At 45.4% G+C, this 52947-nt stretch overlaps 1 protein-coding gene across 1 annotated transcript; it reads right to left on the minus strand.

The window, feature by feature from the left end:
- Positions 1-17018: 17018 nt before the first annotated feature.
- LOC149443051 (uncharacterized) lies at positions 17019-46257 on the minus strand. The gene is made up of 3 exons (XM_089655978.1): positions 46250-46257; positions 32573-33176; positions 17019-18425 (listed from the first exon to the last, which is right to left on the minus strand). Exons 1-3 carry the CDS (start codon positions 46255-46257, stop codon positions 17814-17816), a joined length of 1224 nt encoding a protein of 407 aa, XP_089512104.1. The 3' UTR covers positions 17019-17813.
- Positions 46258-52947: the final 6690 nt, after the last annotated feature.

The following is a 52947-nucleotide window of genomic DNA, read 5'->3' on the forward strand; positions in this document are numbered from 1 at the left end:
TTCCTGTAGTCATCTCTTTGTATCGGTGACATTCTTTCCTGTAGTCTCTTTACATCGGTAACATTCTTTCCTGTAGTCTCTTTGTATCGGTGATATTCTTTCCTGTAGTCTCTTTGCATAGGTGTCATTCTTTCCTGTAGTCTCTTTACATCGGTGACATTCTTTCCTGTAGTCTCTTTGTATTGGTGACATTCTTTCCTGTAGTCTCTTTGCATCGGTGACATTCTTTCCTGTAGTCTCTTTGTATCGGTAACATTCTTTCCTGTAGTCTCTCTGTATCGGTGACATTCTCTCCTGTAGTCTCTTTGTATCGGTGACATTCTTTCCTGTAGTCTCTCTGTATCGGTGACATTCTTTCCTGTAGTCTCTTTGTATCGGTGACATTCTTTCCTGTAGTCTCTTTGTATCGGTGACATTCTTTCCTGTAGTCTCTTTGTATCGGTGACAGTCTTTCCTGTAGTCTCTTTGTATTGGTGACATTCTTTCCTGTAGTCTCTTTGCATCGGTGACATTCTTTCCTGTAGTCTCTTTGTATCGGTAACATTCTTTCCTGTAGTCTCTCTGTATCGGTGACATTCTCTCCTGTAGTCTCTTTGTATCGGTGACACTCTTTCCTGTAGTCTCTTTGTATCGGTGACATTCTTTCCTGTAGTCTCTTTGTATCGGTGACAGTCTTTCCTGTAGTCTCTTTGTATCGGTGACATTCTTTCCTGTAGTCTCTTTGTATCGGTGACACTCTTTCCTGTAGTCTCTTTGTATCGGTGACATTCTTTCCTGTAGTCTCTTTGTATTGGTAACATTCTGGATTTGCATTGTAATATTACTACTTTTCCAGTTCTAGTGCCTACTATTTATTGTGTCATCATTGCTGAGCAGTCAGCTTCTTTGCTGTGTAAATGAGATCTTTATTTTTGCCCAGTTGTTATCCTTTGGTATAAACACTATTGGTAATATCTGGATGATTATTGGCTGAATTCCTGTATAGACAGAAGGTTATTATCACTTATTATATTTATAATCTATGGAACCAAGTGAATAAGTGCCGGAGCAACACCGCCGAAACAAAGAGCCTCTTGGTGAGGAAGTCTGAACGTTTAGGTAAATGTTACTTCTTGTGTGGAATACAGAGAATTATTTACATCTTTCTTCATTTTCATGTCTATCTTCCATGTTGTGTGAGATACCTAGACTAGTAAGCTTTGTCCAATGTCATTTTTACCTTTTGTCTTTACTAACACTTTGATGAGATGAATATGAACAGTATAACTGACATAAAATTGTACTGAGAGTGAATTAGGAAACGTCCTAACTGCTGGGTGCAGCTATTGCAGCGGGGTGTGAGTGTGGATGAAAGGGGTCTGACTGGACTCTTGGAGGCAGTGAAATAAAACGTAGGATCTGTGCCAATCTGCCTAAAGCAGGTCCAGTTGACCCTCCAATGAGAATAGGTCAAGACGCTTCCCAATCTTTGTGATTGAAATGCACCTGTGGGCCTAAATCACACGGAATGATCTTGTTGTGTATGGATCTGTCCTCTTTGTAATCTACTAACTGTGGATTGTAAGCGTGTAGTTCCGTGAACTAGATCTGTGAACAACAGCTATATTGTAACTACTACACTCCATACTGCAAGTAGCTGTGCCTCCATTACCCGCCTGCTGGACTCCAAGCACTCAGACATAATGTTTGAGATAATAGAAGTAATAGTCCTACTCTAAGCAATCTGTCAGAATACTTCAGAAAGGTCCTCGGGGGGGATGGAACTATTGGCAAGTTCGGGAGATCCCCAGGCTGTTTGAAGGACTATAGTCAGAACAGGGAAACATTAAAGTTTGTTCTGACAAGTAGTGAAAAGCAGCAACGGTGTTGGGGGGTACCTGTCACCCCAATCACTGGCCAGAGATTAGCTACCTCCGGGGGCAACCGCTGAAGGTTGGGGAATTATTCCGGGTTCTGGTATCCGTAAGGATGGGTAACAGTATCAACTCAAGGAGGGTGTCTAAGTGTGCAAACCCTGCCACCTGACCCCAAGGGAAGAGATGATTGGTAAATATGGACCCTGGGGGGTAGAATATATACATGATTGGGAGCGCTGGACTGGAATGACATTTTCTAAAAGAGGGACTTTTAAACCTAAGACTTGGGAACACCTCTGGTATGATCATCGTAAATAGATGACACGCCCAAATGAAGGAGAGGCTTGGAGTATATGGCTGTTAGAGTCAATGAGTAGGGAGGCAGGGAATGTTTGTAATATGGAATCTAAAGAGAAATCATTCCAAACACTTGTAAGCAGATGTATGAAGGAACAGTCACAAAAGTCTAATCCCCAGAATTGTGGCAATGATGAACAGGGGGACAATGAGCAACCCTCAGGACTGGGGCCTTATGCAGTTACCCAGTCCTTGCCAGTGCAATTCTCAAGCACTGATATGGACTGTTATCAGTTGATGAAAAGGGAGAGCCACAAGGTAAGGCCCAAAGACTGTGAGGAACAGGAAAAGAATGAGGAAAGCAGAGATGTTAGTCGGGGAAAGGCCAGACTGGAGTTAGAAGAAGATACAAAATCAAAGCCTAGCGGGAAAAGTTATAGTAAGCTCCACTGATCTTTGCTGCCTGTTGGATGGCTAAGCAATATGAACATCTGAAGTTGCAAAACGAATCCCTTAAGGAAGCTCTTGAAATACCCAAAAGTGACCGGAGTAGTTTAAACATTTCTGTAACTAATTCTGATGCTAGCCACCAACAGCTAACAAGAGATACCAAGAGATTACAGGAGGAAATGGATGAGTTAGTAGAAAGATTGAAGAATGCAGAAATTGAATGAATTCTGTGGACTGCCAGAAGCAGATCGCTCATTTTCTCATTAGAGTAGATGATAAAAAGACTGATGTATTTGTGAATTCAGTGGGAAATCCTCCGCCCCTCGTGTATGTGACAACATCTGTAATCTCTGGATGGTGGGAGCGATGGTAAAGCTGCCCCTTCATCTTGTACACAGCCAGGAAACATTGCTAATCAGGTGTCAGTCACTGAATATTCTCCATCTAACACAAAGCCTTTAGTTCATAGATGCCGGACCACCTTAGAAAAGATCAAATGTTCTGCATGGGGATTATTTGGCCACATTGCTGGATTTTGTCGTTCCTCTTCTGCTGGAAAGGAAGTGAAACAAAATCCATACAGGACAATAAGGCGTGATGTAGAAGTGTATTCAGCACGCTTTGGTACATGGCGGAGGTGTAATCAGTATGAACGGCCGAGATCACGGGTCCCATTCCAGCAGATGAAGATAGAGAATGCATCTATACAGGCCGAGATCACGGGTCCCATTCCAGCAGATGAAGGGAGACAATGCATCTATACAGGCAGAGATCACGGGTCCCATTCCAGCAGATGAAGGCAGAGAATGCATCTACACAGGCCGAGATCACGGGTCCCATTCCAGCAGATGAAGGCAGAGAATGCATCTACACAGGCCGAGATCACGGGTCCCATTCCAGCAGATGAAGGCAGAGATCACGGGTCCCATTCCAGCAGATGAAGGTAGAGAATGAATCTATACAGGCAGAGATCACGGGTCCCATTCCAGCAGATGGAGAGAATGCATCTATACAGGCAGAGATCACGGGTCCCATTCCAGCAGATGAAGGGAGAGAATGCATCTATACAGGCAGAGATCACGGGTCCCATTCCAGCAGATGAAGGTAGAGAATGCATCTACACAGGCCGAGATCACGGGTCCCATTCCAGCAGATGAAGGCAGAGATCACGGGTCCCATTCCAGCAGATGAAGGTAGAGAATGCATCTATACAGGCTGAGAATAAGCAATTGAAACAGGAGAAATCATTAAAGGAATCTCAAACTTCCAAAATGGATTTTATGGAAGTAAAAAGAAAACATCCAGGTTATTGGAGAAGACATGCTGGTATCTGTGGTGTCTAAAGTTTGTCTTTAAGATAACAAATTGTAAGAGTGTGAGTCTGGAATTTTATTTTGGGATATTATTGGTATACCATAAACTAAATCCACGTGGTAATAATTAGTTGACATCAACAATTTTTGTAATAGAAAAAGTGCACTCTGAAAACATCTAAGAACATTTTTTTTTTTTAATCCTCACTGTAAGTTGTGTTGGTGTTGTGAAGCCCTAACCATTGGTTGCTTATTTTGTAGGTGAAAAATGTAATGTTTTATTACTAAATGTTGGTGTTTCACCTCCCAGGTTCTGTCATTGGCTTTCAGGGCTTTCCGAACAGAAGGCGATCATAACCTCCAATGACAAGAAAGGTCATTCCAATAATTGTCTTTTTCCCGTATTGTCTGTTTTCACGTGTCCATGTTTATGAGTTTCACCCCCATTAGCTAGATGGTGTTTGTGTGAGTTTGTCGGTCAGGTTGTGTGTTACTGTTCAGGTCTAGGCGGGTGTTGTATGTTCCAATCTAATTGCCTTGTTGTAACTATGTGATCGTTCAGTAAAACTTTTGGCCCCATATTGGTGATCCTCGGTGTTCTGGTGACATTCTCCCTCGCTGATTCTGTTCAGTTCCAGCAGACGGTCTCTACAGGACCCACTTATACACACCGCCATTTGTAATGCAGGAACAAGTGTGTTTGGATTGTACACTTGTATGTCCTAATCTGACATGTATGGAGCTCTGGTATGAAAGGGTTTCTTTGCTCCACTGATTGGTGACTAGGTAAAGCCAGTTTTCAGATGGAAATCTGATTAGGATGGCTATAAGGCTGAAAAGTGTTACTACATCTATTGTGTTTGTGTTGTGAAGATATTCCTAAGGATCAGTAGGTATGATGGTAGATGTAGTGTCATGGCTTTACCTTGTAAGGTTTGGCTGATCCTTGTTGTCCCACAAGACTTGTGTTGTGGACTGGTTAACCTCCTGCTGGTAATTCAGTTAGCTACACCCCCACCCCCCAGCCAGGCTATCTCTTTTCAGGCTTGCCTAATTACCATAGGCTTGTCACCTTAGTGTTCCTAGCAGCCTGCCTTTGTGTCCCCAAGTGTATTTCAAGCCTGTTTCCTGTCCAGTGTCACCGTGCACCTCTACCTGTCTCTGGAGATTTCTGTTTGTTTGCATGGCTGTTTTTATGTGTTTTTGTGTATTTGTCCCCAGTATCTGTGTGTCTCCATGCATTCCTGTCAGCTTGAATTGTACCCCCTACTGTTCAGTGATTGGCGCGGCAAGGGATTCTTGTTTGTTTATTGGCCAATTATTCCCAATAGCAGCAGATCCTTGAACACTGCACCTCGGCCCTTCCAAGAGCCCTTCACCTTGTGATACATGCGGGTATGCTGTAGTCTCCTCAGCCAGCACCCACAGGTGCCCTTCCTGTCCTAGACTCCTAGTGTACCTCAACTAATATCGCACTATGGATCTGGAGGTACTCATCTCCTCAGCCAGCACCCACAGGTGCCCTTCCTGTCCTAGACTCCTAGTGTACCTCAACTAATATCGCACTATGGATCTGGAGGTACTCATCTCCTCAGCCAGCACCCGTAGGTACCCTTCCTGTCCTAGACTCCTAGTGTACCTCAACCAATATCGCACTATGGATCTGGAGGTACTCATCTCCTCAGGTAGTACCTGTAGGTGCCCTTCCTGTTCTAGACTCCTAGTGTACCTCAACCAATATCGCACTATGGATCTGGAGGTACTCATCTCCTCAGGAAATACCCATAGGTGCTCTTCCTGTCCTACACTCCTAGTGTACCTCAACCAATATCGCACTATGGATCTGGAGGTACTCATCTCCTCAGGAAATACCCATAGGTGCCCTTCCTGTCCTAGACTCCTAGTGTACCTCAACCAATATCGCACTATGGATCTGGAGGTACTCCTCTCCTCAGGTAGTACCCATAGGTGCCCTTCCTGTCCTAGACTCCTAGTGTACCTCAACTAATATCGCACTATGGATCCGGAGGTACTCATCTCCTCAGGTAGCACCCATAGGTGCCATTCCTGTCCTAGACTCCTAGTGTACCTCAAGCAATATCACACTATGGATCTGGAGGTACTCTGAACCAAATTGGGAGGTCTGCTACATGGTGGTGAAGGGTTCAGGAAATCCAGCTTGTTCTGTCCAGTACCCAGGTACAATCTGAGGTGTCCCAGGACCTCAGAGGAATGATTGCCTCTTTCTCAGTGGGATCATTTCCACTTTGCAGAGACACAGGTAGGGTAGTATCCACGTTTGCTATGAGTCATCAGGATTGGTGGATGGCCCAATTCCTTGGCTATCAAAGCCTGACTTGCATTGTCTCATCTGTGTGTCCTGTTGCAGGGACTGAACAACGTGCGTATACCGCAGGCAATTTGGGTACTATCCTATCGGACTTTACTGTGTTATACCCCCGAGTCCATCATGTTTTGATAGTTTATGAGTCTGGACATCCTCAGATGATTGATACTGATGGGTGCTGGAGAAAGGAGGGTGTTGTTATGCTTGGGACTTTACAGGAGACAGCAATGATGGCACAGAGAAAAGTCACGTCTAATAGATGCTGAGAAATTGTCCCAACCATGTTATAGAATACTTGGGGCAATGGTATTATTGTTGGTATCAAATGTCTAGTGATGCCCTATATTCAATGGGTGACATTGTACACAGCGGGGTACACTACCTCGGGGAGTCTACTACACATCTCCTATCCTTGGCATAGATATAGCAGACACAGGGATATACCCCTATTACTACAGAGAAAAGACTTGGTCTCAAACCTGACACCCCCATACACCTACAGAAACTTCCTTTGGAATTTGGGGCAGAGGTAAAAGTTTGATTGTTAGACTTTGGGCCACAGGTTTTAGATAGCACCAACAGTTTGTGCAGGGCGTTAATAGGAGGGCTCAGCTCAAGGGGCTTGTAATCTAAAGGGAGGGGGCGGTACAAAAGGTAATAGCTGTGGGAGAATGGTCTGATGGAGCTGGCTGAGGTATAGATTTTAGGTGGAGGCAGATGAGGTTCCCCTAAATAAATTTGTTTTCTAAGATCACCTAGTGGTGAACAGGGTAGGAGCTGGCTGGACATACTGGGGAGGGGAGTTCCACAGGTTCTGGAGCAGTCCTGATGATGATCATGGGAGGACGTAACAAGGGAGCTGGAGATCAGGATGTATTAGGAGTGGAATGGTCGATTTGGGTGTTATCTTGGGATCAAAGTTGATAAATCCAAGTAATACACACATTAGAGAGATGCTAAGGTATGCTGGTGAGAGTTGTTTTAGGTCCTAAAGCCACAGCTTTCCTAGGCATCTTACTCCACCCTCCTCACCTGATTTGTGTAACCCTGTTGCTCTTCCTGATGCAATTAATAATGTGCATCAGCATCAGGAGAATGATCACCAAACTTATGAGAAGGTGTACCTCAACAAGGAATCTCCTATTGAGAAACAGAGAGGCCAATAGCTCAGAAACTGCTCTCTGAAATGTCTGATCCAACCCAGACAAACACAAAAGAATTTGCACATTCAAGAGAGGACCCTAAAACAACATAAAGTTAAAGGAAAAGGAAACTCTTGATGTTCTTTGTTTCTTTTTTCCCATTTTTATTGTTTTTTGGTTTGGTTTGTTTTAGGGAGAAGCCTCTAAATTGGAGCAATAAAATTCAGTCAGGTTTATCTAAATTCTAAAAGTTTCTCAATCAATTATTTTTTTCTCTCACTCCATTTTTTTTGTGTACCTGACCTGCAAATATACTGTTGATTACTAGTATGGCGGAGGACTTATCTATTGTCAAGTAATTGCTGCAATGTTTTTGTGTTTTAATGCAGTTACCAATAGTTTTTCAAAAGCGACTATATATACAGTATATATTATTTTTTTTTCACCTTTTCTCATTTTTAATTTTTTTGTATGAATACAGATTCATTGCTCTTTACCAACCTAAAGTGAAGAGTCGTAGTTGGAGGATCATTAAATCTGTACCTTTTTTATTTTTATATCATTTTGTTTATGCTTTTGCTTTTATTACTCTTTATTCTTTCTTTTTCCTTGTTTAATATTCCATTAGCATATAACTTTTTAGATAAATGAGCTGTGAATTATAAGGCTGTGGCATTCGTGAAGACTCAGCTTCAAGAGTCCGACGGGGATCCACAGGCTTATAATTGCTTCCTGCAGACATCCCTCAATCTGTATATAGTTTCACCCCGGCTCTGTGAGTGGGTGGGGAGAACCCAGGGACTGAGACCTGACAATAGCATGCAGCATCAGCCATCCCCACCTTCAGGGGCCCTGGTAAATACTGGCTGTTGCTTAGACTCTGCATCCTGTGGGGATCCCACTTCACTTGACCACATTAAGACCCCTATGCTTAACAACCTTAAAGGCCAAATAGCTGCTCCACGCTTGATTTCCCCCCAATAACATTCTCCTTTTTTTTTTTTTATCCATGTATGATTGTCTGGAGGCCTGCCCTACCACCACCTGAAGAAACAACAACCAGCACGTCATCTCTTGAGACAAGGGTACAAAAGGTAGACCTTCCTCAACTATCTTTCACCATGCTGAATAGTGCCATTTTGTGGTCTGATCCAATCATTGCAAACATCGTAAAGTGTTCCCAAGCTACGGGACGAAAGATAACAGGATCCTGCCATCGATGTTGGAGTTCCGTCCTTCCAAGGCAGAGGGGTGAAGAAACACCTCATCACAGGCATTCATGGTCTGAATGTGAGGTCTTGAAGGCACTAGGACTTCCTTGTTTACTTAGGACAGATAAGGAGGTCCATCCAGATCAAGAAAGAAGAGTAGGCCGCAGTGGTGGTGGGGGGTTGGACCTTCTGGGCTGTCATGGGTGGGTACAAAATAATTGAGGGAGGGCATAAGTTCACCAAAGAACTTCAGGGGGAAATGTGATGGCTATGTTAGGCCTATAGTAATTTTCTCCTTCTTGGCCTATAATAATGTTCACCTTCATGAAGGTTATTGTGAACATTTGAACTGTGAAGAAGGCCATTTAAAAAGATTCAATTGAGGTGAGGCGGATGGAAGGCAGCTGGGAATTCCTGTTAAACTGAGCAGTGTTCTGAGCCCACCCATGGGAGGTTAAGATATGTGAAAAGGTGTAAATTTACTTGGGTGGGTGAGTCTAGGGGTGGTCCTTTGCAGAGTGTATATAACCCCTTAGCAAAACCCCCAACATTCTCTTTGTCTCTTCCGGAGCCCAGACCTCAGAACATCAGGATGTCTGTGTAATGTACCAGCATTGCTCTGTTTCTTTTCTATAACTTCCATCTCTTTGTATTGGTAACATTCTGTATTTGCATTGTAATATTACTACTTAGTATTTATACCGGCTACTATTTATTTGGTCATAATTGATTAGTAGTCAGCTTCTTTGTTGTGGAAATAAATCAGATCTTTACTTTTTATACAGTTGTTTTCCTTTGTATTAACATTACTGGTACTAGCCACATGAGGATTGGCTCCATTCATGTAGAGGCAAAAGGTTGTGATCACTTATTACATTCATAACCTTAGATAGAAACAAGGAAATAAGTGCGGTGGGGAAACCACCAAAACACACCAATGTAGGGAGGAACCACAATGACCACCAATATAAGGAGACACTATACTGACCACCAATGTAAGGAGGAACTACACTGACCACCAATGTAAGGAGGAACTACACTGACCACCAATGTAAGGAGACACTACACTGACCACCAATGTAAGGAGGAACAACACTGATCACCAATGTAAGGAGACACTACACTGACCACCAATGTAAGGAGGAACTACACTGATCACCAATGTAAGGAGACACTACACTGATCACCAATGTAAGGAGGAACTACACTGACCACCAATGTAAGGAGGAACTACACTGACCACCAATGTAAGGAGACACTACACTGACCACCAATGTAAGGAGGAACAACACTGATCACCAATGTAAGGAGACACTACACTGACCACCAATGTAAGGAGGAACTACACTGATCACCAATGTAAGGAGACACTACACTGATCACCAATGTAAGGAGGAACTACACTGATCACCAATGTAAGGAGACACTACACTGATCACCAATGTAAGGAGACACTACACTGACCACCAATGTAAGGAGACACTACACTGACCACCAATGTAAGGAGACACTACACTGATCACCATTGTAAGGAGACACTACACTGACCACCAATGTAAGGAGACACTACACTGATCACCATTGTAAGGAGGAACAACAATGACCACCAATGTAAGGAGACACTAAACTGACCACCAATGTAAGGAGACACCACACTGACCACCAATGTAAGGAGACACTACACTGACCACCAATGTAAGGAGGAACAACAATGACCACCAATGTAAGGAGACACTATACTGACCACCAATGTAAGGAGGAACTACACTGACCACCAATGTAAGGAGACACCACACTGACCACCAATGTAAGGAGACACTACACTGACCACCAATGTAAGGAGGAACAACACTGATCACCAATGTAAGGAGACACTACACTGACCACCAATGTAAGGAGGAACTACACTGATCACCAATGTAAGGAGACACTACACTGATCACCAATGTAAGGAGGAACTACACTGATCACCAATGTAAGGAGACACTACACTGATCACCAATGTAAGGAGACGCTACACTGATCACCAATGTAAGGAGACACTACACTGACCACCAATGTAAGGAGGAACAACAATGACCACCAATGTAAGGAGACACTATACTGACCACCAATGTAAGGAGGAACTACACTGACCACCAATGTAAGGAGGAACTACACTGACCACCAATGTAAGGAGACACTACACTGACCACCAATGTAAGGAGGAACAACACTGATCACCAATGTAAGGAGACACTACACTGACCACCAATGTAAGGAGGAACTACACTGATCACCAATGTAAGGAGACACTACACTGATCACCAATGTAAGGAGGAACTACACTGATCACCAATGTAAGGAGACACTACACTGACCACCAATGTAAGGAGACACTACACTGATCACCAATGTAAGGAGACACTACACTGATCACCATTGTAAGGAGACACTACACTGATCACCAATGTAAGGAGACACTACACTGACCACCAATGTAAGGAGACACTACACTGATCACCATTGTAAGGAGGAACAACAATGACCACCAATGTAAGGAGACACTAAACTGACCACCAATGTAAGGAGACACCACACTGACCACCAATGTAAGGAGACACTACACTGACCACCAATGTAAGGAGGAACAACAATGACCACCAATGTAAGGAGACACTATACTGACCACCAATGTAAGGAGGAACTACACTGACCACCAATGTAAGGAGACACCACACTGACCACCAATGTAAGGAGGAACTACACTGATCACCAATGTAGGGAGACACTACACTGAACACCAACCACTGGCAGACACCTTTACCTTCCCCCACTTCCACTCTACTCACACGTAGACATGGCTAGCAGACACCTCTACCCTCCCCCACTTCCGCTCTACTTCTCACGCGTGGACACCGCTAGCAGACACCTCTACCCTCCCCCACCTCTGCTCTACTCACACGTGGACAGCGCTAGCAGACACCCCCCCATTCCGCTCTACTTTTCAGACGTGGACACTGCTAGCAGACACCTTATAGTAATACTAGTACACTAATAGTACACTAATAATATGTTGGGGGGTGTGATCTCCGGTATTTGTATGACACCGCCCCTCACATAGTACACTAATAATATGTTGGGGGTGTGATCTCCGGTATTTGTATGACACCGCCCCTCACATAGTACACTAATAATATGTTGGGGGTGTGATCTCCGGTATTTGTATGACACCGCCCCTCACATAGCATGCTAATATGTTGGGGGGGTGATCTCCGGTATTTGTATGACACCGCCCCTCACATAGTACACTAGTAATATGTTGGGGGGGTGTGATCTCCGGTATTTGTATGACACCCCCCTCACATAGCACACTAATAATATGTTGGGGGGTGTGATCTCCGGTATTTGTATGACACCGCCCCTCACATAGTACACTAATAATATGTTGGGGGGTGTGATCTCCGGTATTTGTATGACACCGCCCCTCACATAGGACACTAATAATATGTTGGGGGTGTGATCTCCGGTATATGTATGACACCGCCCCTCACATAGTACACTAATAATATGTTGGGGGGGTGATCTCCGGTATTTGTATGACACCGCCCCTCACATAGTACACTAATAATATGTTGGGGGGTGTGATCTCCGGTATTTGTATGACACCGCCCCTCACATAGTACACTAATAATATGTTGGGGGGTGTGATCTCCGGTATTTGTATGACACCGCCCCTCACATAGTACACTAATAATATGTTGGGGGTGTGATCTCCGGTATTTGTATGACACCGCCCCTCACATAGCACACTAATAATATGTTGGGGGGTGTGATCTCCGGTATTTGTATGACACCGCCCCTCACATAGTACACTAATAATATGTTGGGGGGGTGATCTCCGGTATTTGTATGACACCGCCCCTCACATAGCACACTAATAATATGTTGGGGGGTGTGATCTCCGGTATTTGTATGACACCGCCCCTCACATAGCACACTAATAATATGTTGGGGGGTGTGATCTCCGGTATTTGTATGACACCGCCCCTCACATAGCACACTAATAATATGTTGGGGGTGTGATCTCCGGTATTTGTATGACACCGCCCCTCACATGGTACACCAATAATATGTTGGGGGGGTGATCTCCGGTATTTGTATGACACCGCCCCTCACATGGTACACTAATAATATGTTGGGGTGTGATCTCGGGTATTTGTATGACACCGCCCCTCACATAGCACACTAATAATATGTTGGGGGGGGTGTGATCTCCGGTATTTGTATGACACCGCCCCTCACATAGTACAATAATATGTTGGGGGGGTGTGATCTCCGGTATTTGTATGACACCGCCCCTCACATAGCACACTAATAATATGTTGGGGGGGTGTGATCTCCGGTATTTGTATGACACCGCCCCTCACATAGTACACTAATAATATGTTGGGGGTGTGATCTCCGGTATTTGTATGACACCGCCCCTCACATAGTACACTAATAATATGTTGGGGGGGTGTGATCTCCGGTATTTGTATGACACCACCCCTCACATAGTACACTAATAATATGTTGGGGGGGAGTGTGATCTCCGGTATTTGTATGACACCGCCCCTCACATAGCACACTAATAATATGTTGGGGGGGTGTGATCTCCGGTATTTGTATGACACCGCCCCTCACATAGTACACTAATAATATGTTGGGGGTGTGATCTCTGGTATTTGTATGACACCGCCCCTCACATAGCACACTAATAATATGTTGGGGGTGTGATCTCCGGTATTTGTATGACACCGCCCCTCACATAGTACACTAATAATATGTTGGGGGTGTGATCTCCGGTATTTGTATGACACCGCCCCTCACATAGCACACTAATAATATGTTGGGGGTGTGATCTCCGGTATTTGTATGATACCGCCCCTCACATAACACACTAATAATATTTTGGGGGGTGTGATCTCCGGTATTTGTATGACACCGCCCCTCACATAGCACACTAATAATACGTTGGGGGGGGTGTGATCTCCGGTATTTGTATGACACCGCCCCTCACACAGTACACTAATAATATGTTGGGGGGTGTGATCTCCGGTATTTGTATGACACCGCCCCTCACATAGCACACTAATAATACGTTGGGGGGGGTGTGATCTCCGGTATTTGTATGACACCGCCCCTCACACAGTACACTAATAATATGTCGGGGGGGTGTGATCTCTGGTATTTGTATGACACCGCCCCTCACACAGTACACTAATAATATGTTGGGGGGGTGATCTCCGGTATTTGTATGACACCGCCCCTCACATAGTACACTAATAATATGTTGGGGGGGGTGTGATCTCCGGTATTTGTATGACACCGCCCCTCACATAGTACACTAATAATATGTTGGGGGTGTGATCTCCGGTATTTGTATGACACCGCCCCTCACATAGTACACTAATAATATGTTGGGGGGGTGTGATCTCCGGTATTTGTATGACACCACCCCTCACATAGTACACTAATAATATGTTGGGGGGGAGTGTGATCTCCGGTATTTGTATGACACCGCCCCTCACATAGCACACTAATAATATGTTGGGGGGGTGTGATCTCCGGTATTTGTATGACACCGCCCCTCACATAGTACACTAATAATATGTTGGGGGTGTGATCTCTGGTATTTGTATGACACCGCCCCTCACATAGCACACTAATAATATGTTGGGGGTGTGATCTCCGGTATTTGTATGACACCGCCCCTCACATAGTACACTAATAATATGTTGGGGGTGTGATCTCCGGTATTTGTATGACACCGCCCCTCACATAGCACACTAATAATATGTTGGGGGTGTGATCTCCGGTATTTGTATGACACCGCCCCTCACATAGCACACTAATAATATGTTGGGGGTGTGATCTCCGGTATTTGTATGATACCGCCCCTCACATAACACACTAATAATATTTTGGGGGGTGTGATCTCCGGTATTTGTATGACACCGCCCCTCACATAGCACACTAATAATACGTTGGGGGGGTGTGATCTCCGGTATTTGTATGACACCGCCCCTCACACAGTACACTAATAATATGTTGGGGGGTGTGATCTCCGGTATTTGTATGACACCGCCCCTCACATAGCACACTAATAATACGTTGGGGGGGGTGTGATCTCCGGTATTTGTATGACACCGCCCCTCACACAGTACACTAATAATATGTCGGGGGGGTGTGATCTCTGGTATTTGTATGACACCGCCCCTCACACAGTACACTAATAATATGTTGGGGGGTGTGATCTCCGGTATTTGTATGACACCGCCCCTCACATAGTACACTAATAATATGTTGGGGGGTGTGATCTCCGGTATTTGTATGACACCGCCCCTCACATAGCACACTAATAATATGTTGGGGGGTGTGATCTCCGGTATTTGTATGACACCGCCCCTCACATAGCACACTAATAATATGTTGAGGGGTGTGATCTCCGGTATTTGTATGACACCGCCCCTCACATAGCACACTAATAATATGTTGGGGGGTGTGATCTCCGGTATTTGTATGACACCGCCCCTCACATAGCACACTAATAATATGTTGGGGGTGTGATCTCCGGTATTTGTATGACACCGCCCCTCACATGGTACACCAATAATATGTTGGGGGGGTGATCTCCGGTATTTGTATGACACCGCCCCTCACATGGTACACCAATAATATGTTGGGGGGGTGATCTCCGGTATTTGTATGACACCGCCCCTCACATGGTACACTAATAATATGTTGGGGTGTGATCTCCGGTATTTGTATGACACCGCCCCTCACATAGCACACTAATAATATGTTGGGGGGGGTGTGATCTCCGGTATTTGTATGACACCGCCCCTCACATAGTACAATAATATGTTGGGGGGGTGTGATCTCCGGTATTTGTATGACACCGCCCCTCACATAGCACACTAATAATATGTTGGGGGGGTGTGATCTCCGGTATTTGTATGACACCGCCCCTCACATAGTACACTAATAATAAGTTTGGGGGGGTGTGATCTCCGGTATTTGTATGACACCGCCCCTCACATAGTACACTAATAATATGTTGGGGGTGTGATCTCCGGTATTTGTATGACACCGCCCCTCACATAGTACACTAATAATATGTTGGGGGGGTGTGATCTCCGGTATTTGTATGACACCACCCCTCACATAGTACACTAATAATATGTTGGGGGGGAGTGTGATCTCCGGTATTTGTATGACACCGCCCCTCACATTGCACACTAATAATATGTTGGGGGGGTGTGATCTCCGGTATTTGTATGACACCGCCCCTCACATAGCACACTAATAATATGTTGGGGGTGTGATCTCCGGTATTTGTATGACACCGCCCCTCACATAGTACACTAATAATATGTTGGGGGTGTGATCTCCGGTATTTGTATGACACCGCCCCTCACATAGCACACTAATAATATGTTGGGGGTGTGATCTCCGGTATTTGTATGACACCGCCCCTCACATAGCACACTAATAATATGTTGGGGGGTGTGATCTCCGGTATTTGTATGACACCGCCCCTCACATAGCACACTAATAATATGTTGGGGGTGTGATCTCCGGTATTTGTATGACACCGCCCCTCACATAGCACACTAATAATATGTTGGGGGGTGTGATCTCCGGTATTTGTATGATACCGCCCCTCACATAGCACACTAATAATATTTTGGGGGGTGTGATCTCCGGTATTTGTATGACACCGCCCCTCACATAGCACACTAATAATACGTTGGGGGGGGTGTGATCTCCGGTATTTGTATGACACCGCCCCTCACAATATGTTGGGGGGTGTGATCTCCGGTATTTGTATGACACCGCCCCTCACATAGCACACTAATAATACATTGGGGGGGGTGTGATCTCCGGTATTTGTATGACACCGCCCCTCACATAGTACACTAATAATATGTCGGGGGGGTGTGATCTCTGGTATTTGTATGACACCGCCCCTCACACAGTACACTAATAATATGTCGGGGGGGTGTGATCTCTGGTATTTGTATGACACCGCCCCTCACACAGTACACTAATAATATGTCGGGGGGGTGTGATCTCTGGTATTTGTATGACACCACCCCTCACATAGTACACTAATAATATGTTGGGGGTGTGATCTCTGGTATTTGTATGACACCGTCCCTCACATAGTACACTAATAATATGTTGGGGGGTGTGATCTCCGGTATTAAACTCAGTGACTTCCTATAATCATCAGCTCCCTCTAGTGGCCATAATGAGGTATTATTTCCAAAATGCCTCAATCAGGAAAAACAGTTCAATACCACATTATGGCCACTAGATGGAGCCAATGATCATAGGAAATCACTGTATGAAAAGATCCCACATTGTGACATGGCTGAATGAATGCTGGTTATATTAGTTCATCTATTCTCTAAGTGGGGTGGTAACTATTAGGCCAATCCTTTTTACAAACCACACATAATATCGCCCTTCAAACTGAAACGATTTGCACAAAATCAAAGAGTAGAAATATTTTCCGGTGGATCCCCTCTACCCAGACCCCATATGTAGACATAGAACAACAAGCTGTGTTCCCTCTCGTGCCGCACTCCTCCAACCACCCAAACCCACACAAAAGCCAAGGGAAATAATTTGGGGCGGAGTTCTCCTTCCCTCCTGTTGGGGGATGGGAGAAGGATGGACTGAAGACAGAGAGACGCTTCGGGGTCCCCAATGTTCTGTAGAGCCTTGAAATGAAGGACATCAACTTCAGAAGTTCTTGTTGTCTGTGTAAAGTTCCCCGATAACGAGATCTGGGCTCTCCCGGCTTCTAGCTCTGTAACCCGCTATATCATTATCAGGAAACGCAACTCCGACACCCAAGAAGGGCTGAAGTTGTGTCCTTCATTTCCAGGATCTACTGACCACTCTGCACCCCGACATTTACTGCACTTCATCCATGTCTTTGGGGGCCTCATCTCCTTATCAACTGTTCCTTCCATGATGAAGATCAGCCATGGAGTATATCTGAGGTGTATATCAGGGTGTGCTTCTTCCCCACATGAGAGCTGGGATGTCCAGCAACATTCATCTAGAAGACATTTCCCACACTCAAGGCACTAATACACCTCCAGGGTTGTGTGGGACCCCTGATGTACAGGAAGACAGGACTTCAGTGAGGAACATTTCCCTCACTCAGGACAGGAAGGTGGATTCTTCCCCATGTGAGATCTCTGATGTGTGGAAAGATGGGACTTCTGTGAAAAACATTTCCCGCACACAGGACAGGAATATGGCTTCTCCCCCGTGTGAGATCTCTGATGTCTGTAAAGATGGGACTTCTGCGAAAAACATTTCCTGCACTCAGGACAGGAATATGTCTTCTCCCTCATGTGAGATCTCTGATGTCTGGAAAGAACGGACTTCCTTGTAAAAAATTTCCCGCACTCAGGACAGGAATACGGCTTCTCCCCCGTGTGAGATCTCTGATGTCTGTAAAGTTCGGACTTCATTAAAAAACATTTCCCACACTCAGAACAGGAATATGGCTTCTCCCCCGTGTGAGATCTCTGATGTCTGTAAAGTTGGGACTTCAGTGAAAAACATTTCCAGCACTCAGGACAGGAATACGGCTTCTCCCCTGTGTGAGATATCCGATGTTTGTAAAGATCGGACTTCCTTGTAAAACATTTCCCACACTCAGGACAGGAATACGGCTTCTCCCCTGTGTGAGTTCTCTGATGTCTGGAAAGATCGGACTTCCTTCTAAAACATTTCCAGCACTCAGGACAAGAATATGGCTTCTCCCACCTGTGAGATCTTTTATGCACATTAAGCTGGGATTTATAACTGAAACATTTCCCACACTCAGTACAGGAGAAGCTCTTCCCTGTTGGAAGGCTGGCCTGGTCCCTCACAGTCTGAGGTTCCTCAGGATACGAGGAATCCGATGGTCCATCTACACTGCGTGGTGCCGGATGGACATTGGAGGGAGCCGGGTTTTCTCCTGGACTATACTGTGTGATGTTCTCATCTTCTACTTTCCAGTCTGGAGACAAAGTGAGACAATCCTCGGAGGTTTTCCTCATCTCCCGGCCATGGACTAAAATACAAAGACAAAGAGGATTACTAGACAGGAGCTGATTGGTTCCCCCAAACCAGGGCTCCACCCACATCAGGCAGCTTGGTCTTTGAGGGGCTTACAATTCCACCCTCAAGGGAACTAGGAAATGGCTCCTCTGATCTCCTACCAGGTCATTTCTTTATTCATGGACCTTAGTCAGAGAGTGAGGAAACAACCAGAACTGTCTTTTATAGGAGGGACAGTGATGAGGGGATTATAGGACGAGGGTCCCCACCCCCTCTATCACTCATCGCCATCTTCCCAACACAAGAAGTACTGCACTTCCTTATTTACTCCATGATTTAGTCATGAAGAACAGCGGGGCTGAGCCCCACCAGAGGTCAGAGAGTGAGGATGGGGGGAGAACAACCAAGATGAAGACTGGACTGATCCTGAAGACCACCATCATTGAGGTATTGACTCCTCCCTCATTATCACTTTCTGTTTAAGGGTCCAAAGTAGGAGGATGTTATCACATTATTATCACCATGTAAAGTCTGTGCTCCAATCACATCATCCGATATAAAATGTCCAGCTGGGAGGATATGGGTGTAACAGAAGTAAGGACTATGTAGTGTACAACTTATTATATAGGATACAAATGTTAGGACTATATACATTATCAGAATTGTGTAATGTACAACACAGAGTATATAGTGAAGGGGTCAGGAGTATGTAATGTACAACATAGAGTATATAGTGCAGGGGTCAGGAGTATGTAATGTACAACATAGAGTATATAGTGCAGGGGTCAGGAGTATGTAATGTACAACATAGAGTATATAGTGCAGGGGTCAGGAGTATGTAATGTACAACATGGAGTATATAGTGCAGGGGTCAGGAGTATGTAATGTACACCATAGAGTATATAGTGCAGGGGTCAGGAGGATGTAATGTACAATATAAATTATATAGTGTAAGAGTCAGGACTCATAATATTGGTATTCAGTAATCAGTGGAATATTAAATGTTTACTGTAGACAAGTTGCAGAGATCCCACACCGCTGCCTCCCATCTCCTGAGACTGCACTCAGTGACTTGGGTCTGAGACACTACAGACATATCCCTCCACCCGGCACAGCCAGCAGACCACAGAGCAAGGAACCCTGGGAGAAATGTTCTGTCAGAGATCTTACTAGACCCATCATGGGGCAGAAGATCAAAAGCATACACCCCAGGTGCCTAGGTCTAGTAACACTTATGGTGAAATGAACATTTTTGTGCCGGCTGAACCACAGAATTTCCATAAATCCAGTCTAGATACATAAATTGTGTCTGCAGCACAGAGAAGGAAGATTATCCGAGAGAAATCCAGGAATACAGGACGGGGAACACAGCTCAGGAAAGTGACCAGGGGATTACAGGCTGATATCACCCAGTCCCCGCCCTACTCTGGACCAATCAGTGAGCAGTATGGGTGGAGGAATGGATTTAGTGTTCATGACCCACCTGTGCTGATCTCTGTAGGAGTGTCCTCCTCTATAAATGTCCCCGTTATTCCATCCTCCTTCATAGACTGCTGATCATCCCTCACATACGCCTCTTCTTCTTCTGATTTCACCTCAAATTCTATATCGATTGGATCTCCACTCTAAATCAAGGAAATGAGAGAAAATATCATCTGTAAAATGTAAGATTTATTATTGTGACATCACATAAGAAATCCACACATTGTCTCTATGAATCCATATTCTAGATTCTCCATCCCACCAACCTTGTAATAGTGAGGGATGGTGGGATCATCCTGTGTGGAATCCCAGGAATACAGAGGACGGGGACATCTCTCTGGTGGGTTCCTGGTATTAGGTGGCTCCATCATATCCTTGTGTCCTTCTGAAAACTCCTCCATCACTCCATACTCCTCATCCTCCTCTTTATACTCTTCTTTAACAACAATAATATAATCATCGAGGATTCCATTCTGAATATATAATAAAAATGACATCAATGGTAACAATGCAGATAATGTACAGATCCTAATGATACTATCAGTGATTGTTCCTCATCTACCTGATGATGGTGAGGGATGGTGTGACCTTCCTGTGTGGAATCCCGGGAATACAGAGGACGGGGACATCTCTCTGGTGGGTTCCCATGACTGGATCCATCTGTAGGAAACACACACACTGACTGAATCCATTGTTTCTATGTGTTTATCAGATGATGGGGGATCTAGGTGGATCCTCCGTACTGCTCTCTCCTTTACAATAAAGTCTCCTCTTACCCGGTGATGTGAGGGGCGGCTGATTGTCCATCATGACGTCCTTGTAGAGATCCTTGTGTCCGTCTAAATATTGAAGCGTATCATCATCTGCTGGAGATAAAAACGTCACAGTGACTATGGAGGAAGAGGACGGACATGACGGGGGGTTACTGGCTGTAAATAGAACATAACATCTTATTACCTCCTCTGCTGCCACTTCCACCAACGTCTCCGATCTGATTCCCCCCAACTCACCTCTCACCTGGAACTTCCTCTCTGTTCCTGACATCACTTCCTGTCTGTATTCCATAGAGAAGTCCTGTTTGGTGAGAAATGAGATCACCATCTTGTGGATTTCAGAAAAACTGCAGCCCCGAGAAACGTCCCCTAATAACCATTCCAGCATTATATCTACCTTACAGGGATACCAGGGAAGTGCCAAAATAACTAAAAAACAGTAAGAAACAATAAACCTAACTCTTATGCAACCAACTGTTTATATAATATATTTTATTACAGATAGAAAAGTCTTAAAGACACAGAACACAAGATACAAACAAAGGTATACATAATAAAACAGAGACCTCCAAAACAGATCTTTTTGGGTAAACAAAATGCAAAAATACATCCTAAAGTATAAAAATAAATATCAATCCACTCATAATGAGGATGTTAGACATAAATGACAAGGATGTAATGGTCACAGAGGAATGGTGGTGGAGATCTCTCAAAGTAAGAACACTTCCTTGAATGGTTCTATAAATAAAGAATGAATCCTGGAGGGAATAAAGCTGTAAAGCAATAAATAATATATAAACTGGGCCATCCACTTCATCCATAAAGACATTGTGATTGAAGATCTTCTAGATCACATAGAAGGAGGACTCATCCATGATTTCATACATTTGTTTGGAAGGATAGAACAATCCTCAGAAGGGAACATGTAGGATGACAGGAAAGGCTCCTGACTGGTGAGATCCTCCAAACATAATGATGACATCCATGAACTGGAGCGAGCTCGTTGGGGTGATAAAGCCAATCTGGAAACACTGTGTAGACGTTCTCCAAGAACTCAGCACACTCCAGGTGTGGAGAAAGTCTCCAGGTGGGTTTAGCCTGTCATTTATCATAGGTAGAAATGTCCACACATGGACTTCCACAGTGATCACACGACAGTTGTATACAATGAATGGCTTTCATTCATAACCATCCATTGTGTACTATTGTGATGATCTCTGTGATTTGTCTCTGGCTCACTACCTCTACTGGAAATTTATTCCAAGTATTAACCACTTCCCATCCGGCCGCTGTTTATAAACGGCAGGATGGGACACCTCCAGGAGCGGGTTGCCGTTTCTAAACGGCACCTTGTATCTGAGGCTCGTGCACGGCTCCTAGAGCGCGCACCTGCGAGCCCGATGATCGCCGAGTCCAACGGACACGGTGGATTACGTGACATGGTATGGGACCAATGAAATCGGTCCCATACCATGTGATCAGCTGTGTCCAATAAGGACACATCTTAAGTGTAAACAAAAGCCGCATGGTGTGACTTCCGCCTCCTCCTCACACGGAGTTGTCTGTGAGAGGAGAAGGAGCGAAGAATAGGTAGTAGCTAACTGCCCTCCACCTCAGTGACACCTGATCGCCCCTAAAGTGGCCCTGATCGCCCACAAGTAGCCCTGATCACCCACAAGTGTCCCTGATCACCCCAACAAGTGGCCCTGATTGCCCCACGTGTCCCTGATCACCCCAACAAGTGGCTTTAATTGCCCATAAGTGGCCCTGATCGCCCCCATAAGTGGCCCTGATCGCCCACAAGTGTCCCTGATTGCCTCACATGTCCCTGATCACCCACAAATGTCCCTGATCGCCCACAAGTGTCCCTGATTGCCCCACGTGTCCCTGATCACCCACAAATGTCCCTGATCGCCCACAAGTGGCCCTGATTGCCCACAAGTGGTCCTGATTGCCCACAAGTGGCCCTGATCGCCCAACAAGTGGCCCAGCAGTGTCCCTGATTGTCAGTGTCCCTGATCGCCGCTTAGTGTCCCAGCAGTGTTCCTGATTGCCGCAGTGGCCCAGCAGTGTCCCTGACCACCACACAAGTGGCCCATCAGTGTCCCTGATCACCGCATTGGCCCAGCAGTGTTCCTGATCACCACACAATTGGCCCAGCAGTGTCCCTGATCACCGCATTGGCCCAGCAGTGTTCCTGATCACCACACAAGTGGCCCAGCAGTGTCCCTGATCGCCGGACAAGTGGTCCAGCAGTGCCCCTGATTACCGCAGTGTCCCTGATCATCGCAGTAGTCCAGCAGTGTTTCTGATTGCCACACAAGTGGCCCAGCAGTGTCCTGATCATCGCAGTGACCCAGCAGTGTCCCTGATCGCCGCAGAAGTGGTCCAGCAGTGTCCCTGATCGCCGCAGTGTCCCAGCAGTGTCCCTGATCACCGCAGTGTCCCTGATTGCCACACAAGTGGTCCAGCAGTGTTCCTGATCACCACACAAGTGGCCCAGCAGTGTCCCTGATCGCCGGACAAGTGGTCCAGCAGTGTCCCTGATCACCGCAGTGTCCCTGATAACCACAGTTGCCCAGCAGTGTTTCTGATCGCCACACAAGTGGCCCAGCAGTGTCCTGATCATCGCAGTGGCCCAGCAGTGTCCATGATCGCCGCACAAGTGGTCCAGCAGTGTCCCTGATCGCCACAGTGTCCCTGATTGCTGCAGTGTCCCTGATCACCACACAAGTGGCCCAGCAGTGTCCCTGATCACCGCAGTGGCCCAGCAATGTCCTTGATTGCCACACAAGTGGCTCAGCAGTGTCCTTGATCACCGCAGTGGCCCAGCAGTGTCCTTGATCACCGCAGTGGCCCAGCAGTGTCCCTGATTGCCACACAAGTGGTCCAGCAGTGTCCCTGATCACCTTACAGTGTCCCTGTTCATACAGTGTCCCTGATCTCTGCCACACCAGTGGATCCTGTTCACTGCCATCGTCTGTGAGGAGAGAGATCCAGTACAGCTAACTGTGAGTAGATTTCACCCTACACACTCACAAAACATTGCCTGCCAGCTCACGGTATCTCTGATCTTTGCCCAACAGTGACTAGTGTGAACCAACCGCAGCCAGATATCTGTCCCTCACTGCAACCCCATCATCCTGATCACTGCCATACCAGTGGCTCCTGATCCGTGTCAAAAATATGGCCAAAAGATCATATAGAAGCGAGGAGGCATTTCAAATTCTGAGTATGACAGATGAGAGTGACGGAGAACTCTCACTGTCAGACTCAGATTCTGTATATCAACCAGTACACAGCAGCGGTTCACTCTCTGACTCAGAAGAAGGTGTTCCAACAAAAAGAATGAGGAACTCCAAGGAGCAGCAAGCAACCACCAACAGCTCAATACGTTCCTCTGACATGGCTACTACCAGCACTGTAAGTGCAAGTTCTAGTACTCGGGTGTCACATCAGCTACCAAGGATTAGGGCCCATACTGCTGTCCCAGATGCTCTTTTAAACCCTGTGTGGCTACCTTCAGGATCAGGAGCACCTATAATTCCCCCATTCATAGCCCAACCAGGCATTCAGGCAGAAACCCAAAATTTTACAGCCATTGATTATTTCCATTTATTTTTCACTGAAGATTTTTTGAATTCAGTTGTGCACCAATGCAATATGTTCACCCAGCAATTCATCACCCAAAATCCCAACTCCTGTTATGCTCAAACATTTGAGTGGAAATGCCTCACAGTTGAAGAATTTAAAGTGTTTCTTGGCCTTACATTTAATATGGGACTAACAAAAAAAATGAACTGCATGCTTATTGGTCGACAAATCGCATTCAACACATGCCGCTCTTTTCTGCCACTATGTCCAGGACCCGCTATAAAACAATTAAGTACTTTCTACATTTCAACGTTAATTCCCTGTTCCCCCCCAGAGATCACCCCAAGTACGACAAACTTTATAAAATTCGTCCACTAATCAATTATTTCAACCAAAAATGTTCAGAAATATATTGTCCTGAAAAAAACATCTGTGTCGATGAATCCCTAATCCATTTCACTGGGAGGCTGATCATAAAACAGTACATTCCAAGTAAACGGGGTGAAGATGAACAAACTCTACGAAAGGGCCACAGGGTATGTGTACAAGTTCCATATCTACGAAGGAAAGGACAGTCAGCTAGAGCCCCCTGAATGCCCAGCCTATATGGGGAGTAGCGGAAACGTTGTCTGGGACCTGGTATACCCCCTCTTCAATCAGGGGTACCACCTTTACGTGGACAATTTCTACACAAGCCTGCCCCTTTTCCGCCACCTTTATCTCAAGGACACTGTAGCCTGTGGCACAGTTCGACCCAATCGGAAGGGCTTTCCACAACAATTGGTTGCCACCAAGCTAAACAGGGGGGAGTCAGCTAGCTTGAGAAATAAAGAGATCCTGGCCCTTAAGTGGAGAGACAAACGGGATGTGTATGTCCTTTCATCTATCCATAACAGCAGCTCATTGGAAATTCAAGGAAGTCGCGGTCCCATCTGAAAACCCCAATGCATACACGAATACAACCTGTTCATGGGGGGAGTGGATTTAAATGATCAAATGTTACAGCCCTACATACCCAACAGAAGATCAATCTACTGGTATAAAAAAGTATCCTTCTACCCTTCCATATGGCCCTGTACAATTCCTACATCGTTTTCCAGAAGTCCACACAAAGACCTGTCACCTTCTTACAATATCAGGAAGAGATTATCACATCCCTCATCTATCAAGGAAGACCCGTACCTGAACAAATTCGTTCTGATGCAGTGAGCCGATTGCATGAAAGACATTTCCCCAATATCGTCCCCCCTACCGAAACAGACCGCAATCCTCAAAAGAGATGTTAGGTATGCTCCAAACATGGAATTCGATCTGACACCCGATACTACTGTCCCCAGTGTCCCTCAAAGCCTGGTCTTTGTATAGAAGAGTGCTTCCGTATCTACCATACCGCACTGCATTATTAGTGAAGTACGGTGAAGATATATCTCTTTGTCCTCTGTTTGCTATTTCCCTGCCACGTTTCTGCCTGTTGCCTGAATTCATTTTCCTGCCTTCCATTTGAACTGACCTTGGCCTGTTTATTTGCCATGCCTCTGCCTGCTGCCTGAACTGACCTCGGCCTGTTACTCGACCATGCCTCTGCCTGCTGCCTGAACTGACCTCGGCCTGTTACTCGACCATGCCTCTGCTTGCTGCCTGAACTGACCTTGGCCTGTTACTCGATCATGCCTATGCCTGCTGCCTGAACTGACCTCGGCCTGTTAATCAACCATGCCTCTGCCTGCTGCCTGAACTGACCTCAGCCTGTTAATCAACCATGCCTCTGCTTGCTGCCTGAACTGACCTCGGCCTGTTAATCAACCATGCCTCTGCCTGCCTCCTGGACTGATCTTTTGCCCTCCCACTTTAGTAGTGGGATTCAAGACAACACAGGGGTCTCATGTATGTGAGGGGATCCAGAGTAGTGTTTCTGAGCAGAGAAAACTTTTCGTTTTCTTTGGGTTTTTTAATTCCCGGATCAGGGTCTGGAGACCAGAGGCTTCAAAGAGATTTGGGTGGGATGAAGCCTCTACCCCTTTGTCCAGTCTTACCTAACTAAGGCCCTAAGCTTAATGTTTCTGCCTGGACCAATCCTTTTCCCACGTCTTTGCTTGCTGTCTGTATTGACTGTGGCCTTTTTATGGACCATGTTCCTGTCTTCTTCCTGGACCACTGCTTTGCCTGTTTGCTCACCACGTCTATGCATGACACCGGTACTGATCCATCTGCACATCCCACTGACTACCTTCCTGCGAGACACTGGTGCCACCCATCCTCTGCACTGAAACCACAGGTACTCTTTGGTTTATCTTTTGTTCAACTTCTTGGTGAATGAACATAGTGCTATGTGGACAGCCACGTACTAGTAGGTTAAGCTTTTAGGAACAGGCCGTAGGTGAAGCTACACTATGCTTTATTGATATATAATGTTTGCTAATTTTTGTGATAAACAGGTTGCAATGACCAGTAATCAGTCCAAACACTGAAAATGTCTTACACATGTGGTATCCCCATACTCAGGAAAAGTAGCAGAATGTGTTTTGATGTGTTATTCTAAGAATGCCTATGCAGTGTGTTAGAAATATGTTATTATTGGTAACATTGCATTAAAAAACTACTTTTTTTTCACATTTTATAAAAATCTGTGTAAAAAATTAAGTCTTCAGAAGACTTTGCTGCTCCAGGACCTCCAAAATTGTGATACGTAGTCAATAAATTAGATGTGTAATTTTTGCCCTTAGTATGCCTAACGGTGCTTATTGGATGTGGGGCCCCTCTATTTGGCTAGGCTGTGAAAAAGTCTTACATGTGTGGTATTGTTATACTCAGGAAGAGTTAGAGAATGTGTTTTGGGGTGTAATTTTAAGTATGCCTATGCTGTGTATTAGAAATATCTTCTATATTGACAACTTTGCGTAGAAAAAAATACATTTCCATTTTCTTTTAACATATTCCAAAAACTTTTGGCAAAAAATGAAGTCTTCGGAAGACTCCCCATGCCTCCTAAAACATAGCTTGGGGTGTTTGCTTTCCAAAATGGGGTCATTTTGTGGGTAATTCCATTGTCCTGATGCTCCAGGACCTCTAAAACGGCAATAGGTAGTCAAGAAATTAGATGTGTAATTTTTGTCCTTAGAACGCTAACAGGTGCTTATTGGATGCAGAGCCCCTCTATGTGGCCAGACTGTGAAAAAGTCTCACACATTTGGTATTGCCATATTCAGCAGGAGTTAAAGAATGCATTTTGAGGTGTAATTTTAAGTATGCCTATGCTGTGTAATAGAAATCTCTCATAGATTGACAACTTTGCATAAAAAAAAAATATATTTTAATTTTTTCACATTTTCCAAAAACTTAGGGCAAAAAATGAAGTCTTCAGAGGACTCCCCATGCCTCTTAAAACATACTTTGAGGTGTTTTCTTTCTAAAATGGGGTCATTTTGTGGGTAATTCAATTGTCCTGGTGCCCCAGGACCTCCAAAACTGTGATAGACAGTCAAGAAATTAGATGTGAAATTTTTGCCCCTAGAACGCCTAAGGGTGCTTATTGGATGTGGGGCCCTTCTATGTGGTTAGGCTGTGAAAAAGTTTTACACATGTGGTATCGCCATACTCAGGAAGAGTAGCAGAATGTGTTTTGGGGTGTAATTGCAAGTATGCCTATGCCGTGTGAGAGAAAGAACTTGTTAAATGACAACTTTGTGGAAAAAAAAAATTGTGTTTACTTTCATCATTTCCTTCAAAAACTGGCAAAAAAATGACAACGTCAAAAACTCCCCATGCCTCTCATTAAATACCTCAGACTGTCTACTTTCCAAAAAGGGGTCATTTGGGGGGTATTTGTACTGTCCTGGCATTTTAGGGCCCCAAGAAATTATATAGGTAGTCTGTACATCAGGATTGATACATTTTTAAATATATATACCATGGTCTGTGGACTCTATAACTTTCACAAAGACTAAATAATACACACTGATTTGGGTTATGTCTACCAAAAAAAGTAGCACAATGGATCTTGGCCTAAGTTTATGAAGACAGTATATTTATTTGAAAAATTTAGTATCAAATACTAAGAAAAACATGTTATTTTTAAAAATTTTCAGTCTTTTTTAATTTTTCTAGCAAAAAATAAAAACCCCAGTGATGATTAAATACCACCAAATTAAAGCTCTATTTGTTTGAAAAAAATGATAATAATTTCATTTAGATACAGTGTTGTATGCCTGAGTAATTGTCATTCACAATGTGATAGCGCTGAAAGCTGAAAATTGGCCTGGACAGGAAGGGGGTGAAAGTGTCCGGACAGGAAGTGGTTAAATTCAAAAAATACTTTGTGAGCTTCTAGCAAGTGTTTTTGGTTGTCTGGGTTCTTCCGTATCGAGGAATTCAGTCTCCAGCTATGGGGGATTGAGGAATGTTGCTTGTCGTCAAGAGTTATGTTGATTGGAGCGTGATCAGACCAGGTTATGGTGCCAATTTTGGATGACGTTATATGTTGTAGGGTCTATTTGTCTGTAACAAAGAAGTCGATTCTAGAGTAGGATAGGTGAGATGGGGAGTTGTAGGTGTTGTCTCTTTCATTGCTGTGATGGCATCTCCACATGTCGCATGGATCATGGTCATGTAAGAAACGATTAAAATTGTTTTGGGGAGCGTTTGTTGGTGGAAGAGTCCAGGAGTGGGTTGCCGATGAGGTTGAAGTCTCCGCCAATGAGAAGTCCGCCTTGTTTGTGAGAAGAGATGCTGGAATGGAGATTGTGGTAGAATTGCATTTGGTTGTTGTTGGATCCATAAACATTTACTAGGGTATATGGTATATTGTTAACTTTGCAGATTAGGATATGGTAGCGACCTCGAGGATCTGCTATTTCTGAGATGTGGTGGAATTGTATAGAGTCTTTTATGGCTATAATAACCCCATTTTTCTTCTTAGAGTTAGTGGCCATATAAATATGGAAGAATCGGTGCAGTTGTAGTTTAGGGGTCTTGGTGGTTGTGAAATGTGATTCTTGTATGAAAAGTATATCAGCATGAAGCGTACGGGCTTCCTTTTGGAGCATCCATCTCTTAAAGGGGGAGTTTAGACCCCGACCATTAAGTGATGTTATGTCAATCATTTTGTAGTTCGTTGGTTGGGTTGGTGGAGTAGAGGAGTCATTTCTGGGTGAATTGACATAGAATGGAGAGACTTGGTAGGAAAAGAGAAATTTCTATGTGTTTGGTAGAGCGGTATTGGTTTGCTCGATGATGCGTGTGGTATTTTCTATGTTGTTTGGTTGGTTTCAGGTGAACAGTTGGTTCGGATGATTGACTGATGGTGCAGGGGGGGTGGAAGTAAAAGGGAATAAAAAAGACTCGCGGAAAATGCAAGTAACATGAGTAGCAGGGAGTGCTACTTCAAAACAGGGGGTGTGAACAAGCATAGACCGTAGAAAGGGTTATGCCAAACAGTCTCGTAATGTAAGAATATTCTGTAAGGGGCCATTGCCAGAGAATAATAGGTTGAGGTATAGTGTACGAGGTGGTGTGGTTGGGGCCATTGCCAGAGAATAATAGGTTGAGGTATAGCGTCCGAGGTGGTGTGGTTGGGGCCATTGCCAGAGAATAATAGGTTGAGGTATAGCGTCCGAGGTGGTGTGGTTGGGGCCATTGCCAGAGAATAATAGGTTGAGGTATAGCGTCCGAGGTGGTGTGGTTGGGGCCATTGCCAGAGAATAATAGGTTGAGGTATAGTGTCCGAGGTGGTGTGGTTGGGGCCATTGCCAGAGAATAATAGGTTGAGGTATAGCGTCCGAGGTGGTGTGGTTGGGGCCATTGCCAGAGAATAATAGGTTGAGGTATAGCGTCCGAGGTGGTGTGGTTGGGGCCATTGCCAGAGAATAATAGGTTGAGGTATAGCGTCCGAGGTGGTGTGGTTGGGGCCATTGCCAGAGAATAATAGGTTGAGGTATAGCGTCCGAGGTGGTGTGGTTGGGGCCATTGCCAGAGAATAATAGGTTGAGGTATAGCGTCCGAGGTGGTGTGGTTGGGGCCATTGCCAGAGAATAATAGGTTGAGGTATAGTGTCCGAGGTGGTGTGGTTGGATTGTATAGAGTGTAGTAAGTCAGGTTCACTCTGCCTCCATTTGTTGCAGATTGGTAGAGGTGGATTGGTGGGGTTCCACGGGTATTATGTTCCATGTCTTCAATAGGTTGATGCCTGCCTCTAGGTTTTTGATTGTGTGTATTCTGCCCTGATGTCTGGCGGTCAGTTTTGTGGGGAATCCCCATTGATAGCCTATTCCGTGATTTTGTAAGGCTTTGGTAATGTTCACCATCTTTTTGCAGTTAAGGAGAGTGGCCTTTGACAAATCCGTATATAATCTGATGTTTGTATGTGATGGCGGGAGCGGGGGGGGGGGGGTCTGGCTGCTGTCATTACTTTCTCTTTGATCTGGTAGAAGTGAATGTGAGCCAGGACATCTCTGGGGATGGACGCTGATAGGAATGCAGGTTTGGGTATTCTATGTGCTCGATCTATGGCGAGCTCCAGATCTGAGAGAGATGGAATGAGATGCTTCGTGAATTGTTGGATAGATGATAATAGTGTATCGTTGGCGATATTTTCAGGGATACCTCTGAATTTTATATTGCTGCGTCTTGAGCGATCTTCAAACTCCGCTATTTTCAGGTTTATTTGCTCGATTTCAGAAGCGTGGTCATCATGTGCGTCAATTAAATGGTTGTGTGCTGTACTTATACCTCCCATTCTCGTCTCAATATGACGTAATCTGTGATCTTGTTGCTGGACCACATTTGAGGTCTGGGATAGTGATCCTGTCATATCGTTATGTAGTGTTTGTCGCAGGGATAGACGCATGTTCTTCATACACATTTCTGTGATAGGCTGGTCTGAGGCAGGGAAAGATTCTATCAGGGATGGTTCTGTGATGTGCTGAGGTGATGGAGGAATGAGAGGCTGACAGGCAGATAGTGAGTTTGAATCTAGACGGGGTCTAAATTTGGCTGGGCTGCTTGTGGTGGGTGACAGGGAGGAGATAACTCACCCGGGTCCCCAGGTTATAGTGGAGAACAGAGTCTGATGTCCGGCTGCTGGGATCTGCTGTCCCCCTCATGACTGCTGTGTCCTGTGTCCATGCAGCCGGCGCCATCTTGGATCCCTGTTGTGACAGCAGGGAAGAATTGGGTTCATTTCCCTGGCTGTCCAGGGGTTTTTCGGCAGCTAAGCATGGCTACCGAGGGTTGTACACCCTTTATCTGCTGATCGGTGCAGGTTAGAGCACTCTGTGTCAGGATGAGCCGCACTGTATCTGGCGGGTGGATGGAGCTGAACTCAAAGCGCGTCCATCCAGGAGCCAGCCATGCATGCACCCCCAAGGGCTCTATTTATAGAACATTCATTGGACCAATGAGACAATCATTCCTCCAGCTGTGACAACAGCCTTATGTTAAGTAACACAGTGATTTCCTATGATCACCGGCTCCATCTAGTGGCCACAATGAGGTGATTTTTCTGAAATCTCTCCATCAGTAAAACTAGCCCAATATGATATTATGGCCACTAGATGGAGCCAATGATCATAAGAAATAAAATATGTCCAAAACTCCTCCCAGCTGGAGAATGCCGGTCACATCCGTTCAACATTGTTCTCCATAGACCTCCAAGTGTTTGTGAAATCTCCCACCACAAAATGTACTCAGCCAATCACAGGGCTGGACTCCATTTTTATTCTTCTCCTGCCATCAATGGCCAACTCGGTCCCACACTTCATCCATGTCTTTGGGGGCCTCTGATCTCCTTATAAACTGTTTCTTCCATGATGAAGATCAGCCATGGAGTATATGTGAGGTGTATATCAGGGTGTGCTTCTTCCCCACATGAGAGCTGGGATGTCCAGCAACATTCATCTAGAAGACATTTCCCGCACTCAAGGCACTAATACACCTCCAGGGTTGTGTGGGATCCCTGATGTACAGGAAGACAGGACTTCAGTGAGGAACATTTCCCTCACTCAGGACAGGAAAGTGGCTTCTCCCGGGTGAGATCTCTGATGTGTATAAAGTCTGAACATCTCTGAAAAACATTTCCCACACTCAGGACAGGAATATGGCTTCTTCCCCGTGTGAGATTTCTGATGTGTGGAAAGATGGGACTTCATTAAAAAACATTTCCCACACTCCGGACAAGAATATGGCTTCTCCCCCGTGTGAGATCTCTGATGTATGTGCAGATCGGACTTCTGTGAAAAACTTTTCCCACACTCAGGACAAGAATACGGCTTCTCCCCCGTGTGAGATCTTTTATGCATATTAAGACTAGATTTAGAACAAAAATCCTTCCCGCACTGAGGACAGGAATATGGCTTCTCACCTGTATGATATCGCTGATGTATATAAAGATTGGACTTCTGTGAAAAACATTTCCCGCACTCAAGACAGAAATACGGCTTCTCCCCTGTGTGAGATCTCTGATGGGTGTAGAGAATGAACTTCCTTGAAAAACATTTCCCACACTCAGGACAGGAATATGGTTTCTCACCTGTGTGAGTTATCTGATGTGAGTAAAGATAGGACTTCACTGAAAAACATTTCCCGCACTCAGGACAGGAATACGGCTTCTCCCCCGTGTGAGATCTTTTGTGCGCATTAAGACTGGATTTATAACTGAAACATTTCCCGCACTCAGTACAGGAGAACCTCTTCCCTGTTGGAAGGCCGGCCCGGTCCCGCACAGTCTGAGGTTCCTCAGGATACAAGGAATCGGATGGTCCATCTACACTGGGTGGTGCCAGATGGACATTGCAGGGTCAGGATTTTCTCCTGGACTATACTGTGTGATGTCCTCATCTTCTACTTTCCAGTCTGGAGACAAAGTGAGACAATCCTCGGAGGTTTTCCTCATCTCCCGGCCATGGACTAAAATACAAAGACAAAGAGGATTACTAGACAGGAGCTGATTGGTTCCCCCAAACCAGGACTCCGCCCACATCAGGCAGCTTGGTCTCTGAGGAGCTTACAATTCCACCCTCAAGGGAACTAGGAAATGGCTCCTCTGATCTCCTACCAGGTCATTTCTTTATTCATGGACCTTAGTCAGAGAGTGAGGAAACAACCAGAACTGTCTTTTATAGGAGGGACAGTGATGAGGGGATTATAGGACGAGGGTCCCCACCCCCTCTATCACTCATCGCCATCTTCCCAACACAAGAAGTACTGCACTTCCTTATTTAGTCCATGATTTAGTCATGAAGAACAGCGGGGCTGAGCCCCACCAGAGGTCAGAGAGTGAGGATGGGGGGAGAACAACCAAGATGAAGACTGGACTGATCCTGAAGACCACCATCATTGGGGTATTGACTCCTCCCCCATTATCACTTTCTGTTTAAGGGTTCAAAGTTGGAGGATGTTATCACATTATTATCACCATGTAAAAGTCTGTGCTCCAATCACATCATCCGATATAAAATGTACAGCTGGGAGGAAATGGAGGGAACAAAAGAGAAACCATATTATGTGTATATATAGCAGTGGGGGAAGGGGGAGAGCAGAAGTCAGGGCTATGGAATGTACACCATAGAGTATATAGTGCAGGGGTCAGGAGTATGGAATGTACAACATAGAGTATATAGTGCAGGGGTCAGGAGTATGTAATATACAACATAGAGTATATAGTGCAGGGGTCAGGAGTATGTAATGTACAACATAGAGGATATAGTGCAGGGGTCAGGAATATGTAATGTACAACATAGAGTATATAGTGCAGGGGTCAGGAGTATGTAATGTACAACATAGAGTATATAGTGCAGGGGTCAGGAGTATGTAATGTACAACATATAGTATATAGTGAAGGGGTCAGGAGGATGTAATGTACAACATAGAGTATATAGTGCAGGGGTCAGGAGTATGTAATGTACAACACAGAGTATATAGTGAAGGGGTCAGGAGTATGTAATGTACAACAGAGTATATAGTGCAGGGGTCAGGAGTATGTAATGTACACCATAGAGTATATAGTGCAGGGGTCAGGAGTATGGAATGTACAACATAGAGTATATAGTGCAGGGGTCAGGAGTATGTAATGTACAACATAAAGTATATAGTGCATTGGTCAGGAGTATGTAATGTACAACATAGAGTATATAGTGCAGGGGTCAGGAGTATGTAATGTACAACATAGAGTATATAGTGCAGGGGTCAGGAGTATGGAATGTACAATATAAATGATAGAGTGTAAGGGTCAGGACTCATAATATTGGTATCCAGTAATCAGTGGAAGATTAAATGTTTACTGTAGACAAGTTGCAGAGATCCCACACCGCTGCCTCTCATCTCCTGAGACTGCACTCAGTGACTTGGGTCTGAGACACTACAGACATATCCCTCCACCCGGCACAGCCAGCAGACCACAGAGCAAGGAACCCTGGGAGAAATGTTCTGTCAGAGATCTTACTAGACCCGGTGATGGGGCAGAAGACCCAAAGCACACACCCCAGGTGTCTAGGTCTAGTAACATCTATGGTGAAAATGAACATTTTGCTGCCAGCTGAACCCCAGAACCTCCATAAATCCAGTCTAGATACATAAATTGTGTCTGCAGCACAGAGAAGGAAGATTATCCGAGAGAAATCCAGGAATACAGGACGGGGAACACAGCTCAGGAAAGTGACCAGGGGATTACAGGCTGATATCACCCAGTCCCCGCCCTACTCTGGACCAATCAGTGAGCAGTATGGGTGGAGGAATGGATTTAGTGTTCATGACCCACCTGTGCTGATCTCTGTAGGAGTGTCCTCCTCTATAAATGTCCCCGTTATTCCATCCTCCTCCATAGACTGCTGATCATCCCTCACATACGCCTCTTCTTCTTCTGCTTTCACCTCAAATTCTATATCGATTGGATCTCCACTCTAAATCAAGGAAATGAGAGAAAATATCATCTGTAAAATATAAGCTCACATAAAAAAAAACAAAAACCACACATCACCTTTACAAGTCCATATTCTAGCTGCTCCATCCCACCAACCTTGTAATAGTGAGGGATGGTGTGACCTTCCTGTGTGGAATCCCGGGAATACAGAGGACGAGGACATCTCTCTGGTGGGTTCCTGGTATTAGGTGGCTCCATCATATCCTTGTGTCCTTCTGAAAACTCCTCCATCACTCCATACTCCTCATCCTCCTCTTTATACTCTTCTTTAACATCAATATTATCATCCCCGAGGATTCCACTCTGAAAGATATAATAAAACATTCATTGTAACAAACATGCTGTGTATAAATCACAACTACCAATAATTGTCATCATCTACCTGATGATGGTGAGGGATGGTGTGACCTTCCTGTGTGGAATCCCGGGAATACAGAGGACGGGGACATCTCTCTGGTGGGTTCCCATGACTGGATCCATCTGTAGGAAACACACACACTGACTGAATCCATTGTTTCTATGTGTTTATCAGATGATGGGGGATCTAGGTGGATCCTCCGTACTGCTCTCTCCTTTACAATAAAGTCTCCTCTTACCCGGTGATGTGAGGGGCGGCTGATTGTCCATCATGACGTCCTTGTAGAGATCCTTGTGTCCTTCTAAATACTCCCACTCCTCCATGGAGAAATAGACAGTGACACCCTGACACCTTATAGGAACCTGACACACACAATGATACAGTCACCATCCAGACACATCCCTTGTCTGTTACTGGAGAATGTCCCAGAATTCCCGGCACCGCTCACCTCTCCTGTCAGCAGATGGACCATCATGGTGGTCAGTTCCAGAATCTTCTGCTCTTTCTCCCTCTCAGGTATCAGAGAATGAGATGGAGGCACCATGGTGAGGCTCCGGGTTCTGCTCCATCCTCCTGAGATTGGCTCCCCACTAGACTTCTTCTTTACAACATAATCCTACAGATCAGGAGACAAATAAAACAATATCAACCATCTGACATCATCTAAATGTGTGCAAAAATAAAATGGTCTATTGACCAGAATAGACAAGAGTGATGTCATGTGACCTCTCAGAATCCTCCTCACCTCTCCGGTCAGGTCTGTGTTTTATTAAGAGATAAGAGTGATGTCATGTGACCTCCCAGAATCCTCCTCACCTCTCCGGTCAGGTCTGTGTTTTATTAATAGAGATGAGAGTGACGTCATGTGACCTCCCAGAATCCTCCTCACCTCTCCGGTCAGGTCTGTGTTTTATTAATAGAGATGAGAGTGATGTCATGTGACCTCCCAGAATCCTCCTCACCTCTCCGGTCAGCAGGTAGATGATCTCCAGGGTGAGGTTTAGTATCTTCTCAGTCATGTGACTCCGGTCCTCCTCCATCCTCATTGGTGCCATCATGTGATCTATACAGGTCTCCTTGTAGACGGATAACTTTGGGAAATGAAAGTAAGAATGATTTGGATGGTATTGGTCACACAATAATAGGATGTGGATGTGAGGGGGGAATAGGAGGGTTGCTGGACATTGAAGAACTACTCCCCCCATGGGAAGACTATTTGTTTGGACTGTTTAGAGTTTACTACAATTTTGAGGTCCGGGGCCCCTTTTCTCTGTTGGGTTTGTTTGGTCTCTGAACTGGTTTTGATGAGTATTAGATCTGCAGACAAGGAATGATAAATCTGATCCTTCCTATGACTAGTTTGCTCTGAGGCAGTGCTGTGAGGTCAATGTCGGCTCATCATGCAGGGATGGTCACTTTACATCACCCGACGCCCGGGACATGTAGTTCTGGGGGCCGGGCAAGTATTGTTTTTATTCTTTATCCCTGCTGAGGGCAAGCCGCAGGGCTCTCCTTTCAGGTGCCAGCCTCTTCCACCCCGTGTGTGTGAACCTCTCCTGTACCTACTATGCTTCCCCGGCTCTGCTTGCCCATCTGTGGGCCCGGGTCAGCAGGTGCCGGAGGGTAGAGGGGATGGAGGAGAGCGGACATGTTCACTCCCTTCTTGTCCTGACCCAGAAGTGACGTTATGACAGATTTCCCGACCATCGAGGCCGGCAAAGAATGTAATGCTGTGCGATGTGCACTACATTACATCCAATGGAGTACAGGGGAGACATTGGGGGTCTTTTAGACCCTGGATGTCTCAATAAAGAGAACCTCTCATCAAAAGTCATCTCATAGAGGACTTTGTCCCCTTAAGTAAATTTTTTTTTTAATTGTAAAGAATTAAAGTTACACCCAAGTACATAACTCCTCCCTTTAAAAAATGTTAAGGCCCCCCCACCCCCACATATATGCGCACCCAAACGTAAGAGCACACGCTGGAGCGCCTACACGTGATAACATTGATTGTGATACACGTTACATATCGCCGGTCACCCCAGAATGAGAGGATAATTCTAGGAGCAGACCTCCTCCGTACTCTATACTGATGACCTAGAAGGGGCTATAAATGTGTCCCCTATAGATAATACCGGGGACTAAAGGTTGTCACCATTTCAGCACACACAACTTAAGGGTTGACATGTTGGATATCTATTTACTCGCTGCAACCTCGGCTTTTATATTTTTACACATAAATGGGTCATTTATTGCTTTTTGTGCCCTGAAATCAGCTTAAGTGTATTTTTTAATGAAATTTGGCATTTCCTAGACTTTGTGATAATATTTTGTGACATAAAAAATTAGAACTGCCGCTATTTTATTCTCTAAAGTCTCTACTTTCAGAAAATCGATATTTTGGGGGTTTTGTGTCATCTTCAGGATAAAATGATTTTTTAAATGTGCAAAAAGTGCAAAAACAGCTCTGGGAGTGAAAGGGAGAAAGGATAAGCCGGACACTCCCCTTTCCTGAGGAGCAGCCAATCGGTTCTCATTACACTGCAAGGTCTCTCCCCTCCCTGCTAGTCCCCGGGTGCAGTGCTGGAGACAGGCGGGGGAGGGGAGGAGGAGATAAACAGAACAATGTTACACATATTACACATTTAAGTTGCTATAAAGCCCCTTTCATTTTTGAAAGCCCCCAACATTCCTAAAAGAGCCTCAGATTTATATACATTTGTTGTAAATAGGAAATAACATCTTATTACCTCCTCTGCTGCCACTTCCACCAACGTCTCCTCTATACTTCTTCCCGCCTCACCTCTCAGCTGGAACTTCCTGTCTATACCTGACATCACTTCCTGTCTGTACCTGACGTCACTTCCTGTCTGTACCTGACGTCACTTCCTGTCTGCATTCCATAGAGACTTCCTGTGTGAGTATAGATAAGATCCCCACCTTGTGGAGTTCAGAGGAACTGCAGCCCCGAGATCCATCCCATAATCCCCCTTCCTGTATAATATGTACCTTACAGGGATACTACGGGAGATGAAACATTACTGAATAAAGGAAGAAGAAATAAATGTAACTCTTATGTAACCAACTGTTCAACAAACATCTCTTATTACATATAGAAAAGTCTTACAAACACAGAACACAAAATACAAATGTATAGCTAATGAGAGCGATCCCGCCAAACCTGATCCTTCTGGGGGGGACAATGCAAAAATATATATCAATCCACTCATAATGACATCATCTTCTGGGAGTGTCTGCACATCCATCCATTTCATACACATTTCATTGTCTCAGCAGATCTCCTGCAGCCTATTAGCGCCCATTTCCCTCTCTATGTCTCAGCGGATCTCCTGCAGCCTATTAGCGCCCATTTCCCTCTCTACGTCTCAGCGGATCTCCTGCAGCCTATTAGCGCCCATTTCCCTCTCTATATCTCAGCAGATCTCCTGCAGCCTATTAGCACTCATTTCCCTTTCTACGTCTCAGCGGATCTCCTGCAGCCTATTAGCACCCATTTCCCTCTCTATGTCTCAGCAGATCTCCGGCAGCCTATTAGCACCCATTTCCCTCTCTATGTCTCAGCAGATCTCCTGCAGCCTATTAGCTCCCATTTCCCTCTGTCTCAGCGGATCTCCTGCAGCCTATTAGCTCCCATTTCCCTCTGTCTCAGCGGATCTCCTGCAGCCTATTAGCACCAATTTCCCTCTCTATGTTTCAGCAGATCTCCTGCAGCCTATTAGCTCCCATTTCCCTCTCTATCTCTCAGCGAATCTCCTACAACCTATTAGCTCCCATTTCCCTCTATATGTCTCGGCAGATCTCCTGCAGCCTATTAGCTCCCATTTCCCTCTCTATGTCACACATTACAACAAGCAGCCACAAAGGTAAATGTAAAATAAAAGCAGAGAGGGAGAGAAGGCTGATAAAGCAGCTCATCGATGAGAGGTACATAAGAACATACAATGTCAATACAAAACAGTGACATGGCCATCAATCACAAACGATCGGAGCAGACAGATCGGTGTCATAGGTGTCCCGTGGGTCCTGAACTGCCTCCAGCACAGGGACAGTAGCAGGGTGTAAAGCAGGTAGGTACTCCAACTTTCTCATTTCTGCTCTGACCTTCATCAGTGCCGGTAACATGGGGGACATAGAAGACAGCCAATGCATGGGAATGGTTCTCCTGGCTGCCCTCATGTAGGTGGAAAGTTTCCTCGCACATTTAGAGAGACCCGAAAAGGTAGACCCAACAGAAAGTAAATGGGCTCAAAAGGGACAGGAGCCAGGAAAAGTAACCACAATGGGGTAAGGCCCGCCTCCAAAAGGGCGCAATGGACCGGCAATCCCAAGAAATGTGGAAAAGAGTGTCAGTTTCCATCCCACAACACCAGCAAACAGAAGAAACATTCAGGTTACTATCATGGAGAACCTCAGGGGTCCGATACCAAAACATCGGGGTCTTAGAAGGATTTTCTGTACACATTACACACACAGAAGATTTAGAAGAGGCCTCCCAAATCCTACTCCATTGATCCAACCCAATATCACATTGAAGGAAACGGGACCATTTACACATATAAAGGGGAGAACCAATAGAAAAAGGGCGACATCTACAAGCAATGTATACGTAGCGGAAATGATGTCCCGGTGGTGTGGGCCTTGGAGGCAGATATGCTCTAAAGGGGTAGGTTGTTCAAGAGTCAGAGAAGAGGCTTTGGGGGCAAAAATGTGTTGTATCTGTAGATAAAATACTGATGGGGTGGAATGCGAGCAGCTTTTTGAATGTCAGGGAAGGATTTAAGGTTGTGAATTCCGGGATTGACCAAATGTGGCAATTGGAATAGATTAACCTCAGCCCAAGGATGGACTCAACCAATGGCCAGACCATCTGGGAGACTTGGATTAAAAATGATGTTGGTCAAGGGGGAACACTTAGAGCCTAGGATGAATCTAACCCTACACCTCCTCCATATAGACAACATAAACTGCATGGGTCCTAATATGAGAGGAGAGGTAGTGCGGGCTGTGACACAATAAGTCCCCCTCATTCCCTCTTTACACCAAGTCATGGCCAGACGTGCACGCCTCGGTTAGCTAGTCGCTGTGGCCGTGTGCATGTGGGTGGGATCTGTGACAGCCTCTGATGACTCCTCTGTCATCCAATAAAGTTGATGGACCTCTGATGTCTTCCTTGTCCTACGATGAAGCTGATGGACCTCTGATGACTCCCCTGTCCTCCAATAAAGCTGATGGAACTCTGATGTCTCCCTTGTCCTACGATGAAGCTGATGGACCTCTGATGTCTCCTCTGTCCTCTGATGAAGCTGATAAACCTTTGATTTCTCCTCTGTCCTCTGATGAAGCTAATGGACCTCTGATGTCTCTCGTCTCCAATGAGGCTGATGGACCTCTGATGTCTGCCTATCCTTTGTTGAAGCTGATGGACCTCTGATGACTTCCCTGCCCTCTGATAAAGCTGATGGACCTCTGATGTCTCCCTTGTTCTACAATGAAGCTGATGGACATTTTGATGTCTCCCCTGTTCTCAGATGAAGCTGATAGACCTCTAATGTCTCTCCTGTCATCTGATGAACCTCTGACGTCTCCCCATCCTCTGATATCCACCAGTCAATGTTCACTGAAGGAAGGGGGATCCAGGAGCGAACATTCACTAAAGGAAGGGGAGATCCATGAGCGAATGCTCACTCCAGGAGGGAGAAATCCAGGAGTGAACGCTCACCATGGGAAGTGGAAATCCAGGAGTAAATGTTCAATGAAAGAAGGGGAGATCCAGGAGAGAATGTTTACTAATCTCCCACCCCTCTAACTGGCATCACCCCCTGTGCCGATCCCTCTGACCAGATCCTCGGACTAAGGCCCAAACCATGGTCCTGGAAATGACCGGCTCCTGTGGTCACCTCACGATGAGCCCTTCACACTGTCGGTGTAGGCACTGTACTGTAGGCCACATCTCTCAGGTTGGATGTTCCCTGACTGATGCAGATACCTAAACATGGAGTGAACTGACCCTGAGCACTTCTCTGCCAGGTCCAGACTGTCTCCTGCCACATGCAGACTGCCTCCCCTCAGGAAAAACAAGATGGAGTCCTTCACTCTGCTCTCACTAAGCATGCTGGTCTCTGTAGTTCCATCCCTCATATCAGCCTATCAGGCCATTTCTGTTCAGGACTGCATATTCCACAATGCTTTGCAGCTGCACCTCCTGCTTGAGAAAGTCCCTGTCATTGGCTCCTTTAATAGCTCTTCTGATTGGCTCTCTCTGTATTAAGGTCTGAGAGGAGAAGGGAGGGGCTGAAATCCCTCACTGCCTTGTGTGTATCCAGTGCAAGTGTCAGATTTCACAGGAGATGCCAGTCAGCAGGTTACAGCAGTCACAGATAGGAGTCATTTCCTCCCCTACACAAGGATCTACAGTCCATACACACCCAGCACAAGGCCGGGGTCACACTACCAGACGCTTCTCGGGGCTGCAGTTCCTCTGAGCTCCACAAGGTGGGGATCTCACTTCTACCCAGACAGGAAGTCTCTATGGAAGACAGGAAGTGCTGTCAGTTACAGACAGGAAGTGGTGTCAGGTACAGACAGGAAGTTCCGGGTGAGAGCTGAGTTGGGATGAAGCGGAGAGGAGACGTTGCTGGAAGTGGCAGCAGAGGAGGTAGTAAGATGTTATTTCCTATTTACACCCAGTAACCCCCATCATGTCCGTCCTCTTCCTCCATAGTCATGTCCGTCCTCTTCCTCCATAGTCATGTCCGTCCTCTTCCTCCATAGTCACTGTGACGTCTTTTATCTCCAGCAGATGATGATACACACACATATAGTGTGGGAACCCAGATTAACCCCTTCAGGGGCAGAACATTCCCCCACTTCCGGGGCCAGAACATTCTCCTCATTGTGGAGAGGTGTCACCTTCTCACCTCATCAGTCTATACTAATGGATTATACCACTATTATAAGTGGCGGGGGATGGAGAATCCTATGACATCACACTGACCTTGCCGCTCCTTCCCCAATGTCCTTCCAACCAGAGTCATATAATCCTATGACATCACACTGACCTCACAGCTCCTCCTCCCAATGTCCCTCCATCCAGAGTCAGAGAATCCTATGACATCACTTTGACCTCACAGCTCCTCCTCCCAATGTCCCTCCATCCAGAGTCAGAGAATCCTATGACATCACACTGACCTCACAGCTCCTCCTCCCAATGTCCCTCCATCCAGAGTCAGATAATCCTATGACATCACACTGACCTCACAGCTCCTCCTCCCAATGTCCCTCCATCCAGAGTCAGAGAATCCGATGACATCGCACTGACCTCACAGCTCCTCCCCCAATGTCCCTCCATCTGACATTTCCCTGATGTTCTTAGGATGTGGGGTCCCTTGGTATCCTCACATGTAAAGTGGGACTGTTGGTCCTGCGTTGTATGTAATGACATCAGAATGCTGCAACAAGCCTATACCCCGAGTAGTGTGGGGGTCCTGTGGGGGGGAATTATACCTCAGCCTGAAGTGGGGCTTTAATAAAATGGAGACCTGAATGGAGAGGTGAGGAGGATTCTGGGAACATCATTTGATGTGACTATTTGTGTTCAGATGTAGAGTTTTCCTCCTGTGAAGTCTGGAGATCATATGACATCACATTGCCTCCACCTCCCTCCCTGATAGAAGAGAGAAAGAAGAAGAAGATTCTAGAAGTCACCAGAGAGATCACTGAGCTGCTGACAGGAGAGGTGAGCGGTGCCGGGAATTCTGGGACATTCTCCAGTAACAGACAAGGGATGTGTCTGGATGGTGACTGTATCATTGTGTGTGTCAGGTTCCTATAAGGTGTCAGGGTGTCACTGTCTATTTCTCCATGGAGGAGTGGGAGTATTTAGAAGGACACAAGGATCTCTACAAGGACGTCATGATGGACAATCAGCCGCCCCTCACATCACCGGGTAAGAGGAGACTTTATTGTAAAGGAGAGAGCAGTACGGAGGATCCACCTAGATCCCCCATCATCTGATAAACACATAGAAACAATGGATTCAGTCAGTGTGTGTGTTTCCTACAGATGGATCCAGTCATGGGAACCCACCAGAGAGATGTCCCCGTCCTCTGTATTCCCGGGATTCCACACAGGAAGGTCACACCATCCCTCACCATCATCAGGTAGATGATGACAATTATTGGTAGTTGTGATTTATACACAGCATGTTTGTTACAATGAATGTTTTATTATATCTTTCAGAGTGGAATCCTCGGGGATGAGAATATTGATGGTATAGAAGAGTATAAAGAGGAGGATGAGGAGTATGGAGTGATGGAGGAGTTTTCAGAAGGACACAAGGATATGATGGAGCCACCTAATACCAGGAACCCACCAGAGAGATGTCCCCGTCCTCTGTATTCCCGGGATTCCACACAGGAAGGTCACACCATCCCTCACTATTACAAGGTTGGTGGGATGGATCATCTAGAACATGGACTTGTAGAGACAATGTGTGGATTGTTTATGTGATCTTACATTTTACAGATGATATTTTCTCTCATTTCCTTGATTTAGAGTGGAGATCCAATCGATATAGAATTTGAGGTGAAAGCAGAAGAAGAAGAGGCGTATGTGAGGGATGATCAGCAGTCTATGGAGGAGGATGGAATAACGGGGACATTTATAGAGGAGGACACTCCTACAGAGATCAGCACAGGTGGGTCATGAACACTAAATCCATTCCTCCACCCATACTGCTCACTGATTGGTCCAGAGTAGGGCGGGGACTGGGTGATATCAGCCTGTAATCCCCTGGTCACTTTCCTGAGCTGTGTTCCCCGTCCTGTATTCCTGGATTTCTCTCGGATAATCTTCCTTCTCTGTGCTGTGGTGGTTTATGTAAGGATATATATTATTTATAAAGGGCGGAGTCCCGTTCCCTTAGATGAAATATTACAGTGCCTCCAGCCGTCAAATACGGCAAATATTTAGTAAACCAATAATTTGGACACCTTGATAATTTGATCACCACTTATTATTAGACCTTGAATTCTTTTAGCCAGTATGATTTCGTACCATACACACAAAATTTGCCTTATATAAATATATACATTTATTTATGTACAAATATTATATATATATTAACACAAAACGCAAAAGACTGGTGATGAATGAATACTGATACACACGATCAAAGATATACTATACCAATATCATACACGATATAATGTTTCTAAATAATGAAAAATAATATAACAATTTTTCTAGATGATAATGATTAAAATTAAATTTAGTAATAACTAATAATTTAGAGTATTTCAGAGGTCATTTTCTCTCATCACGTGGCCATAGGAATGGGAGAAGATATTCCCTGATACATTATACTCTAATTACTAATATTTAATAATTTATGAAATATGAAAATTTGCAATTTGACACCAAACAATTTTAGCAGTAATACAGGATCTCTCTCTATATATATATGAACACCCAATGCAGTTGTTATCACTCTAAGGTAATTCTTATCACTCTACACAACAGAGGAAATATGCAATGCAAAATTAAATGGACAGTCTCACCACACCCGGAATTTGGACTATGACACTTTCCCAGTGGATTCAGCTGGCAATGGAACGCCTTCAGATTGATGGCCACAGGGACAAGTGATAGATATGTAGTATAGTAGAGATTCAGAAGTTTAGGAGAAAGTTTTTAAAAGTTTGAAGGGATGAAAGAGGGGTTATTTAGCAGAAATGTCTCTGCAGATGTCTTCAGATGTCTTCAGCTTTACTTTTAGTGAGGGTTTTTTTTTAGGTCTTTTTTTTTCAATGAGCTTTTTTTTTCCAAATGAGGCGCATGGGCTATTTATACCATCTAAACTATTGTTCTAAGAGACCCTCCCAACAGGCTTTTGATTGGCCGGTCGAGAAGTGTATGTACCTAAGCTATCTCTCACCTGTCCGCCAGATGGCAGTCATGTACCATAGAACAATTTGAGTATTGATGATACCTCACACCTCGGGTGGATTTCAAGGTGATTTTAGGTATTAAATATCCGTCTCATCCAGATATATATATTTGATTATACCTATAATGTCGTGGATAGGAACTATGGAATATATGTGTATATCCAGTTATTCATTTCCCTGAGATACAAACTTGTGTGAAAGCATTTGTTTCCTGATAAGACATACAACTGATGCTAATTCACAATATATCTTACTTTTCATCATCTCAATACTCAAGTTAGTGATATACAATTCCCATTGCTGAATGTATTTTTGTTTCAGAAAGAGTAGGAATAATGTATCTTCCTGTTAATGCTTCTGGGGTAAAAATATAAGTTCTTAGCTTTATATGTCCCAATTTTAACCTTTTTGTTTTAAAAAAAAAATTCCCATGAGTAGGAAACCCTCTGTTTACCTGTCCATTGTGTAGGGGTTGGGGTAAACAACCAGTTATACTTGTAACCTCAGTGGATAATAGTATATTGTGACAGTTGGAGAAGTTTGTTTGTTCATCACACCCTCCAAGGTTTTGGGTAAACCTTCAGCCAGTTAGGTTTCCATCTCATCATTGTTCACTTGTTGTGACTCAATGTTTGAAGGTCCAAGGTCTCATTTGACTGTCTGTTTAACTTTTGTATATGCATTCTCCTCAACCCCAATATACAAACAGTATTTGTTGACATATCACATTTTAGCTAGTCTCATAGTCTCCAATTGAAACTCCTCAGAATCGTGGTCTTAGGCCACCCGTGGATAGTCAAACAGTCTATTGTCTCTGGAAAAAGTTCCCTTCACCCATTATCTGCATGTCTTCACTAGAGGGTCCTTTGAATTTTCAACCAAGAAAAGTTAACCCTTAACAGATGGCTAGGCTGGTTTGCTGTCAGAATGAAGTTATGTTTTTGATAAATCTCAAAAGGCACTACAGCTGCAGACACAATTTATGTATCTAGACTGGATTTATGGAGATTCTGGGGATCAGCCGGCAGCAAAATGTTGATTGTTACTATAAGCATTGCATAATGTAGGCACCCAGGACATGTGACTGGGGTCTTCTGCCTTCTTCTCCACCACTGTCCCTGTCAAACACCGTCTGGCGGTACCTCTAGAAGTCCACAGGACAGGATTCCCCAGAGCGTGGAATCTAAGTCTCAGTCTGCTTGTTCACTAGGACCCCTGATGGTGGGGATGGACTTGGAGCAGACAGTGACCAGGTCACGGCCCCTGAGTACACCCGCCCGTGGTAGAGGGATCTGCCAGAGGTATATGCAGGTAGAGAGCCTGATGTGAAGAGGCGGAAGGCTGGAGCCGTGATGACTGGATCTGTGCAGGATGGATGGATGGCAGAGTAGTGAGCGTGGTCAGATGGGCCGGATCGGTAACAGTGGGGTCAGCGTGGTACAAGGTAGCAGGCAAAGAGTAGTCGGGTCAGTCGCCGGGTTCAGTAACAGGAGGTCAGATCAAATAGGGATATCCAGGAGAGAAGTCAAACAAGCCAGGGGTCAGAGCAGGAGAAGTCAGCAGAGGTCAGAGCAGGAGAAGTCAGCAGAGGTCAGAGCAGGAGAAGTCAGCAGAGGTCAGGAGAAGTCAGCAGAGGTCAGAGCAGGAGAAGTCAGCAGAGATCAGAGCAGGAGAAGTCAGCAGAGGTCAGGATCAGGAGAAGTCAGCAGAGGTCAGGATCAGGAGAAGTCAGCAGAGGTCAGGATCAGGAGAAGTCAGCAGAGGTCAGGATCAGGAGAAGTCAGCAGAGGTCAGGATCAGCAGAGGTCAGGATCAGGAGAAGTCAGCAGAGGTCAGGATCAGGAGAAGTCAGCAGAGGTCAGGATCAGGAGAAGTCAGCAGAGGTCAGAGCAGGAGAAGTCAGCAGAGGTCAGAGCAGGAGAAGTCAGCAGAGGTCAGAGCAGAAGTAGTCAGCAGAGGTCAGAGCAGAAGTAGTCAGCAGAGGTCAGAGCAGAAGTAGTCAGCAGAGGTCAGGAGAAGTCAGCAGAGGTCAGGATCAGGAGAAGTCAGCAGAGGTCAGGATCAGGAGAAATCAGCAGAGGTCAGGATCAGGAGAAGTCAGCAGAGGTCAGGATCAGGAGAAGTCTGCAGAGGTCAGGATCAGGAGAAGTCTGCAGAGGTCAGGATCAGGAGAAGTCTGCAGAGGTCAGGATCAGGAGAAGTCGGCAGAGGTCAGGATCAGGAGAAGTCAGCAGAGGTCAGGATCAGGCAGGGTCGGTAACAAGTCAATCAGCAGATACACAGGAACAGGAACACAGGATACAAGACTATACGGCATTGAGAGTCTGTGCAGGGCAGGTTTAAATAGTGCGCCCTGCCCTGTCATTGGTGCCAGGCGAGCGTCCTCAATTGGGAGTGCACATGTACGGCCACCCAGGTTCTAGTGCCCACCGGCTAGAATGAATCGGCATTCTGCGCTTGCGCAGACCCACTTGCTGCCGCGATCCCTGACAGTCCCTCATATCCTTTTCCACCATTGACCCCCCCAGATCCTTCTCCATCATTGACTCCTCCAGATCCTTCTCCACCATTGACTCCTCCAGATCCTTCTCCCCCATTGACCCCCCACGGATCCTTCTCCCCCATTGACTCCTCCGAATCCTTCTTCATCATTGACCCCCCATATATCCTTTTCCACCATTGACCCCCCACAGATCCTTCTCCACCATTGACCCCCCACAGATCCTTCTCCACCATTGACTCCCACAGATCTTCTCCCCCATTAACCCCCCACAGATCCTTCTCCAGCATTTGTCTCCTAGATCCTTCTCTACAATTGACTCCTCTGGATCCTTCTCCACTATTGACTCCTCCAGCTCCTTCTCCACCATTGACCCCCCCCAGATCCTTCTCCACCATTGACCCCTCCAGATCCTTCTCCCCCATTGACCCCCCCCCACAGATCCTTCTCCACCATTGACTCCCACAGATCTTTCTCCACCATTGATTCCCACAGATCCTTCACCATTGACTCCTCCAGATCCTTCTCCACCATTGGCCCCCCACAGATCCTTCTCCACCATTGACCCCCCACAGATCCTTCTCCACCATTGACCCCCACAGATCCTTCTCCAGCATTGTCTCCTAGATCCTTCTCCACCATTGACCCCTTCAGATCCTTTACCATTGACTGCCCAGATCCTTCTCCACCATTGACCCCCCCCAGTTGTACCCCCCCTAGTATGTATGATGCATGCATATTCTTAGCCCCCCCAAGTGCAGAACCTTACATTTATCACCATTAGCCCTCATTGGCCCCATAGTCCCCCAATTACACAGAGCATTGAGGTCGGCTTGTAAGTTGGAGACATCCTGTAAGGACGTTATTCCCCGGCACAGCTTGGTGTCATCTGCAAAGACTGGAATGGGATTTATAATCTCACACCCCATATTGTTTATATATATATTAATAAGTAAGGGTCCCAACACTGATCCCTGGGGTACCCCACTAATAACACTGAACCTTGGGGTACCCCACTAATAACACTGAACCTTGGGGTACACCACTAATAACACTGAACCTTGGGGTACCCCACTAATAACACTGAACCCTGGGGTACCCCACTAATAACACTGAACCTTGGGGTACCCCACTAATAACACTGAACCTTGGGGTACCCCACTAATCACACTGAACCCTGGGGTACCCCACTAATAACACTGAACCTTGGGGTACCCCACTAATAACACTGAACCCTGGGGTACCCCACTAATAACACTGAACCATGGGGTACCCCACTAATAGCACTGAACCTTGGGGTACCCCACTAATAACACTGAACCTTGGGGAACCCCGTCTAATAACACTGAACCTTGGGGTACCCCACTAATAACACTGAACCTTGGGGAACCCCGCTGACACCCCCAGACCATTCAGAGTATGAATCATTAACCACTACTCTCTGAATACAATCTTTTAGCCAGTTTTCAGATTTTTCCAGCCCGTGGACTTTACCTTACACATTAGCCGTGTGTGGGGAACTGTGTCCAAGTATACCACGTCCCCCACCACCCCTCTGTCCAAGTATACCACGTCCACCACCACCCCTCTGTCCAAGTATACCACGTCCACCGCCACCCCTCTGTCCAAGTATACCACGTCCACCGCCACCCCTCTGTCCAAGTATACCACGTCCACCGCCACCCCTCTGTCCAAGTATACCACGTCCACCGCCACCCCTCTGTCCAAGTATACCACGTCCACCGCCACCCCTCTGTCCAAGTATACCACGTCCACCGCCACCCCTCTGTCCAAGTATACCACGTCCAACGCCACCCCTCTGTCCAAGTATACCACGTCCACCGCCACCCCTCTGTCCAAGTATACCACGTCCACCGCCACCCCTCTCTCCAAGTATACCACGTCCACCGCCACCCCTCTGTCCAAGTATACCACGTCCACCGCCACCCCTCTGTCCAAGTATACCACGTCCACCGCCACCCCTCTGTCCAAGTATACCACGTCCACCGCCACCCCTCTGTCCAAGTATACCACGTCCACCGCCACCCCTCTGTCCAAGTATACCACGTCCACCGCCACCCCTCTGTCCAAGTATACCACGTCCACTATCACCCCTCTGTCCTAGTATACAATCCCCACCGCTACCCTTCTGTCCAAGTGTACCACATCCACCGCCACCCCTCTGTCCAAGTATACCACGTCCACCGCCACCCCTCTGTCCAAGGATTTGCTCACCTCCAATCTAACCTGTTTCTTGATGGTTTAATCCCAGCTCACCTCTACATGTTGTCTACAGTAAACATTTAAGCTTCTACTAATTACAGAATACTAATACTGAGAGTCCTGACCCTTATACTATATAACTTGTACATTCCATACTCCTGACCCCTGCACTATATACTCTATGTTGTACATTACATACTCCTGACCCCTGCACTATATACTCTATGTTGTACATTACATACTCCTGACCCCTGCACTATATACTCTATGCTGTACATTACATACTCCTGACCCCTGCACTATATACTCTATGTTGTACATTACATACTCCTGACCCCTGCACTATATACTCTATGTTGTACATTACATAGTCCTGACCCCTGCACTATATACTCCATGTTGTACATTACATACTCCTGACCCCTGCACTATATACTCTATGTTGTACATTACATACTCCTGACCCCTGCACTATATACTCTATGTTGTACATTACATACCCCTGCACTATATACTGTATGTTGTACATTACATACTCCTGACCCCTGCACTATATACTCTATGTTGTACATTACATACTCCTGACCCCTGCACTATATACTCTATGTTGTACATTACATACTCCTGACCCCTGCACTATATACTCTATGTTGTACATTACATACTCCTGACCCCTGCACTATATACTCCATGTTGTACATTACATACTCCTGACCCCTGCACTATATACTGTATGTTGTACATTACATACTCCTGACCCCTGCACTATATACTCTGTTGTACATTACATACTCCTGACCCCTGCACTATATACTCTGTTGTACATTACATCCTCCTGACCCCTGCACTATATACTCTATGTTGTACATTCCATACTCCTGACCCCTGCACTATATACTCTATGCTGTACCTTCCATACTCCTGACCCCTGCACTATATACTCTATGTTGTACATTCCATACTCCTGACCCCTGCACTATATACTCTATGTTGTACATTACATACTCCTGACCCCTGCACTATATACTCTATGTTGTACATTACATACTCCTGACCCCTGCACTATATATTCTGTTGTACATTACATAATCCTGACCCCTGCACTATATACTCTATGTTGTACATTACATACTTCTGACCCCTGCACTATATACTCTATGTTGTACATTACATACTCCTGACCCCTGCACTATATACTCTGTTGTACATTCCATACTCCTGACCCCTGCACTATATACTCCATGTTGTACATTCCATACTCCTGACCCCTGCACTATACACTCTATGTTGTACATTATATACTCCTGACCCCCTGCACTATACACTCTGTTGTGCATTACATACTCCTGACCCCCTGCACTATACACTCTATTGTACATTACATACTCCTGACCCCTGCACTATATACTCTATGTTGTGCATTACATACTCCTGGCCCCTGCACTATATTTTCTATGTTGTACATTACATACTCCTGACCCCTGCACTATATACTCTATGTTGTACATTACATACTCCTGACCCCTGCACTATATACTCTATGTTGTACATTACATACTCCTGACCCCTGCACTATATTCTCTATGTTGTGCATTACATACTCCTGACCCCTGCACTATATTCTCTATGTTGTACATGACATCCTCCTGACCCCTGCACTATATACAGTGGGGATCGAAAGTTTGGGCACCCCAGCTAAAAATTTGTATTAATGTGCATAAAGATGCCAAGGAAAGATGGAAAAATCTCCAAAAGGCATCAAATTACAGATTAGACATTCTTATAATATGTCAACAAAAGTTAGATTTTATTTCCATCATTTACACTTTCAAAATAACAGAAAACAAAAAAATGGCGTCTGCAAAAGTTTGGGCCCCCTGCAGAATTTATAGCATGCACTGCCCCCTTTGCCAAGCTGAGACCTGCCAGTGTCATGGATTGTTCTCAATCATCGTCTGGGAAGACCAGGTGATGTCAATCTCAAAGGTTTTAAATGCCCCGACTCATCTGACCTTGCCCCAACAATCAGCACCATGGGTTCTTCTAAGCAGTTGTCTAGAAAACTGAAACTGAAAATAGTTGACGCTCACAAAGCTGGAGAAGGCTATAAGAAGACAGCAAAGCGTTTTCAGATGTCAATATCCTCTGTTCGGAATGTAATTAAGAAATGGCAGTCATCAGGAACAGTGGAAGTTAAAGCAAGATCTGGAAGACCAAGAAAAATATCAGACAGAACAGCTCGCAGGATTGTGAGAAAAACAATTCAAACCCACGTTTGACTGCACGATCCCTCCAGAAAGATCTGGCAGACACTGGAGTTGTGGTCACTATTCCACTATGAAGAGATACTTGTACAAATATGGTCTTCATGGAAGAGTCATCAGAAGAAAACCTCTTCTACGTCCTCACCACAAAAATCATCGTTTGAA

Source organism: Staurois parvus, unplaced genomic scaffold (assembly GCF_062004578.1).
Source record: "Staurois parvus isolate SC_StPar_1 unplaced genomic scaffold, SC_StPar_1.0 ptg000879l, whole genome shotgun sequence".
NCBI lineage: Eukaryota > Metazoa > Chordata > Amphibia > Anura > Ranidae > Staurois > Staurois parvus.

What these genes read in the sequence shown, in the direction of transcription:
- LOC149443051 (XM_089655978.1), bottom strand. An exon ending in AGAGATCTCACCCGGGAGAA is followed by an intron (nt 18,426 to 32,572) that starts GCCACTTTCCTG and finishes CACAGGTGGGAG; the next exon opens with AAGCCATATTCTTGTCCTGA.